A 72,089-nucleotide genomic window follows, 5' to 3' on the forward strand; every position below is an offset into this window, starting at 1 on the left:
ATACACATTTGCTAGGCCTGCACTACTATGTCAGGTACTCCTTTTCAGTCTGTACTGTTGCCTATCATACTGGCTTGAGGCATACTACTGTACTACAGATCTTAGCTTCCAATTTCACGTATATTAGTCTGTGACTTCATAGCCTACCCAACCCACATCACACTGCCTGGCCTGCTGTTATCTGTCTGCATAGGCCTGGGGGGTAGTTACTCATATGCCTCTTCAGAGGGCATGATACAGCATTTGTTTGTGTTTGTGTTAGTCTAAAATTGTCCTGCTGTGTCTGTGCCAGTGAAATGCTGTCATGGCTTAGTGGTTCAGTACTGTGACTATAATGCACAGTATCCTGAGTTTGAGCCCTGTCACTACTTTTATTTTTCCTGCTGGGCAGACCAGACTACTTAAGGAACAGTAAAGCAGGTGTGAGTGTGTTTAGTTGACTTTGCTCAACTTTGCCCAACCTTGCCCGACTTTGCCCAACATTGCCCAATATTGCTCAACTTTGCCTGATGTTGCGCTAGTTAGCGTGCTGCGCAGCTCCATGCAATTGTGTTTAAAGATGCTAAATAGTGGTAAAATGTGCTCAGCACTGCTTTATATTGCTTAAAATAGGGCAATCATGTCTCAGGTGGTGCTGCAGGGCTGCCTATGTTGGATGCACATAGTACACTCCCTATACATGTTTGAAAACAGGTAGTGTCAAGTTAGGCATCCCTTTTATTGCATGTGCGAGTCAGAGAGAGGTGTAATTTCCAGGGTTCCTACTGAGTCAATGTATGTGCTATGCGTTGTCTCTTTCCCAAGGCCAAGGCATACTGGGCACGCCTCCTTCTGCCTACTGGGGCAGGCTCAGGTTGTTCCTCCTCCAAGTCACGCTGTGCCTGTGCAGGCCTTGGCAATGGTGGGGGGCTGTTTGGCCCTGCCCCATTCTGTTCCTGCTGCAACTGTTTTCACAGGATCATATTGTGTAGCATGGCACATACCATGACAATTTGGGTACATGTAGTTGGTGAGTACTGCAAGGCTCCACCAGATGCGTGTGCCTCACTATGGAGTTCTTTGTTGGTGTGTGTGCATTTCTGATGGGTGTCATCACAGCTGTGTCAGATGCCAGATGTGCCTGGCAGTTGATGGAGGGGAAGCCCTTGCAGTTCATGTAGACCCTACCCCACTCATCAGGTGGTGCTTTGATGTGTATATGCGTGCAGTCAATTGCACCCACTACCTCAGGGTATTCCGCTATTTGGTGAAAAAGACGCATATTGCTGGCCAATGCCTCATGGGAATTGGGGAAATATATGTGGACACCGACATGTGCTGACATGGCATCCAGGAACTGGTGCAGTAGCCTGGATGCTGATGCCTGTGAAACCCCCATCATATCACCAGTTGGTCTCTGGAAGGTACCTGTAGCTAGTATTCGTAGGCCAACACATACCTTGGTATCCACTGGGATGGGTTCCCCTCTGTTGGTTCTGTGTGTGGGGCGTGGCTGGCACAGCTCAACAATTTGCTGCAGGAGGTCTCTGTCCACTCTATAGTGCTCCACTATCTCCAGCTCATGTAGCCCCAGTAGGTTACCCTGGGTCTGTACACTCTTCTCCGTCTCCTCACTGTCGGTTGCTCAGCAGCATTCACAACATCACCACCCTCAGCATCTTGCACATGTTGGTTTATGTTAGCAATAACAGCCCCTAACATTTTGTCTGACTTAAGCTTTTTAAGTTTTTACACTTTGTATACTGCAGAGTTGCAGAGTTCTTGGGGAAAAAACAGGGTAGACTGCTGTTTACAGAGTTTAAAGTGCTGGGCTGGGCTGGGCTAGTCTACTGCCTGTGTAATTGGCTGATTCTGATATATTTCACCTGACAGCTCTGCTAGCTCTCCTTGGTTAACTTTCTACTACTTATTTTCTTTCCTTTTCCCTTTCTGTTTCCACAAGGGGCAGCACCACGCAAACAAGTGCACACAAGCACACACACGCGCATATGCTGTGTGCCCGTTTGCAAGAAATTTCAGATATATCCATGGCGTACGCCTTTGGTTTATGTTTTCAGCTAGGACAACTGTAGACATGCCTCTTGCAATCCTGAGCAACTCAGGGAAAACACAAGCCACTGTGCTCCAATAAGCTTACAGTCTTTCAGACATATCCCCTCATGATGTCACCTATCTTCTAGACTACACCCCTACTCCTACACTTACACTCTAGGGACATGGCTCACATGCAGGGGAAAACTGGGATTCACTATCCTTATCCTCATTTGCATAGGATTGCCTACTAATGCTTGGTTATGTCTCTCACACTGAGCTTCCCCCCTTAGCAACCACTACTCAGTGGCCATGTTGTTTTCAGCCTGCCATTCGCCTGTATGGCAGAACAAGAGTTTTAGTGAAAATGCCCATTTTTTGCTATTTTTTTCAATTTTTTTCATTTTATTTAAAGTGCCGCACGTTTGCACGGAGCTGCACTACGCTTAAACATCAGAGATCGGGGAAAAAATGGATTTTAAGGATTTACAACATTTGCAAATGCCAATGGCCTTATATTTGGCCATTGGCATGCTTCGTCAACTAGATGCATCCTTTATTTGGAGCTGTCATAGCTCCGTTTAGCTATTTGCAGAATGGTACTTCGTTACCAATGGAGTACATTTCTGCAAATAACACTACTCTTACACGGACAGGTTAGTGTTTCCTGGATTGCAAATTTACCTCATTTGCATAGCTTTCAGCAGCAAATGAGGTCATTTGCATACCATAACACTGTCCATGCAAGAGTAGCTTTAGAAGCTCTCATGCACGCCCCTGCCAGCTGTTGCTGGATTGCTCGGCAGACATATTGGCTGTCTGCCATCTTACACTAATCTTAGACTCCGTGCAAGCCTTCATAAATCCAGCCCATTGTTTCCATCAACAGCTACATGTGAATGATGCTGGTGAGAATTATGTTCAACAGTGTGAAATTGTGAAATAAAACCCATTCTGCTGCTCTCTTTCCTTCTGCCAGCAATGTATTCTCTAGAGATTTCCAGGAGCAGTGAAAGTAGTCAACATGATTTCACACACTTTCCAAGAGTAACAGTTTAACCTCATCCTTCAGAATGATGCAGAATGACACTTGACTGACTGTACAGTCAATATTTTCACTTTACTTCGAGGAGTGCTTCTTGAATAACTAGCAGGTACCAACATTTTGGATGCATCCAAAGATCTACACTCACACTCCAGTGAAAATCAGAAATGCTAAAAAAGGTCATCTACAGAACTATTATGCCTGTTGAAGGCATGACAAGGAAAGGCAAGAGAGTGATTCGATAAAGGTGCTGTACCCCTTGCACTGGAAGGGGATCAGAAAGTCTATGGGCCAGATTCACGAAGGCTTGCACAGAGTCTAAGAGTAGAGTAAGACTCCATGCAGCCAACATGTCTGCCGAGTGATCCAGGAACAGCCGGCAGGGGTGTGCAAGAGAGCTCCTAAAATGACTCTTATACGGACAGGGCTAGGTTATGCAAATTACCTCATTTGCTGCTGAAAGTTATGCAAATGAGGTAAATTTGCGATCCAGGAAACCCTAACCTGTCCAAGTAAGAGTAGTTTTTTTGCAGAAATGTACTCCGTTGCCAACTGAGTACCATTCTGCAAATAGCAAAACGGTGCTGTGACAGCTCCAAATAAAGGATGCATCCAGTTGAGGAAGCATGCCAATGGCCAAATATATGGCCATTGGCAATCCTTCCCATTGCAAAATAAAAACAAAATATTTTTTTTACCTCGATCCCAGAAGTTTAAGCATAGCACAGTGTCGCACAGAAGTGCTGCGCTCTAAAAACCAAAAAAAATAAATAAATAAAAGCCCAAAATAGACATTTTATTACAAATATACATCTCCTATGCAAGTGAATGGCAGGCTGAAGACAACATGGCTACTGAGTAGAGGTTGCTAAGGGGGAAGCTCAGTCTAAGAGATGTAACCAAGCATTAATAGGCAATCCTATGCAAATGAGGGTAAGGATAGTGAATCACCATTTCACATGGCATATGAGCAAAGTCCGTGGACTGTATGAGTAGGATAAGGGGAGTATCAGAGTAGAAGATAGGTGACATCATGAGGGGGGGTATGTATGAAAGAATGTAAGCTCATTGGAGCAGAGTAGCATGTGTTTGCTGTCAGTTACCCATCACTGGAAGAGGTGTGTCAACAGGCATCCTAGCTAAAGGCAAGAAATTGAAGGTGTATGCCGTGGATAACACTAAAGTTTCTTGCAGAAGTGCCTGCGATGTGTATGTGTGCATGTGTGTGCCTGTAAAACCGATTAAGACTGTGTGTGCACGTGTTTAAGCTGGAGTAAGCAAGTGTAAGGTTGTTGAAACCTGTGTAAGCGTGTTTGCGCCTGTGTGTGCACGTTTAAGCAGGAGCCAGCAAGTGTTAGGCTGTGTAAGCATGTGTTCGCGCGTGTGAGCTGGTGTGCATGTGTTTGCACTTGTTTGCGCGGCGCTGCCCCCTGTGGAAACAGAAAGGGAAAAGGAAGCACAACAAATAGTTGGAAGTTAACCAAGGAGAACTAGTAGAGCTAGCAGGTGAAAACAATCAGAATCAGCCAATTACACAGGCAGTACACTAGCCCAGCCCAGCCCAGCACATAAAACTCTGCAAACAACTTTCCACTATGTTTTTCTCAGAGACACTTCAACACTGCAGTAAGCTAATAGAAGTGAAAACTGAAAAAGCTTTACTGAGACAAAGAAATGTTAGGGGCTGCCATTGCTGTTATAAGGTGACATATGCAACATGCTGAGGGTGGTGACAATGCGAATGCTGCTGAGCAACCCACAGTGAGGAGACGGAGAAGAGTGTACAGGCCCAGGGTAACCTGCCAGAGGCTACATGAGCTGGAGATAGTTGAGCGCAATAGAGTGGACAGAGACCACATGCAGCAAATTGTTGAGCTGTGCAGGCCACACCTCACACACAGAACTAACATAGGGGAACCCATCCCAGTGGAAACCAAGGTATGTGTTGGCCTAAGAATACTAGCAACAGGTACCTTCCAGAGACCAACTGGTAATATGATGGGGATTTCATAGGCATCAGCATCCAGGGTACTGCACCAGTTCTGAATGCCGGTTATCATGTATATTTCCCCAATTCCCATGAGGCATTGGCCAGCAATATGCATCTTTTCCAGCAAATAGCGGAATACCCTGAGGTAGTGGGTGCAATAGACTGCACACACATATGCATCAAAGCACAAGCTGGTGAGCGGGGTAGGGTCTACTTTAACCGCAAGGGTTTCCCCTCCATCAACTGCCAGGTCATGTGTGATGCCCAGGGCATAATAATGAATGTGTGTGCTGGCTGTCCTGGAAGCTACCATGATTCCCATATCTGGCATCTGACACAGCTGGACCAGACATTTGCCAATGGGGACATCCCTCATGGTCACATAGTGGGGGATGCTAGATATGCACTGGAGCCGTGGCTGATGACATCCAACAGAAATGCACACACACCTGAACAGGAATGCCATAATGAGGCACACGCACAAATACAAAATGTAATCGAGCGTGTGTTTGGGCTACTCAAGTCACTGTTCTGGTGCCTCGACACATCTGGTGGAGCCTTGCAGTACTCACCAACTACATGTACCCAAATAGTCATGGTATGCGCTATGCTACATAATATGATCCTGCAAAAACAGCTGCAGCAGGAGCAGCATAGGGCCGGGCCAAACAGCCCCCCACCATTGCCAAGGCCATCACAGGCAGAGCATGACTCGGAGGAGGAACAACCTGAGCCTGCCCCAGTAGGCAGAAGGAGGTGTGCACAGTATGCTTTGGCCTTGGCAAAGAGGCAACGCATAGCATATACATTGGCTCAGTAGGAACCCTGGAAATGATACCTCTCTCTGACTTGCACATATAGTAAAAGGGATGCCTAACTTGACACTACCTGTTTTCAAACATGTATAGGGAGTGTACTATGTGCATCCGACATAGGCAGCCCTGCAGCACCACCGGAGGCATGATTGCCATGTTTTAAGCAATATAAAGCAGTGTTAAACAGCTTTTACCACTATTTAGTATATGTAAACAAAATTGCACACACTAAGTAGCATAACTTTGGGCAATGTTGAGCAATATTGGGCAGCGTTCAGCAATGTTGGTTAGTGTTGAGCAATGTTGGGCAAGTTTGGTCAAAGTTGGGCATAGTTGAGCAAAAGCAGATAAACATGGTCAGATTTGCTTTACTGTTCCTTAAGCAGTCTGGTCTGCCCAGTATGAAAATATGAAGTAGTGATAGTCCTCGAACCCTGGAAACTGTGCACTATAGTCACAGTACTGAACCACTAAACTATGACAGTATTTCACTGGTCAGCCTCTATGAAGAAATGTTGATAAGTCTATGCAAAGTGTCTCATGGAAACCCCGCAGGCACAGCATAATCCCTGTAGAGTTATGACACAAATGTGAGCCCTGCAGTAAAAATACAACTTGATTTACAACACACATATAGTTTAAATGTTAATATTGGGTGTGTTCACACACGTCAACAATTTATTTATTTATTTATTTATTTACATTTGTTGACCGGGCTAGTCTGGCTGGATACATGTCCATTTTCAGCAGAGGCCCGAGGAGAAAAGCTCCACTATATACTGGTACATTACATAAAATCAATTACTATAAGATACAGCTTATAAGGATCTAAGAACTAATTGAAAGCAGGATATTAACAATACAGAAGCATTTTTACAGAGGTGTACAGTTCATAAATTACATCATTTTTACAGAAAATGTCTAATACTAAAAATACTAAATACTGTGTAGAATTCCTAATCCCATATTGTTACAAAAAGCAGGAGTAGTAATTTAGAAAGGACAGAAAAGGTAGCACATACAAAGGTCTATAACAGAGAGGATAGTGGAAGGAGAGGGAAAAGGAGGAAAGTAGTAGATATGGGGATAGAAGGAGTCCAAGTGCAGAGGCTAGTCTAGGTAGGAGCTGAAGAGATAGGTTAAAAATCAGAGTAGATGAGATGATAGGGTAGAGTGAAGAAAGTTAGTCAGGTGTACTACAAGAACAAAGCCAGTGTTCTTGGAAGTACAGTTTAATTTTATGTTTGAAGAGAGGCAAAGAAGTAATTAGTGTTATATCCCTAGGTAACAGATTCCAAATCCTACCTACAGAATTTGTGAAAAGAGAGTTGCCAGCTGAGTTGTTGGACTTTGTAGAACTGACCAAGAGTTTACAGGAGGATCTAAGGGAGGTTAGATTGTTGTAAGGGATTAATAGTTGAGAGAGTATATGGTTGTTTCCAGGTTGGTGCAGTATTTTGTGGGCAATAGTGAGTTGTGAGACTGTAAGGTAGTTTTGTAATTCCAGCCAGCCTAAAAGTCTCAAATTATGACAGTGATGGGTTCTGAAGGGGTTTCCTGTGGCGAAGCGGGCAATGTTATTGTAGCAAATGGCTAGTTTGTTTAGGTTAGCTTTCTTAAGGTTGGTAATGTAGTGGACTTCACACAGCAACATACTGAAAGGTCACACTGGGAATGCTCACACACTTGAATAAATGAGGAAAATGTCAGGCAACAACATAATGAAAGGCCAAACTGGGCATGCTCACACACTTAGGCCATGTCTGAATATAGCAGTGGGCCACACATATCTGGCAGTTGCATGTGATAACCCAGGAACCTCTCACAATTCACCAATCCTGACTTGTGCACACAGTGCTATGACAACAGACACATATATAATATAGTGGAACCCTGTCATAATCAAATTTGTACTACAGATACTTAGGTTGTTCATAGAAAGTTGAAAAGCAAAGAAAATAAAAAAATGAAATCAGTATCATCAATAAACAATGTGCACTCCAAACACTATCCAATCCAGGTCATGGAAAGATTATCTGTGAAGGAGTCCATACAGAACCATGACACTTCCTTCAGCTATGTCATAAATAGCAATGTACACTCTATATGTCCTGAGTCAGGGCCAACTGTAAATGACTGACAATGCCAACATCCTGTCAGATAGGCCCATACATACATACCCACCTCCCACTGACAAAAGGCCCTATCATCATACCAGGAGATATCACATGTAGAATGGGTAAACAGCTCCTTCCAAAGCTGAAAACATGGCATCAATTGGATTACATTGTGCCTCTATATGGTCTTAAGTGAACTGCAGAACAAACAGACCCTGCACCTGAACAGTCTGTTGAGCCTCACCCTCTCTACAGGATAGGAAACTGTTGAATGGGTTACAGCAACATATGGCGCACTACACAAGTGTTGGTGCACAACAGACCATGGGAACTATAGTCTTATAAGCTGATGAAGTCTGATCTGCAAGGCCATGGAGTCCATCATGATTGAAGTTAGAAACAGAGCTATTGGAAGCCTATAAACACACAACCCTAACAACTTTGGTCTGGTCATGGGCAGATCATGTTTCCCAAACCTGCTAGACTGTTTGCAAGGCAGCCACCCAGGACATACATCAATGAAATGAGCTACACACATCCCACATACACTTTTAATAGGCCTTTTCCAACATTCCAGACACATGTCGTATCCACAAAATCAACAACCTGTGCATAAATATGCATTGTCATCGGATGGATTGGCAACTGGGCCACAGATAGATCACACAAGGTAAGAATTGTGGAGTCCTGTTTAAGCTGATAACACCTGCTGTCCCCCATGTCTCAGTCTTGGGATTGCATAAAACTAAGTGCACACACATTACCATGTCTAGTCTGATGATGTCAGCATCCCACAAATATAGCAGTGGAAATTAAAATACCGAGTAAAGCATATAGCGCGTCATGTTAATGTGTATCTCTCCAGTATCATAACATAGTTAGGTAGGGGTTTGAATCCTGCAATTGCTGAGTGTGTATGTGTGTGGGAGTATATCTCTGTGTGATTTCCTTTGAGAGTATTGCCCTTTTTGGAGACTAGGCAAACACCTTAAAAGTGTTATAGCCCTGTTTGGCAAGTCTGATGATGTCAGCATCCTACAAATATAGCAGTGGAAATGAAAACTCCCAGTAAAGCATATAGTGTGTTGTGTTAATGCATATCTCCCTAGTATCATAACCTAGTCAGGTAGGGGTTTGAATTCTGCAATTTCTGAGTGTGTGTGTGATACTGTTGGTCAATGTGTTGTGGGTTTAGCTTTTACTACAGTATAACAATAGTATGTGCATCACACACTTCAGGTATCTGTGTGGCAAATACATATATGTGACCTCAATTAGTTCATAGGTGTGAAGCCTACTTTCTACATGAATACATCTGTTACCTATGACAGATTGTGCTGCTGCTTCTCAGACCTTCGGTCACATATGTATGTTTGTGACAAGGCCAGCCACTGTAGTGATCTGTGGCCTAGGTCATCTGTGTCACACACACCCATGACAGTTTCTATAGAATAGTGTGAGTGAGGGTTCATGCCTTGGGTATATTTCAGACATGTTCAAACACAGCAAAGTCTGTCAATAATGGACATTCATTATAGGTGTACAACAACTTGTGGATATGCATACAGACCCCTTATTGGTTATGTGATACACCGAGGGACTTCAGAATACCTATGGAAATGTGAATACCAAAGGACAGATGACATAATACTTGGCTGTATGTACACATTGGTACCTGTTCTACATGTTTGGGACTACTACCTATGTGGTACTGTCAGGATACTATGTTCATTAAATGTGGATGACTATGCTATATTTGGCTTACAGCTGTACAGCATGGGTTGGATAACAGGTATCTGTCTGTATGATACCCTTGTGGAGGATAAGTGTCTCATCCGGAGAATGCATTGTAGGCCACTGTATGCATTTCCAGATGTGGACGGACATATCCCTAGTGTGTTTGCTTGTACCTAATAGGGCTATATGCCAAACAGGAGTGGTCCCAGGAATGGGTGGCGGTCAATACCACTGGTTACTGGTATAGTATAGTACCGGACGGATCCAAATGCTACTGCATTTCCTACATCTGTGTGTCAGTTGTCAAGACATCATCTAACAATTGGTTATAGTCAGGCTGTTGAGGTTGTGTTTACTACCAGAATGCAAACCAATGACAGATAGTAACAGTATCACCCACAACATAGTGTCAAACCATGTCATACACACATGTGTAGCCAAGTTAAAACATATGTGCATTAAAATGCATACTAGCCACCAATAGAAACAATGAAGTCTTGACACTGTGTAATACAGGGCATGTCACCCTTCCCATGTGTCCACTATGCACGTACATGCAGACAGTGCACCTCCACCATGTTCACAAATGTACATCTGCAAATCTGTACTGCACACATCACACACGTACTGTCCACTCACCAACACACGCTGCCAAAACTACACACATCAGCCAAGTGGCACATGGGCGGACAATACATTTTTGGAATTAACACTGTTGCAAACAATACTACATTGATAATCATAGCTTTAATTCATCATGCCTGCTCAGATATACCTACAGGGATATCATTACACTGTACTGTTGACAACATGCTAACATTGCTATATTGCTATAAAGTCACCCTGTGCATCAGCACCATTAGCCTGTTCCTGCATCAATGTTACAGATGACAGGAGGTGGCACAGTTTCATCATATGCACAGGGTGTGTTGTTAGTTTGCCAGAGCCCGACATTGATCCATCCAATCAACATGTGTGTGTGTGTGTGTGTGTGTGTGTGTGTGTGTGTGTGTGTGTGTGTGTGTGTGTGTGTGTGACAACAGTACAGCATGGGTCAATGTTGATGTAATGTGTGTGTGTGTATGTGTTAGCCCTAGGTGTTTGGATTATGTGTGTGTGTCTGCATGCACACAGTTCCACCATGTGGCTGCCATATACGGGAGGTTGTGGGACAGCCACAGACTGTACCTACCAGGCTGTACAGATCACCATCTCTGGCCACGGACACAGTACCTGTGCCTGGCAGGGGTGCAACGGACAGTATCAGGTACTAAGCCAGACTGGGTACTATCATCAGAGGCAGAGGGATGTCGACTGGACCCATGTCCCTGCTGAGACTGGCCAGAGCCACGTGCATGTGGTCTTCTATGATGGTCTATTGACAGCCCTGCTCCAACATTGCTGGGGCTGGTACTGCCACTACGGGAGCGGCTATGACTTGTGTGCTGTCCACGATGACTGCCAGCCGATGATGTTGCTGGCATACGTCCACGTCTCGGCCATCTTGCACTGTCCTGGCACATGGACATGACATTGCGGAGGACATCTAATGTCTCCCCTCCAATGTCTATCAATGACCTCAGTGTAGTGATGCACTGCACCGACAAGGTCATGGATACTGTCATTGATAGCGGTGTTATGGGCCCCCTGCATCCTCAGTCCCTGTCTGGTGTACCGTTCCATACGTGCCTGTGCCTGCATTACAGCCTGGAACATACCTGAGGTTGTAAGACCTGGGGGGCACATCTGCCAGGGGCATTATGACCAGCAGTGCTCCCACGAGAACCCTTGGACATCCGCCTATGTGGTACCATTCCAGGAATCTGGGTATGGATGCTGTGAGGGGCTGCATGTGTCATAGATACCACACTATCCTGGTCAATACCTACTGTATGCTGTCCCTCAGCTAAGGCCATTGGTGATGAGGGATGTATTGGCAGTATGAATGTGCACACAGATGGTGTGGAAAGCTGTGTACTGTCGATTGGTGGACCAACGACAGACCCTGTCAATCCTGCCTGTGCCACAACACATGTTTCATCATCTCCACTATTTGTGGCAGTGTCTTCGGGTTCCCTGCTGCACTCAACCAACACAACCTCAGCGCCTGTGAGAGGGAGACAGGAAACACACTTTACAATCTGTACATGATGTTAGCACACATGCACACATGCACACATGAACAAATGCACGCATGAACACATGCACACATGCGCACATGAACACATGAACACATGCACACATGCACACATGAACATATGTACACATGCAGACATGAACACATGGACACATGCACACATGAACACATGCACACATGTACACATGAACACAAATACACTACTCACTAAAGTAGACACACACACACACACACACACACACACACACACACACACACACACCAACAGCAATCCAGAACATACCCATTAGTGGTTGATGGTGGAGTACAGTATCACAAGCCAAAGAGTCCTATCACACGTGTTAGCATGCAAGATGTGTGTTGCTCAATAGCATGCAGTGCGAGTGTAGAGAGTCCTTGTTAATAACAGTATACATGTGTTTGATGCATGTGTATTGTTCAATGATTGGCCTCACCCTGAAACACAATGTGTACATGGACACAACATTGCTGTGCAAGTATTAAATGCTTTTCAGTGTCCTGTGCTCCATCACTCACAGGTATACATACCATGGCTGGATGCACACAACTGTCAGGTGTATAGCAATGAATGCTATGTGTTGTACTGTAGTTACCATAACTGGATATAGTGTAGTACCATGGGCCATCATCAGGCAGCATCATGTGGTCACTCAAGGCCACTAATGTGTGCCACACTGGCACTATCTTGCTGTACCTGAACTGCAGCACTGTGGCTACATTAACCATTTCACAGGCAGTTGTTACATGGGTATGTAAGTTGTTCAATAGGGAGCATTGCCTAACATGAATGTCTTATTTGTTGAAGAGTTTTGCACCACCCCATGATAGGCCTCTACCCTTCAGGTATAGTATGTGTGCTGTGTGGATGACATTTGGGATACTGGAGTCTGACTTTACAGCAGGTATCTAAATATGAGATGTGTATCATATTAACATGTACTGCGTATGACAAGGTGGTGTATGTTGTGTGCATGTGTATTGACTCTGCCTATACAATGTCCACTACAGTGTACCACAATTGTTTGGGATGCTCTGTGTATAGCATGTGTTTGAGGCAGCTATTAGTGTTACTGGGATGTGCATAGTCCCACAGAAAACATGCAGAGCATGCATTATGTGTAGGAGTTTTACATGTGTATATGGCCTAAAACTCACCTATGACATGCACATGTTATTTGCCATATTAAATGTAGAACACTCACCAGCATGGGTCTGCTGTCTTGCTGTCACACCAGAGGGACCTACAAGGATATGAGACAGTTTGTCAGTGTCAACAACTGTGGCATTGCTGCTGTGAGTTTGCAATTTTACAGTAGTACAATGGTTGACAGTCACAGGCATACAGATTATGTTCCAAATTATCAGTATTGCGCAACACCAGGCTCCACATCTTCCAAATATACAGTACACATCTGACATATACATGTTCTAACAATCGAGCTAACAGTAGTCTACAGATATGGCATGTTACCTGCATGCTCCGAGTCAACTTGCTGGGTGACTCAGGCCTCCATGATGACACATGTCTGTTGTAGTGGTTGTCCAGGAGCCACCACACTGAGGAGCAGCTCTTCCACTCTGGTGAGGGGCGGATGTGATGCTGCACCACCACCTGTGGCAAGCTGTTGTCTGCAGACATCAGAGGCATGCTGCTGGACATGTCTGATTAAATCACTGCAGTAATGGCGTACCTGCTCATACGTCCGGTTATGCATGCATACATCATTAACCCGATGGACAACATCATGCCACAGTGCAGTCTGCTCATGCTGGTCCTGGCTGGTTCTGGATAACAGCAGCGTGTGATGTTGTAATAGGGTGGATATAATTATTTCCTCCTCTTCAGGTGAATATGCAGGGTTGTGATGATGAGACATGTCCCTGGAAGACAATAAAACAATTATTCTGAGCAAGTCTTGTGGCACACTTAACATTCTAAAGTACAGATATCAATGAAATGCCATATATAGCAACCTATTGGCTGTCAGTAGATACACACTTTTAATATCACACATCAGTGCTCAGCCCACAACTGCCTGACAGTGCCTGGCACGTTCTATATATTAAACCATGTTCTGCACAGCAACAAAGTGAAACCAGTATGTAATACTATACAACAGTACATGGCACACTGTATGTGACACAATGCATCACCTAGCCACAGGAGGTATATATGAAGCTAATGCATACAGAAATATGTCATCCATTGAAATGATTGTTAAGTACAGTTACAGTACTACCAGTACACCACACTACTTGTTGATAGCAAACCCCTAAGTAACATATGTGCACATTTTAGTTTAGATCAGTACAGTGTGTAGATTGTAGGGATTTTGATCTGTTTGCATGGAGCATGTCCAACACCTGTGGGTTTGGCATAGCTTCATATGTTAGGCAGAGGTTGGCTCTGGGTAGGCGGTATGTGACACAGTGTAGCTGTGGTTTTGGAAGACAGTCTGCATAGGGCATCTGTTTGAGTCTGGTAATACTCTTTGTGGTGTTTGTGCCTGGCGTCTACAGTTGCTGTAGATGTCTTTTGAGGTATATACCAAAAGGCCCATTGTACTCTATAATGGGTTTTATGACTGATGAGTAGAGTGGAACACTGACCTCTCATTCCATGGATGACACACCTTTTGTGATGACATGTGGACCATACACAGTTTACATGACTAGTGTGGCACTGTGATTATCAAAAGGGACACTACTGTCCACCTGTGTCCCATGGTCTCTTATCACACTTTTGGTGTTGAGTAGACTACCACCTATGTGGTAGTTCATGGGCACAGGGTTTTTAACAAAAGGGATGGCAATACATTTACAACATTGAGCTTGAGCGTACATATAAACATCCATTGGTGTACATATAGATTTACATGTAGGCACATATACAGTCCACCTTTCATGGTGGGAATATCAATTATGCAAGGGTTGAGAGAGATACAGTTATGTAATAATTTTGCACAGTCTTGTGCAGAATGCATTGAGGGTATTCTCAGGGCATGTATCTTTAGCAGGACTCCCTGTCTGGAAGACTATAAACTTAGCAAATCATACCCACAGCGTTTAAACACCACATGTCATATACCAGCACTGTATGCTGTCTTGTTTGCCACACACTACAACCTACATGAAAATATGCACATAACAACCTTCACCAACATATATATGTCCACCCTTCACAAACAGGTACAGTATGTACCTTGCTCTATGCACATGTTAAGATGCTAATATATCTGACACATAAATATCTCTACATATGTGTGTGCCATACACACACAAGGTACACACTGTTGAACGTCCGTAGACCTTATGGATGACCTGTTGGGCCTTGCTACAACATGAACAGTTGTCACATGTGTGCATAACAGTAATATTACAGGGAGTATTTATAGCTGCTAATGCTACATTACTATACTAGCCTGGTACAGCAGTTGCCAATGCTAAGCTACACATTGTATGACTATCATGCATGTGTTACTCTGTCACATCCAGGTTTATATAGCTGTTTGCACTACTCCCCCAGACAGCCATTATACACAGTACTGTACAGAACATAGATGACATGATCGGATGTTTGACATTAAATGCTGAGCTACATATGTCACAGTTATGTCCCACTGCACACAGCTACACACTAATTTGTCCATGGCAGTAGTCATGCATGGCATCAGTGCATACATACCTACTGCTGCCACATATGCATGTTTCAAAGTATTTGCAGTACTCTTCATAAACATCTACTACTTGCCGGTAATCAAATATCTGTTACATACTTGTTTGTCACTTTCAGGTCCATCTGTGCTTGTTTTGACAATTTTATTTATTTATTTTTTTGGTGTTACTTAAGTAAAGATTGCTTTTACTTAATTCCGTTTGCTTATTAATTAAGTTTTTCTTTTACTTAATTAATATATTTGGTTGCTAATTCACTCGTCTTTTTACTTAATTAAACTTTTGTGTTATTAAGTAATAACTAGTTTTTACTCCTCCCCAAGTTCAGTGATGCTTTATCACATTGCATGTGAGGATAGCAAGTACAGTCTGCTTTTATAGGTATCTGCATATGTGCATGTGATGACCTCTGGTAAATGCATACAGCCGGTTGTGTGGTAATTGCAGTACTCACTGTCATAGCAACCCAATGCTATAAATTGCTAATTTGTGTTGGCGTAGCCCTTTCAGATTTCCAGAGTGGGGCCCATGCTTGTTTGCTGTGGACACTGTTGTTTAAGTCAGAAGGTTGGTATACTTCTTATATCTGAAGCTATAGGTGTAGACAGTGATGTACATGTTGTACTCAGACCTGACTTTTGCCACTTCCAGTACAGAGCTATCAGTGTAGAGTTTAACTCACCCCTTCAAATGCTTACACAAGATATATGTGAGTATGTAGTTTATTTTCTACTTATGTAATTAAGTGCCATACAAAAGTAGTCATTGAGAAGTATTCTTTTGACACATGAACTGTTTGTGGTCTGTTATACTGTGCATATTGATGTACTCACTTCTGCAGGGTTTGTGTATTTTTATTGTTGACATTAGCACAGGAGTCTCAGGTAAACTGGACAATTCCTCTACTGAGTATGCCTACCTATATCCTTGGTTGACCCTAAACACACGTATATTTAAGATATGTGGGGGGGATGCAGACATACAGAGAGCATTACATCTTATTGTGTGAGTGTTATCTTACTGGACTTAATGGATTGGTGTGTACCTGTTAGTTTATCAAGGCAGGTGGTCTGTCTGCATAGTTCCCAACTGTGAACCTATCCAGATGGTAGCCAGATGTTAGCCTGTTATTCTTTGTCTCTGCAACCCACAGGTGTTTTCAGCACTGGTACAATGGCATTCTTACAGTCACGTGCTACCAGTACATGGCTACATCCTTTGGTATTTCTGTGTTGTACTCCTACATAAGGGTATGCTTGTGGAAGTCCTCACAAAGCTATTTGCAGAGTGTGTAACAGCAGATAAGCTGATATGCCTGTGTGTTTGTGCCACTGCCAGGCCAATGAAACACTCAGATACATATTTGCTTGGAGACAGGGTTAGGTAGTTAAAAGTGAGGTACACCTTCCAACTAATAGAGACAGTAAGTGTAGACGTGAGTGAAGCAGTGCATATGGATTAGTACTCCTTTTATGAAGTACAAGCGGTGTCTACTGTTATTATTGTGATTATTCATTGTGTAATACCCCACCTCTCTGACTAACGCCAGTACTTTCCAGACGGATTCAGAGCAGAGAGACACAGCTAAAATATGTTTCACAATCAGGAAGTACAGCCTCTTCCCTAATCAGATATGCCAGTGTTTGTCCTGCTATGATACTGTGTGGGGGTTGTAAAGTGCCTCAATAACATTATTTGCTGCTAGAATGGCTGCTTCTCTTATCACAGTCATGTAATGCAATTCCACAACAATTGCTGGTAAAGATCCACAGAACAAGCTTTGTGTTATGGCCTTCCTATTTTTCCTTTACATTCACTCATTGTTTTGAATGATATATTTATTTCAGCACCAAATTATTGCATATCTTCTGTGGTGTAGTGGTACTTCATGCAGTCAAGTGTGCCCAAGATCTGGGGTTCGAGACTGACAGAGGTGCTGCATTTTGCTGCTGAGCAGAACAAGGGTCCTGACATACATAGTGATTAAGGCACTTTTAAGCAGTTGTAAGTGGGTTTGTGTGAGTTTGTGCGATGCTTAGCGCACACATGTGCACACTCGCTCAAACCAACTAACTACTGCTTAAAAGTGCTTACTCCTGCTAATTTTTTTGAAAGAAAAGAAAATGGGGAGATAGGAAAGTGGTGAAAAAGGGGGCACAAAGAGGGAAAGACAGTGGGGAAACCAGCTCGGGATGTGCAGGATGGGTGTAGGGAAGGTCCATAGCTGCCCATTTCTTTACCAGCAACAGCTGTGCATATGTTACAAATCTGGAGTGAAATTTGAAACCTTCCACCCCTGGGAGAGGGGTGAGGACAACAAAGTATGTTGTACTGCCAATTATAATTATCAGTTTACATGTCCGGTGGACATGTGTGCAAAATGGGCAACTATGTATGGGGCGTAATTTTTTTGTGGGAACAGATTGCCCTTTTTTTTTTTTCAAGTGAGAGTGGAATGTGAGGTAGAGGAAGTAGGTATATTTGGGGAGGTAGGTTTGGGAGGTAAACAGACAAGACAAACAAGATGCATACAGGGGCGGAGTATGACACATGGAGTGGGTGAACACAATTGACGGGGACAGATGTTTGGAAATCGCAAGCCCATGAGCCCACAGATGGTAACAGTGGGACTGAGATCCCCACCCATGGGCAGTCACCACTGCACCTTCACAGCCCCAAGGTTGGCTGTGCTGGGGGCTGTGTAGGAGGGGCAGGCTCACCCGTGAATCAAGCCACTCTCACCTCGAGCTGGCATAGGGGATCAGTGACTAAATGCTGGATCTCCCTATGCACCGCAACCCAGACCCTTCGGAGGGTGACAGGTGACCCATCTCCGCCCACGCTTGCAGGGGGGATGAGCCCCATCCCCTGCAGTGCTTCCACCCAAAGGTGGCACAGGACCAACAGAGGAAGGTAGCCCGGGCTGGCACCGGACCTGCTGGTGCCAGGTGCAATCACCAGCTGAGAAGGGACAGGTGGGTCCGCTGGGACCGGCCTTACCATACGTTCTGTGATTAGGTGTGTTTAATTACAACATAGACAACAGCATTCCAAATTAGTTGTAACAGCATGCAGTAATATTCCCATTAATCCAACACACCAGGGTTCCAACAGTTGAACAGCAAGCATAACACATGCATATATTGAACGGCAGTGGACATTACAACAGCATGCAGGGATGATTGCTGGCAACAGGCCACATGCATCAAAGTACATGCAGATATTTATAGAACAATAGGACATATGTCCCAACAAATGTTTTGAGATTAGACATACCCATTGAGGTGTGGAATTGCATTGTTTATGCACATAGAGTAGGGTGTAAAAAGAAACCTCCATTAACATCTTATAAGTACTTTTACTCTACACTACATTCCTATTGACTGCAGGTGTATATCCCCTATATGTATTATTACACTAGGCAACATGCATTAGATTGTGTAATGGGTTTGGCTAGTTCATTATACACCTGACCTATACCTGACATACTAACTCTCCAAGATGCAGATGTTACTGCTACATAGTTATATTTTGTATTTATATTTCTGTATCTACATATCTGGATGTGTTCACGTGACATTTTCAGTTAAATTTCTACCGAACCCTACATTTCATGTAGCACACACATTTTTGGGGAACACATTGACAAGCTACTCGTGTGCCAGACTTACCTATGCATGCCAGCCATTTACCGACTGTTGGGGACTGTATATATGCTTCACAGCTACTGGCACTTCCTTCATCCACTTTATATGGGACTGCCCAACTGTGGGTTGACAGCACTTAATACAACAGTACTATTTATTAAATGCAAGGGTACAACAACATTTCAAAGTAAGTGACACGGACACACTCCAAGTATTATACCTTTATTAATTACATTACACACTTTTCTACAGGCTCTTTCCTTTATTTGATATTACAGTGCATACGGAAGACCTATTCAAGACATATTATACCTTTATTGATAGGTTACAGCACTCTTTTTCAGGCTTGCTCACTTATTTTAGATGCCAGTACATGCAGGGATAGTATTCCAGACTTATTTTACCTTTATTAATGGGTTGCTACACTCTGTTTCTGGCTCTCTGACTTATTTTATATAACAGTACATGCAGAGAACTTATTCAGAGTATTTTATAGCTGTATTATTGGGCTACAACACTTTATTCATGCTCTCTCACATATTTTATATAACAATACATGCAGAATAATTACTAACCTGCCTGGTGGCGCAGCCTTAACAGCCTATCTGCATAGGCTTGCTGATTTGCAGCACAGACACCTGCAGCTGTGAAGTAAATGAAGGGATATTGAGACATACCTATCCATTATATAGACTATATTAGCATGTCTTACATACTGCATTCCATGGCTACCTACTCAGTAGTGGGGCATCTTGCATATGATGGGCCTCCTGGATCCATTGGTTCAGTAGGTCCTGCTTCCATCTCTTCAGGTCTGCATGGTGGTGACAGTCCTGCTCACCAGTACAAGGGACACCTGTGGCACTGGTGTGATCATGAGCTAACCGGTTCCAAGCCTCTGCTTTATACTCCATCCCTTGGAACTGGCCCTGCAGGAGTCTAGACTCATGATGGTGGACAAGGAGCCAAACCATGTATTTTGACTCCTCGATGCCCCAGCGTTGCACTCAAAAGTGAGTACCCTCTCCAGCATCAGACATTCTAACTGCAGATGGGAGCTACAATCAGTTATGGCGAGTATTCCTGCCTATGGAGCTTAAATATGCCACATTTCCCGCACCTTTTGTTTTTGGACATTTTTTTTAATTCTCGACTGACTGCAGACCTGCTTAGCAATGGTTAATATACCATTTATAAGTATATGTATGTTAACAGTGATTGTTTACCCTATGCTGTCATGGCTTAGTGGTTCAGTACTTTTGGTTATGGTGCGCAGTGTCCTGGGTTCGAACCTTGTCATTGCTTTTTTATTTTACTACTGTCCAGACAGGCTAGGGGGTGTGGCTGTGTTTAGGCAACTTTGCTCTGCATTGCTCCACGTTGCTCCACGTTGACCGACGTTGCCCGAAGTTGCTCCACGTTGCCCTATGGTGCGCTGGTTAGTGCGGTGCGCAGCTCCATGCAAACATATTGTGCTGGGTAAGGCGCTGCTTTGCTGTGGGCAACTAGATTGCACTGGGTAAAGTGCTGCTTAACTGTGGGCAACTAGATTGTGCTGGATAAAGTGCTGCTTAGCTGTGGGTAACTATATTGCACTGGGTAAAGCGCTGCTTAGCTATGGGCATTTATATGTCAAGATCTTTCTTACATTTCTATATATACATTTTTTTCACTGATACATAGGCCATTTCAATGCTTTTTAGTAATATTTTATTCATATATGTCAGGAATTATTTCATATGCTAATTTAAAACATAAACTAGAGATGGGAGTGGTGGGACTCGATCCGTGCATGCCTCCTCTTTGTGGGAAGGCTCTATCACTACGCTATTGCTATTTGTATTGATTTGCATAAACATTTGTTATTATGCTCTTCAATGTCGACATTGCTAACTGCAGCTAAGCTATGGGCACACCCTCGCAAACACGCACAAATACAGGCAGCTATATCGGGAATTATAAAAACAAAATAAAAGTTTTACATTTTATAACTCTACTGGGGGTTTACAATGTGAGGGAGTGTAGTGTTGGGTATGTTGACATTTGAGCGGACTCGCTCATGTGTGCTGACATTTCACAATTCAGACACTTGCAGGGGCATAGACCTTAAGACTGTTCGAAAGTCAGACATGCCCCCCTGCCTTCCTGCACGGTCCATGTTAGACTTGGAGTGGAGTCAGCATGCCCTCATGTATATGCATGGCACGCTGACATCATACCATTCAACTGCAGTTTCTGAGTAAGACTTATTTAGTCTTATACTGAGGATTCGTGAATCCGAGGGGTATATTAATTAGAGAGATCAAAAGCCTAGCTTTTAAAATTCCTCTGACTACACTTGATAAGGTATTTGAAAGTCATCTAGAGGCTTAAGCAAGAGTCAAACCCTCAACTTTTGGTTGCTTAGTGCCTCACTTTATTTCTAAGCTATCAGGCCACACTGCTTGACTTGTTTAGTTTTGTTCTGCTCTTCTTTATGTGTCAGTTGAATTGCAAAAAGAACTTGACTTTGTGTGCCTCTTTTCTTCAAATCACCCTTTTCAGACTGCTAAGGAGTGACACAGCAAATATGCTGATGGACAAATAATTGTCATGACTAAGTCGGTATGTTTTTGTGAGATTGGAGAAAGTCCACAAAGACATGGCAGAAGATTAAAAGCTACAGTACCCAGGGCATGGTTGAAATTTGTAACCTAGGTATTATTGGTGCCTACTTTTATCAACTGAGCTTAACAGACTATTGAGTCTTAAAGATTAACCACATAGTGTATCTGCATTGAGAAGATTGCATCTCCCAGTTCACAATGGATCTAAACAAAAATTGGTTGCACAGGAAACCATGTCAGAACCCAAAAGGTCTTACATCATACGCGACATCCTGCAAAGCTGCATTACAATGTGTTCAAAATTCCCAGTTAAGTAACTACACCTGAAAAGTGCCGATGCTGTGAATTTCATTCCTCAGCCAGAAATTCTGAGTTAATCCATGCTGCTGTGTATTATTTTGGAGGAAATTTTGAACTACTCAATAGGGAAGCAGGCATCTCTTGTTTTATCAATATGCCCAAAAATGCACTCTACTTTTCCAAAATAGCTTTGAAGTGATAACATTTGATTTACTCATAGTTTCCAAGGCTTTCCCTGTCTTTTGGAAATGGTTTCTTAAATAGTAAAAACAATGAAGGATTTGCCAGTAATTCTTGAAAGGAATGCTGTATAAAGTTTGCCCAAATGTTATAATTCCCCTACTTTGAAGGTCAGAAATTGCAAGAGTTTTACTAGAGAAATATGCTTGACTTCCATGCATAAGAATGGCAACCAAACCTTTAAATGAGTGATTCCAAACAAAGGTCAGATAGGTAAATTTTGATATTTTGAAACTAGTGCATGCTTTGTGAGATTTAAACTCATGACACTTTGTTTATGAGGTTAGTGGTTTAACCACAGAGCTACAATGCCAGCTTGTAATGAGAGTTTGATCTTCTTCTTTCTTTGGTATGATTGTGAAATCATCATTTGGCTCAATAGCACCGGAGCACACCTTTCATGACATCAGTCCGGTGAAAAGCCTTTCAAGCTGAGCAAGGATGTGCACGTATACGTGTGGTGAAGTTAAGCAACCAGTCTAGTGGCAGGTGATTGGAGATTCCAGGAAACCAGAGTGTCCAGCAAAATTGCAGGCAGATAGGTTAGTACTTTGGAAATCTTCACAGATGGGAATGAAAGTCAGACTCATGGGTAGTCCTCAGAGCGAAGACACTCTGACCCAAATCAGGGAAAGTATGGCCTCCGAATACGAACTCTTCATTTTATTAGAAATTATTTCTGAGAAGCTCAGCTAAAAAGTCCAATAAATCTAAAAATGAATCACTTGAAGCATGAGATTGAGAAGTCTTGTTAATCCCAATGCTCCATAGAAAACTATGTGCATAGGAGCCCATCTTTTCTCTCTCATAAATCACTACTGAATCAGTTCTCCTTCATGTCATGATACAGTAAGTAAACATTTTTTTCAATCAGCAGCTAAATGTGACTGGTGCTGGTGAGAGGTATATTCACCAGGGTGAAACTTTCAAGTAAAACCCATTCTGATGCTCTTTTTCCTTTGGTCAGGAATGTATTCTCATAGAGATTTCCAGGAGCAAAGAAAGGCATCAAATCCAATTTCACACACCCTTCAAGAGTAATAGTTTCATCTCATCTTTCAGCGTGATGCAGAATATCACCTGAATGGCAGGTACAGCCAATATTTCCACCTTACTTAGAGGAGTGCTTCTTGAATAACTAGTGGGTAACAACGTTTTTGCTGTGTTCAAAGATATAGACCCACACTCTAGTGAAAATCACGGATACTGAAAAAGTTAATCTACAGAGAGTACAGTTGTGTAAAATCTTACCATAATGGTAGATGTACGTGCCTTCATCACTGCAGTATTCATAACTTATGAGACTCCCTGCCATGAAGCCCATTGTCTGGCCAGTCTACCAATGTCTACCATTGCTTTAACGTGCACTGAATGTCACCTACACATTTGTCATGTAGCATAGGGCTTAAAGGTGACATTCAGGAGTACCATTCCCAGAACTGATTGCCCCAGTAGGAACAGCAGTCCAAGGAAAACCAAAGAGAACCTGCACATCCAGGAAGGAAAAAAAGACTAGGGTGATGGAGGGAGGGAGTGAATACTATATTGGTGAAGGCAAGGACATCTACTGTTATGGTAAGATTTTAGAAAACTGTATTATTTCCTTACATTCACCACTGCAGTATTCATTACATATGAAGTTGTAATAGAGTTACTTTTATCTTTCTTTTTTTTAAATCTCTACTGTACTATCTTACTTATTATTACATACATCCATAGGCTTAAACATTTTTTTTTTTTTTATTATTTTTTATTTTTTTTGGTACATTTTTTTTATTTTTTTTTTTTTACGTATTGTATTGTAGGCTTTCTCCCCGGGCCTCCACTGAAATAAATTACTTATGGGAGAGTACCAAAACTCAAAAAGAAACTTGGGAGGAGGAAGCCGCAGTAGAGTATTCTAATAAGCCATGAAGAATGGCATTAGCAAAACCAGCTTTAGCTCTGGAGATACCGTTCAACTTGTAATTTTTGTTAAAGGTATGCACAGAAGTCCAGGTAGCAAAAGCTTTAGAATAAGCCACATCTCTAGTAGAATGAGCCTTTACAGAAGAAAGAAGGCTCTCGCCATGAAAAATGTAACAAAAATAAATAGCCTTTGAAATCCAAGTAGAAATAGTTTACTTGGAAACAGTCAATCCTAAAGACCTAGTATGAAAAGAAACAAGCAACTGATCAGATTGTCTAATAGCTTTAGTCTTATCCAAGTAAAATCTGAACTGTCTATGCAAGTCTAAGGTATGCAGCATCCTCTCATTGTCAGACTGCGGAGAGAGGAAACATTTAGGCAAATTAATAGACTGAATAAGTGACAACTCATTAGCCACCTTGGGCATAAAGGAAGGATTAGTACATAAGGGCACCCTGTTCTCATGAAATATCAAAAAAGGTGGACAAGCCATAAGGGCTTGCAACTCAGACACCCATCTGGCAGAAGTAAGAGCTAACAAAAGAACTGTCTTCCAAGAACAATATTGCAAGGAAGCTGAAACAGCAGACTCAAAAGGAGCCTGAATCAATTCCTCCAGAATGAAATTAAGATCCCATGGAGGAGGAACAGGCTTCTTGGGAGATCTAATATTAAGGACACCTTTAAAAAATTGCTGAGTCTCAAATCTAGAAGCTAACAAGGGAATTAAAGGCAGGCAAGCAGAAATAGCTGATTAGTGGACCTTAATGGAAGAATAGGCCAAACCAGCATTGACCAACTCACAAATAAGAGAGAACCAAAGGAACATCCACAGTGAGGGGGTCCAGGTCATGAGAAAGACACAAAATAGAAAACTTCTTCCATTTAGATAAGTAAGATTTCCTAATAGTAGGTTTCCTGGCCTCTTGTAGGATGTGCAGCATGTGCTCAGAAAAAAGGTGTCTATGAGGGATCAAAACCCTATCACCCACAGTGTCAGTTGAAGCGTGGACAGGTGGGGAAGGATGAGAGATCCCTTGTCTTGTGTGAGTAGATCCACCCTGTGAGGTAATTTGTGATGATTGCCCTTGGTTAGATGCAGAAATAGGAGGAACAAGTGCTGTTGCAGCCAAAAGAGAGTCATCAACAAGATTTTGAGAGCATTCTGTTGAATCTTGAACAGGACTCTCAGAATGAGAGGAAGGGGAGGGAATGCATAAAGAAACATCCCCTTCCAAGAAAATCAAAAGGCGTCCACATTCCATACCAGAGGACCTGGGACTCTGGCACAAAACATAGGAAGTTGTCTGTCCAGAGGGGAGGCAAAGAGATCTACTTGAGGAGTACTCCACTGGTGAACAATGTCCAGAACACATACCTATGAAGCATCCATTGATGAGACTGAGTGAAGGATCTGCTCAGAGTGTCTGCCACAATGTTCTGAAATGAAGGAATATAACCTGCCTGAAGAGTCACTTGATACTTGACAGCCAGACCTCATACCAGAAGTGCCAGCTGGCAAAGAAGGTAAGATCTTGTTACCCACGTTTGTTGATATACCCCATAACTGTGGTATTGTCCATAAATATCTTGAGAGGCCCCAGAGAGAAAAGAGGATGAAAGGCCTGAAGTGCCAGCATAAGAGCTCTCATCTCCTTGATGTTTGTGTGCTCCTTCTGTTGACGAGGTGACCACACTCCCTGAACCTTCAGGGAGCCAAACACTGCTCCCCATCTCATATCTGAAGCATCTGTGAACAGATACTGAGAGAGAAGAGGAGTGTGAAAAGGGAACCCTGGATTTAGAGACAACTGCTGAATCCACTACAGAAGTTCCTTCTTGAGACAATGGAGAAGATGAACTGTAAAGTCTAGAGGATGCACATGTTTAAGCCACAATGAATTTATAAACCACTAGAACTTCCTCATGTGAAGTTTGGCCAGAAGAAGCATTGGAATGGTGGAAGCCATGAACCCCAGACCTCTAAGAAACTCCCTAGCTGTAATGGATGCCAGGGGAAGAAGAGCTTGAAAGTAATAAATGAGAGTTAAGGCCATTGGAGGAGACAGGGATGTTAGCATTGGCACTGTCTGAATCCTGCAACCCAGAAAGACATGATCCTGAGAAGGAGTGAGGGAAGACTTTTTCAAGTTTATCGTGAACCCCAGACTTTGAAGACGAGAAATGGTAAAATGAAGATTTTGCAAAAGGACCTCTGGAGAGGATGCCTGAATCAGCAGGTCATCCAAGTAAGGACATACTTGGATTCCTTGAAGCCTGCAAAAAGCAATCACAGGAGTGAGGCATGTGGTGAACACCCTTGGGCCAGCAGAAAGGCCAAAGGGCAAAGCACAGAACTAAAAATGCCAGGAAGCAACAGATAAATGCAAAACCCTCCTGAACAGAGGATGGATTGGACTATGGAGATAAGCATCCTTGAGATCCAGAGACTCTAAGGAAGGCCTGAGGTAGCAAGAGAGGAAAAAGGTCTGAAAGGACAATATCCAAAAGGAAGGCAACTTCAAAAAAGTGTTTAGATGAGAGAGGTCTAGAATCAATCTCCAAGTACCTTCTTTTCTAGGCACTAGAAACATTTTTTTAATAAAAACTCTTCCCCCTTCAGGACACAGGCAAATCTTGAATAGTACCCTGAGACAAGAGATCTCGAAGAACCACTGGGAAAAAAGGAAGTTGCTCCCACAGAGGCTAAGGAATGCCCAAAAAAGGAGGATAGAATTCCACACCATGAAGCACCCCTGATGAATGATTCACAGAACCCAAGAATATTGGGTGATTTGAAGCCAAACAGGAAGAGAAAGAGAAAGGTGGAGAGAAAGAGGAATGTTGCTGGGAACAGGTGGATAGTCAAACAACACTTTGTTTGTTGGGAAAGAAGGCTTTAGAATCCCTGCAGTCTGAGTGGCCTTAGCAAGAAGAGCTTGTTTACCATCCTTTTTACCTTTAGCAGGAGGGTGAGATTGACTACAAACAAATGCTGGCTTAGAAGGGTAGTTTCTTTGAAATTTAGTCACAGGAGAAACAAAGACATGTTTAAGCTCCTGTAAGGCTTTCCCTTGTCCTAAAGAGACTTAAACAAACCAGCAGCCACTTCTCCAAACAAAAAAGTTTAGTATCCAGAGGTGCATCCAGCTACATAGCCTTAATATCATTGGGTAAAGGTTGAAGCCTAAGCCAAGCATACATCTTCAGTACAAAACAAAAGCAGCAGCCCTAGAAGAGGCATCCACTACATCATAACTACATCTGATAGAATGATGAACTACTTGAAAGGAGGTCCCTAGCAAAGAAAAAAACAGAAGATTTACTCTCAGATTCTGGAAGAACAAAAAAAAAAAAAGCTGACAAGCCTGAGAAAGAAGAGCCAACACATACCTAGATATATGGGTCTAATAATGAATAGCCCTAAATTCTAAGGGTAGCAGAAGTATAAACTTTCTTAACCAGCCTGTCCATGGTTCTGCTGTCCATGTCAGAAGACAGTAACTTGACAAAGGAAGCAATGGAGACAGCTTATCAGAGGCTACAGACATCACACAGGGGTCAGCAGCAGGACATTTGAATAAAAAGGAACAGTCTCCAGGCACCCTATAAAACCTGTCAGACTTCTTGGGAGCAGGGGGCAGAGAATCAGGTGCTTTAGAGGCATTAGTACAATATCTAGTAAAGCAGCCAGGACAGGAGAAATAACTGCAGGTTTGGGAGATTCCAACTGCAGTAACTCATGCTACCGCTTATGGATATCAGAAACCTGTGCACAGTCCCACTTAAAAATCCCATAATTTTACAGAGATTGTGCCCCCAAAGGAAATTCCTCAGAAGGAGTATCTAGACTATTAGAGTCCTCCTCCTCCTCAGAACCATAGTCTAAAGGAGAAGGAATCTGGGTAGAATAAGTAAGGGATTCTTCATCAGAATCCAACTTTTCCTCAGAATAATTTAATTCCCTGGGCCTTTTAGTGGAAGAAGACCAAGGAGGACCAGGAACAGAAACCTCTTGAGGAGGCCTTAATGACAATAGAGCATTAAATAACCCCTGAGTAAAGGCTTGCAACTCACTTTTTGGATCCCTTGGAGCAGACAAAACATGTCTAGTCTTCTGTTTTTTTTTTAAGGGGACGTCTGTCCTAGCAAACTGAGAGGGCCCTGACTCAGGACAGCATTTCACAACCATAGTAGGAACTTCTTCCCCTAAGAAGAAACTATGGAACCCCCCCCCCCAGACCCCTCAGAAACAACCAACTGTGGTTCTCTCTGACCACCTGAAATGGATGTCTGCAAAGCCTCGTCAGATGTGTCACCCATTAGAGCTTCACCGGCCTCCAACCCAGATGTGGCAGAGGAATCCAACAACACAACCAGGTGAGTCTCCAGGTTTGTAATAATCTTGAGAGAAACCCCCTGGCAGAGGCTGGACAGTGGAAGATTCTGGTCTTACCTTTTTCACCTTCTTCTTCCCTGACGGTTGACCCTGAGGGCGGGAAGTTGCATCCATAGTACCTTTAGCAAGCAGCTTAAGATGCTGGTTCTCATGATACAATGAAAGGGAAGAAAGTCTACTACAAAATATTTTCCAGACAAATGCCTGACAAATAGAACAAGACATATAATCGTGAGAAGCTCCTAGGCCAAAAATGCACTTTTTTGTGGAGGTCTTTATAGGGAATCTGTCCTCCACACTGACATTTACCTTTCCCAGATGACATTAACCCCCAAACAGCACAAAAAAGGAAAAAAGAACAAAAACCCCAACAGGGTACTTATCTGCAATAGTGAGGACTTCAGCAAACAGAAGAAATCACTGGAATTCCAATAAACAGAAAAAAAAAATGGCAAAAAAACATACAGAGGCAAACAGATCCATGGTTGAAAACAGCATTCGGACTGGTGGCAAAGAAGTTCAGAGGATGGCACTCCTGAACATCACCTTTAAGGCCTATGCTATGCGAGGAGTATATGGGTGACATTCAGTATACCTTATAGCAATGGTAGACTTTGGTACACTGGCTTGATGATGGGCTTCACAGCAGGGAATACCGTAAGTAATGAATATTACAGTGGTGAATGTAAGGACATCTACTATGCGTGTGGAAGGGATAACAAGGAAAGGGAAGAGAGTGATTAGATAAAGGTGTTGTACCCCCTGCACTGGAAGTGGATCAGAAAGTCTATATTAATTAGAGAGATCAAAATAATAGCTTTTAAAATTTGTCTGACTACTCCTGTTAATTTGAAAAACAACCACAGGCTTAAGCAAAACTCAAACTTCCAACCTTTGGTTTCTTAGTCTAGGACTTTACTGCAGAGTTACCTGGGCACACAGGCTTGACAATTTTTTGATCTGTTGTATGTGCTTCTTTATGCTTCAGTTGAAAGGTGAAAATAGCTTGAATTTGTGTTCCTCCTTTCTATAATTACTCTTTCCAGACTGCTAAGGAGTGACACAACAAATATGCTGATGGACAAATAATTGTGATGACGAAGTCTCTATGTTTTTGGGAAGTGGGAGAAAGCCCACAAAGACATGGTAGACAAGCAAAAGCTACAATACCGAGGTCATGGTTGAAATCTGCAACCTAGGTATTATTAGTACCTATTTTAATCAACTGAGCTTAAAAAACGATTTAATCTTAAAGGTTAACCACATAGTGCATCTGCGTGAGAAACTTTGCATCTCCCAGTTCAGAACGGATCAGCACAAAAATCGGTTGCACAGGAAACCCTGTCAGAACTCGAAAAGTCTTACGTCATCAGCATGTCTTGCAAAGCTGCATTACAATACGTTAGAAATTCCCAGTTAAGTAACTACACCTGAGAGGTGCTGCTGCTGCTGTGAATTGCATTCCTAAGCCAGAAATTATAAGTCAGTCCATGCTAGTGTATTATTTTGGTGGAGATTTTTAACTACCCAATAGGGCAGCAGGATTCTCTTCCAACTTGTATCATCAATATGCTCAAAAATGCACTCTTCACTTTTCCAAAATAGCTTTGAAGTGATAACACTTGATTTACTCATAGCTGCCTAGGCTTTCCCTCTTATTTTGGAAATCGTTACTGAAAATGCCAGCCTTGTAGCTCAGGGGTTACAGCAGTGGACTCTTGCAATTGCTGACCTACAATGCAGGGACATCATACCACTCAGGTAAATTTTATACAGCATTCCTTTCAAGATTTACTGGCAAAGCTTTGGTTGCTTCTACTATTTCAGAAACAATTTCCAAAAAAGAGGGAAAGCCTTGGAAACTATTAGAAAATCTAGTGTTATCACTTTTGTGATGCCCATTCACTGGCCCAGTAATCAAGGAGCTTCAGTCCTCACCACTAGCACCAGTGAGGGGCGTGCACATTTGAAAGGATAACAAGTACACACACAGTAAAGTACAATTTCCCTTTAGAGCACACAGAGGTCACAGTCAGACTGGGGCTGGTTTCTCCCTTTCTCTCCAGATCCCCAGTAAGACTTCCCACTGGTACAGCTATAGGGTACAGATCTCAGCCAAGTGGTCAAACCAAAACCTCCAGCACCCTCTCTGTCCAACCAGTGCTTCATGTCTAAGTAACTGACACACACACACTTTGAGATATGAATTATATACAAGCACACAGACACTCCTTGGGAAAGCTGGCACAGGTTCTCCAGCTATGCCCCCTCCTGCCCAGACTATAAGGTAGAAATCACTGCCACCAACCACTACTTATCATCTACTATAAGGCCCTTCCCAAAGGGTAACCAATTCCACTGTGTGCTATTACTGTTATCCAAATAGTAAGTGCAACCCACAGCTAAGGCTATTGGAGTAGCTTATACAGTATCACCAAATGCATGCAAGTACTTTAAGGCCTTAAATTATCTCTACACTAAACAGCCACAGTTGAAAGGTTTAAAAATATTTAATAATAAATAATAAAAACAGAAGACAATAATTCAATTCAACACAGTGCTAATAGAGAGTTCCGAAATCACAGGAAAATACTTTAAAACAATATTGTAGGATAGTCTGACATACATATAGAAAATAGCTAGACTAATCTGGTTATATTCCTATCTGTCTCTAAGAGAAACTATGTTCTAAATTCTACTTACAAGGCAAAGTGCTGGTGAGTTGTTGTCAGCTTCAGAACAAAATACAAAATGCTAAATCTTTCTCTCTGAGAAAGTCTTCAATTAATAATACACTTTACTGCTGAGTCATTTCAGATTACATCATTCTTGACACTTCTACTTAAGTTTTCAGGCTCAGAGAAGAAAAAAATGTATAATTTCTTTTTGTAATCTGCACCTGCCAGGAAGCCACAGCAATAAAAGATGCTTTACATGTGAAACCTAGCAATTATCTATGTCTTAGGACAATAGAAAGAATTTCCTAGCACAGACATCCTGTCTCTGAGCTTGAGATCATACACAGTTGTAAATTTCTTTACATATCAGCTTTCTTCCAGTAGGGTGCACTGTGTTTACATTTTTGAAGCTTAGCACATAACACATTTTCTTACATTTGTGAAACCAGTCTGTGGATCATATTAATATTTACAATGGCATAGAATTATTTACAAAATTCTATCTGGCTGGGCTGGCAGCACCTGAGTTTTTCACTTCCCCCCTCCGGAGAACTCAAGCTAGTTTTTCAAGTGACCCTTGAGAAATGTTTCTTGAGAGGGTTGAGTCTATCTGAATATACCTTTCCCCATTCCCTGTCTTAAGAGCCTATCTGCATTGGTGTTGCTAACCCCACTGCAGTGCTGCACTGACATATAATTTTCTTGCAAACCTAGGCTCCATCTTAGCAACTTGGCATTTTGCTGGCTAGCTCAATGTAACCATGTTAGGGAATTGTGATCTCTAACTACAGTGAATGTCCTTCCATACAGATAAGGCTGAAGTTTCTGCAGTGCCCACACTATGGCTAGGCATCCCTTTTCTAAAGCTACAGAGCATTCTTCCCTGGGTTGGAGCCTACAACTGAGATAAACTACTGAGTGCTCTTCTCCCTCTGAAGAAATATGGCCAAGTACAGCTGCAAGCCCATGGTTTGAAGCATCCACCTGCACAACAAATTAGTTGCTGTAATCTGGACTGGCTAACACAGGGGGTCCTCCCAAAGCTGCTTTAAGCTTCTGGAATGCCTGCTCACATGCTTGGGTCCACACTACCTTATCTGGCTTGTATTTCCTTGTCATGTTTGTGAGGGAGCAGGTATGGTACTATAACTGGGGATTAACTTTCTATAATACCCTACTGTCCTTAAGAATGCCCTCGTCTGCTTTTTGGTAACAAGTGCAGGCCATGCCTGAATGGCTTCCACTTTGACAGGTTCTGACCTGATCTTACCACATCCCACTATATGTCCCAAGTAGGAGACCTCTGCCATACCCACTTGACATTTGCTGGGCTTAATGGTCAACCATGCCCTCTGAGTCTGCCCAGCACCTCCCTGACATGCTGAAGGTGCTCTTGCCAGGAATGGCTGTAGATGGCAATATCATCTAGGTAAGCAAGGGCAAAATCTCCTGCTCCTGCTAGGATATTATCTACCAGCCTCTGGAAAGTCACTGGGGCATTTTACATTCCAAAGGGCCTCTTTGTGAACACATAAAAGCCAAAAGGAGTCACAAAGGCTGACCTCTCTCTAGCACTGGGAGTCAGGGGCACCTGCCAGTAACCCTTGATAAGATCAATGGTGGTAAGATATGTAGCCCCACCCAGCTGTTCTAGGGCTTCATCTTTCTTAGGCACGGGGTAAGTATCTGACTCTGTGTGGCTATTTAATTTCCTGTAGTCCACACAGAACCTGGTGCTGCCATCCTTCTTTGGCACCAGCACCACTGGGGATGACCAGGGACTGCTGGACTCTTGAATTACCCCTAGTTCCAATATTTCCTGTATCTCCTCACTCAGAGTCTGTTTGTCTCTCTCAGGCATCCTATAAGGGGCCTGCATAATAGGCCCCTAATAGGGTGCCTGAGAGAGAGAGAGAGACAAACAGACTATAAGGGGCCTACATAATAGGCCTTTGGGGTCCTGTATCCACCTGGTGCTGCACCAGGTGGGTGCACCCTAGTTTCCCAGTGAACATGTCCCCAAACTCCTGTAACACTGCTCAGATTTCTTGAACCTGGGTAGGACATAGCTGCTGGGATTGCTACTCCTTCCACTGAGGTGTCAGTCTGAGCCTCACTGAGAGATCAGTCACCAGATCTCCCTCAGACTCATCCTGCAATCCACTGCAAATACTCAGCACAAGGGCCTCCTCCCTATCATGGTAAGGTTTCATCATGTTAACATGGTACAATGTGTGCCCCTGTCTCCTGCCTAGCAGTTCTACCATGTAGTTAACATCACTTACCTTTCTTACCACCTTGTAGGGTCCCTCCCAAGCTGCCTGCAGCATGTTGTGCCTGACAGGAATGAGAACCATTACCTGCTGCCCCACAGCATACTCTCTAGCTTGAGCATTCCTGTCATACCAGACCTTTTTCTGCAGCTGGGCTTCTGCCAGGTTCTCCTTGGCCAAGACCATGAGTTCCCTGAGCCTTGTCCTGAGGTTTAGAACATATGACACAACAGACTCCTGGTGAGATTCACACTCACCCTCTACTCATCTCAAATTAAATCTAAAGGTCCTCTCACTCCATGCCCATACAGCAACTCAAAGGGTGAAAAACCTGTGGATTCCTGGGGAACCTCTTTGTAAGCAAACAACAGATGGGGCAAATATTTATCCTACTTCTCTTAAACTGGTCTTCAAATGCATGCAGCATGGACTTGAGTGTAAAGTTTAGCCTCTCAATAAGATCATTTGTCTGGGGATGGTAGGTTCATAGGTTCATAGGTTCATAGGTTGGTACTAGGCTATCAGCACTAGGGCCTATACAAGCCTAGCCATAACAATTCCCTGGCTATTTCTTCCTACACTATTTACTTCCCTGGCCCCTGTCTAGCAGGATGACTGATGTGATCCCCGGGATGAATTTCCTTTCTCCCATCCAATCGTCAAGGTTCCTTTTCAAGAGGACCAAAGAGGCACTCTGCTTGACATGTATGGGCAATCTATTCCAGAGTCTGGGGAGTCTCTGGGTCAGGAACCTATCCCTCCAGCATGTTTTGTTTATTGTGATGACAAGGTTTAGATCCCTGGAGCATGTGGCTCTGAGGAATTGGGATTTCTTTAAGTGTAGCATGTCCAACAGCTCTGGGTTTGACATGGCCTTGTATGTTAAGCAAAGATCGCCTCTGAGTAGACGATATGCGACAGAGTATAGCTGGAGTTTTTTTACGGCGGTCAGCGTAGGGCATCTGCTTTAGGCCTGTGATTTTTTTAGTGAGGTATTTCTGTGGCCTTTCCAGTTGTTGCAGATGTCTTGAGAGGTACATACCAAACGGGGCATTGTATTCTATAATGGGTCTAATGAGGGATGAGTACAGTGGGACAATGACCTCCTTTTTTCTGGATGAAAAGCCCTTAGTGATGAGGTGTGCCACATAGAAGGATTTCCTGACTGTTGTGGCAATGTGGTTATCGAAGGTGAGACCACTGTCCACCTGTGTCCCTAAGTCTCTTTTCAAACTTTCGGTGTTTAGTATACTGCCATCTATATGGTAATTCACAGATACATGTTTTTTCCCAAAGGGGATAACTATACATTTCTTGGCATTGAGCTTGAGCCCATGGCTCTGGCACCAAGCATCTGTTTCTGTAAGGCCCTTTTGTAGAGTATCCACATAATTTGGGGATTCAATAATGGCTCCCAGTTTGCAGTCATCTGCAAACTTTGTTATCCAGAGTCCCTTATTGTTGGCCTGTACTTCAGAGAAGTAGATGCCAAACAAGAGCGGTCCCAGGACTGAACCCTGAGGTACTCCACTTGTCACTTATCTGGAGCTGGATTTGGAGTCGGCTACTTTGACAGTGTGGGTTCTATCAGTAAGCCAGTTAGCAACCCATTGGGTGACGTAGGGATTAATGCCCAGCTTAGCAAGTTTATCTATGATTTCAGAGTGGGGGATGGTGTCAAAGGCCTTGGCAAGGTCTAGATAGGCTGTGTGGACCACCTTACCCTTGTCCATGGCTCTGGAGACTGATTTGAAGAGGTCAATCAAGTTCAGGAGACAGGATCGGCCCTTCACGAACCCAAAATGGGTGGGGTCCAGTGTTTGAAGGTTGCCAATGTCTTTGTTTATAAGTTCCATGATAATACACTCCATGGCCTTGCAGATAAGGCTTGTCAGACTGATGGGACGGTAGTTTCTGGGATCCAAGGTGGATTCCCCCCTTGTGGAGTGGGATAACTGTAGCTGTGCGCCACTCAGTGGGCACGAAACCTGAGGTGAGGCTATGATTAAACATGACACTTAGGTGAGGTGCCAGTTCATATTGTAGTTCATGTAGTACACAGCCTGGGATGTCATCTGGTCCCATGGATGCTGTATTCTTAGCTTTGGGGAGATGGTCTTTAGGGGCTTCACCCCACAGTACTTCCACAGACAAGTCAGCAGGTCTGATATGAATTTGGCACCTCTGTCAGTCAGTATTTCTTTTGAGAAACCTACCCTGTTGAAAATCTCTAACAAAGTATTTGCCACCTTTTCCATCTCAATGGAGGACAAAGCCACTGCCTCAGGGTATCTTGTAGCATAATCTACTACCACTAGGATATACTTTTCCCTGTGGAACTTGGGGTAATCAGAGGCCCCACAATATCCATAGCTACACTCTGAAATGGCTTCTTAATCACAGGCAAAGGCATCAAAGGAGCTTTCACCTTGTCTCCTGCCTTGCCTACCTTTTGGCACTGCTCACATCAACCCTGTTACAACTCTGGAAATTCCAGGCCAATAAAAGTTCTGCATAATACATCTCTTTGTACATTTTATGCCCATATGACCTGCAAAGGGAATATCATGGGCTATGGTTAGAAGTGCCAGATGGTAGGCTCTAGGCACTACCAACTGCTGTATCCTCTCACCTTCTAGCCCTCCCTCAGGGGTCCACTCTCTGTACAGTAACCCTTTGTCTCAGTATGCAGATTCCCCCTTCCCTTGAGAATCAGGTGCCTCACTAGCTACTTGCCTCAGGCCTTGTAATGTAGGGTCTGAGAGGTGAACCTGTCTCATCTCTCTCTTTGTAACCCTTCCCAGCTCCCCTTCCATAGAAAGTCTGGTATCCTCTGACAGCAGTGCCTCACTGTCAGCCTGGGTACTACTACTCACCTCTACCTTTGCAGTCACTCTGTCCAAGGGCATCATCAGTACCCACAAGCAGCTGTGGCTCACCTTCAGTCTCACTTCTACAGGGTAGCTCCCTCCCTGAAGTAACCACCTCACCAGTCCTGGCTGCAAGTGTGAGGTCTGTCTGGGTCTCCCTCATACTACCAGACCCACATGCCTGTCTCCAAGCCTGACTACATGTAACTGCATGAGCAAATGGTACTGCAGTATCAAAATCATTCCCTATCAGGACATCTGCAGGGATACCCTGAAACACACCTACTTGCTGCCTTCCTTTTCCACCCTCCCAGTCAAGGTGAACCCTAACTAAAGGTATTTGGAATGGGGTCTCTCCTAAAGCTCTAACTGGAGTACACTGCCCAGGCAAGTAGTGCTCCTCTGTAACCATTGCAGGCTTCACAATGGTTATATCAGAGGCTATGTCTCTCTTAGCAATGGCCACTTTAGCATTCATTATGATAGGATATAATCTCTTGTGGTAGTTTGGTACCCTTGTTGTCTCAAGACAACCTACTTTTGGCATTTTGTCCTTTCCACTTACCGGCTCCCTCACATTTTTGTTCCCCGCCTTGCATCTGTTGACATCTATATGCCACATGGCCCAAATTGTTGTATTTAAAATATGTAACCCTACGTCCTGGACATATACCTGGACTAGTGGCTTCCCCTGCTACTGACAGATTCTGTTTGGGCAGTCTGGGATGCCCACCATGGGTTCCCTTAGACCCATGAGCAGCATTAGGTGTCCCTTTCCTATGCAGGGATGCCCTGCTTGCTAGGTATAGGTGTCTCTTCTTCCCCAATTCATCTATCATAGAGCATTGTCTATCAGCTAACCAGATCCTCATGTCCTCAGGCAAAGTGATAAGGGCTTGTTCCCACACCAAAATGTCTGCTATCCCTTCAAAAGTGAGGACCTGACATCCACTCACCCACCTATGAAAATAAGTGCTTGGTTCAACACCATATTCACACACACTTTCATCTGCTTTGCATCTATGCTCACAAAACTTTTTCCTATAAGTTTCAGGTGTTAGCTTAAATAATTCTAGCAAACAATTCTTTACAACATTTTAGTTTAAAAAAATCATGATCAGATAATTTTGACAACACAGTTACAGCTTTACCATGGAGTAAGGGGGTCAGGAACTGTACTCAGAGCCTTTGGTTGACATCATACTGTTTACATACCCTCTCAAACATATGAATGATATTATCAAACTTATCCCTCTCTGTAAACTGTGGAAAAAATTTACTGACCTTTTGTGCCTCTGGGGTCTAATTACTACCTTCTCCATTAACTCCATGACTCTGGCAAAGAGTCAGCATCTCCTTTTCATGTTGGTTCTGCCTCTCCTTCTCCTCAGCCTGCAGGCATCGCAGTTTCTCATTTTCCTCAGTCTCTAGATGCCTCAGTCTCTCTGCTGCTTCTATTTCCAAACCCTTGGCCTCCAACTCAAGTCTCTTTAACTCCAGATGGATTTTTAAGCTCTCTGTAGAAAGGTTGAGCTGTCCATTCTTTGAGTGTTCTACATCTCCACTGCCAGTCTGATCATCCTCCTGGTTGCTATTTTCTGATACAGCTGGGACCAAAGCTGCAATCATGTCTGCCTTATTCAGGTTTCCATGCACCAGTCCTTTAGCCTGGCAGATCTCAGCCAACTGGCTCCTTGTCAACTTACCATACTCATCTGCTGACATGCTTGCCTGGTCTCCCTGACTAACTAAGCTAAACAAAGAAATAAAACAATTGTGATCTGAACTCTGAATGTTCACTGCATGGCTGATTTAGAGTACAAAAACACCTTCAGTGATCACTGTACGCAAGCTACAGGAATTCACTATCCACACCACTACAGACTAATTAGTATGTGATGTGGCTAACTCACCACTATCAAACAATTAATATTTGATGTGGATATCCCACCACTGCCAAACAATTAATATGTGACACCCATGCACTGGCCCAGTAATCAAGGAGCCTCAATCCTCACCACTAGCACCAGCGAGGGGTGTCCACATTGGGAGGATAACAAGTACACACACAGTAAAGTACAATTTCCCTTAAGAGCACACAGAGATCACAGTCAGTCTGGTGCTGGTTTCTCCCTTTCTCTCCAGATCCCCAATAAAACTCCCCACTGGCACAGCTATAGGGTTCAGATCTCAGCTGAGTGGTCAAGCCATAACCTCCAGCACCCTCTCTGTCCAACCAGTGCTTCATGCCCCTACCCAATTAGTTGACACACACACACACACTTTGAGATTTGATTTATATGCAAACACACAGACACTCCTGGGGAAGGCTGGCACAGATTCTCCAGCTATGCCCCCTTCTGCCCAGACTATACAGTAGTACCACCTGCCACCAACCACCCTAATCAGCTACTATAAAGGCCCTTATCAAAGGGTGTCCAATTCTACTATGCAATGTTATTATTATCCAACTGGTAAGTGTGACTAAGACTTGAAAGCTATTTAGGAGTGGCCTATACAGTGTCACCAACTACATGCAGGTACTCTTAAGATCTTAAATATCTCTACACACAAACCAGCCACAGTTCAAAGGTGTAAAATATTTAATAATAAATAATAAAAATACAAAACAACACTCATCATTTCAACAAAATGACATTAGAGAGTTCAGAATTCACAGGAAAAATTTTAAAACAACATTGTAGGATAGTCTCACATAAATATAGAAAACAGCTAGACTAAGCTTACTATTTCTATCTATCTCTAAGAGAAATACTAAGATCTAAGATCCTACTTGCAGAGCAAAGCAAGTGTTGGTGAGCTGATGTGTTCAGGTTCAGACACAAATACAAAATGCTAAATCTTTCTCTCTGAGAAAATCTTAAATTGATAATACACATTACTGCTGAGTCATTTCAGATTACATCATCCTTGACACTTCTACTTAAATTTCCCAGGCTCACAGAACTTAAAATTTTAACATTTCTTTTTGTAATCTGCACCTGCCAGGAAGCCACAACAATAAATGACACTTTATATGTGAAACCTAGTAATTATCCATGTCTTAGGACAATAGAAAGAATTTACTAGCCTAGACATCCTTTCTCTAAGTTTGAGATCATGCACAGTTGTAAATTTCTTTACTTATCAGCTTTCTTCCAGCAGGATGCACTGTGGTTACATTTTTGAAGCTTAGCACATAACACATTTTTCTTACATTTGTGAAACCAGCCTGTGGATCATATTAATATTTACAATGACATAGAATTATTTACAAAATTCTATGTGGCTGGGCTGGCAGACCATCAGATTTTTACAACTTCAAAGCTATTTTGGAAATGTAGAGTGCATTTTTGGGCATATTGATGAAGCAAGTTGGAAGAGATGCCTCTTGCCCTATTGGGTAGTTAAAAATCTCCTCCAAAATAATACACTGCAGCATGGACTGACTCACAATTTCTGGCTGAGGAATGCAATTCACAGCAGCAACACCACCTCTCAGCTGTAGTTACTTAATAATTGAGAATTTCTCACACAGTGTAATATAGCTTTACAAGAAGAGCTGATGATGCAACACTTTTTGATTTCTGACACAGTTTCCTATACAACCACTGTTTGGGCTGATCCATTCTGAATTGGGTGTTGCAAGGCTTCTCATGCAGATACACTATGTGGTTAATCTGGTTCTTAATAGAGTTCCTTGCCTCAGACTGAAATGCAAACATTATCACCCCGTTTAGTTAACTACCTCCCACTTTGTGACATCACTAGCTACTACTACCCACATTTCAATAATCTTTGCTTATCCAGTCCCATTCAGATCTGGAAACTGAAATAATGTAGATCTAGTTCCCACAGATTGTTAAAGCTGTGGCTTGCTTTTATGTCCCCGGCATTAAATAATAATAATTGGCATTACTAGGTACATGCACTAATTTGACAAGTTACCTAGACTATAAAAGTAGAAAACCACTGTACCAAGCACAAATAAATCCTGATCCTGGAAAGTATATAAATGCTTTTATTCCAAAAGCAGCCACAAAGACACTTCAACACTCCAGATAAACGCTGATCACAAGAAAATACACTCCACGTGATCCAACAAACGCTCGTCCCCAACTTCATCAGTAATACTGGCCATATTGTTTAATTAGTATTTTTATATACCATTTGAATTCTGTCATCACTGCATTGACCAATCGTATTGTAAAGTGCTTAAAGTGCAAGAATACATAGAATTTTTAAGCATAAAAGCCGTAAAGTTAAAATACAAAGATTTAAACTTCTACAATAACTAAACTCATCATGTAAAAGTTATATATTAAAAACATGATAAAAATACTTTAATTATAATTAATAAACTTGGTGACTTAAATACTGTCTTTCCCAAAAGGTGTATTTAAATAAATAAGGTAGTAAAGCCATCTAGGGGTATGAATTAATAATACATCTTAAAATAGAAAACATTTTCCTTACAAAAATAGTGAATATTAAAAACATTTTAAAAGATTTTAAAAGATTCATTGTTTGTACTAATAATGTGTAATGCAATTTAAAAAATATATATATAAAATTAGAGTTTTGCAGCCCTCAGTTTTAATACTGGGGCTATCGACACCATTTCATTGAGCCCTAATTTCCTATTTGCATCAAGAAGGAGTTGCCAATACAATTCTTTGTATTCAATGAGTGTTTCCCACATGCCACCTCTGGGGTTGGTGGGGACAACCTCCAAAATAAAAAACTGGTATCCAGGGGTCTCACATTTTGTTGAATGCTTACTAAGTGCGTTCTTTTCATTTCTTACCCTGACATCATATAGGTGCTCATATATTCTCTGCCTGAGCCTTCTCTCACTCTTACCCACATAGAAGGAGGAACATTTTTTACAAATGGCTATATATATGATTCCTATGGTGTCACAGTTAGAAGGTGTTGAGATGTAAAGTCATGTTTCTCGCTTTTAAATAAAGTGTGTCTCCACAAATTAAGTGTGTACAATAGTTACATTTTCCACATTTATATAGTCCTTTCTTTGATCTGTTACTGTTGTGAATAGAATTAGTTGTCTGACCTGCCTCCAAAATATTTTTAATACTTTTACCTTTACGGTAAATGTAAGATGGATCATTGTCAAAAATATGTTCTAAATCAGAAAATTTGGAAAAGCTATTCCATTCCCTAGAAAATGTTTCTTAAAATGCTGATTGTTGACAAAAGGTGGTAATAAGTCCTGACCTATTCTCTCCTTCTTTTGTTCATGCTGTTCAACTAAAACCAAGTTCTCATCCTTGCCAAAATAGGGCAAAAGAATCACTTCTTTTGATATTTACTTCATCCATCACTTTGTTAAAAAGTTCTAATGGATACCCTCTCTTGATAAATAGATTCCTTAAAAATTGCTTTCTTCAAAGAAAACTTCATTGTCAGTCATCCTACTCAGCCTCACCAGTTGCCCTTTACTACCCCTTTCTTCTGATGGTGGGATGGCAACTGGTGTAATAAGTAAGAATTAGAGAAGGTGTCCTTTCTGTGAATACGTGATGTGAAAGATCCATCTTTCTTCTCAATACAAACATCTAGGTATCTCAATTCTTGAATGTCAAAATTACTAGTAAATTTTAAAACTAGAAGTGTTGTTTAAATAAACAAAGGTTGAAAATTTCCTTACCTTACTCCCTTTACTCCCCTTTCAAAAAAAAAAAAGATCAAAAAAAAAAAACACATTCATTAAAAATGGGAATTTAGAAGATATTTTTTCTTCTTTTCTTTCCAATAATATGTAATAATAATATGGGCATGAGTGTGCACCCATTGCCATTGCTTTTTTCTCTTTTAAAAAATTCTCCTTGGAGAGTAGATAAAATATTTTTCAATACTACCTCCATCAAGGTTAAGGTGTTTCTAAAATCTGTGTGAGTCAACCTTTTGCTTGCAACTAGCTTTTCCTCAAACCAATGTAACCCTATATGTCATGAGGATGCATCCCAAATAAGTCAATAACATCCATTGTGCCAAAGGCAACATTGTCAGTATATAAGGTAGGCTTAATTTTCCTCAAGAGATCCCATGAATCTTTCAAAATGTTGTCACAGCCCTCCAATATTTTTTCACTTTGTGATCCACAAATTTCGCTAAAGGGGCTGTTATTGAGCCCTCAGCTGACACAATTGGTCTCTAGGGTGGGATCACGGCTGTTTTATGCACTTTGGGGATCCCAAAGATACAAGGGATTTTGGTTTCTCAACCACCAGGTATCTATAAGTACCTTGATCAATAGATCCTTCCATCAACATGTCATGTAATATTCTGAATCATTTAACCCTTCATATTGTATTGTCATTACATGTCGGGTTTCATAACCCTCAGATCCACGATTATTGCTTATAGTTAAAGGTATTTCTTTTAGGTAAAGACGTTAAATTAGAATGGAAATATTTCGTGTGTTAAATTGGTTTTAATTTTTTTCAATTTTTTAATCGAAAATTTTGAGCTGAGGATGTGTGGGGGTTGAATTATTACGCTTCAATTGATTAACATCACAATCTAAGTTTCTACCTTTGAAGAACAATTCTAAATTCTTTTCGAATGAATAACTTTATGTCTATCAGTAGTTTGAATATGTCCATTTTTGGGTGGGAATAAAGGTAAATCCTTTGAAAATAAATCAAACCAGGATTTGTCTATACTGACTTTGGAATAGTTGAAAATATTGAAACCATCATAGGTAAAAGTAAACATGTCTTTAGTAATACCATCAACTAATTCCAAGTCTGTTGTCTCGTTTGAAATTGCCTCCTGTAGTTTTTGAATTATAATAGACTTTGTCTTGGTTCATTAATCTCTCTGATCTTCGTAGGGGTGGGTATTCCTCTGGTTCAAAATTTTGTTCTTGTTCTTCTTCATATTCAAGTTCCCGCCAATCACAATCATGTCTTTCTTCCCTCCCCCAATTACCATAACTATTCCTAAATGTAGTTTTGGTTTTGGGTAGTGTGTTTTTATACTCTACCTATCTTTCTGTTTTGTATCTCTTTGCACTTTGCATCAACATTTTAAACACACCCTGATATTTCACTCTATTAGCTTCAACTGTATACAATAAATCATTTAAAATGGCTTTGTTAATATTTTCAATGTCATATTGCAACTTTTCCATTAATCTCTCATTATTTTTAATAATAGCTTTCATTATATTGAACCCACAATTGTCAAAGATAGAGGTTAATTCATTACAAAAATCAGAGCCCTCTGTAACATTATTGGGGTACTTGCAGACCCTTAGGCCTTTGGGAACAATATTGAGAGAAATACAGTGCTTAAGATAGTCATTGTCAATGTCCAAAGTCTTGTATTTGGTTAGAAAAATTCAGGTCATTTAACAATGTGAAAAAGGTAGCACTGTATTTAGTGGAGCCGTGCTCCAAACTAAAACCATATTTAGCATTCAAACATTCAGAAACCAATTTCTGTGTACCTGGAATGTTGTTTGGTCTGTCCCTAGCACCATGGTGTTGTTTTCTTTGTACTTTCGGTCTTGCCGCCATGCCCTCGGCTTTTTGGTGTTAGTGTTTATAAAATCCACAGTAATGTGAGGAAAACCCTCTAGGCTGTTGTTGCTAGTATCGCTTTCATCTCCGTTTACAGTTACTTGTTTCGAAATGTCCGTTGTGTTCTCCCTCGTACCAACAGCTTTCTGTATAGCCTCCTGGTTTCCTGGTAGCTGTAAGGAAGGCGGCGGCGTAACAAATGATTGGGCTTAGCGGCGTCAGTAGGCCGATCAATTGCGTTAGTTGTCCAATCAACTTACATCCTCGCCTGTCTCAGTACTCCTAGGACCCTGATCTGCGCTCGGTGTTTGCTCCATACACAAACTGATAAAAAATCAACGAGCAAGTGGAAAAATCAGCAAACTTGTAAAAGTAGAAAACCACTGTACCAAGCACAAATAAATCCTGATCCTGGAAAGTATATAAATGCTTTTATTCCAAAAGCAGCCACAAAGACACTTTACTGAAAGTAAAGACACTTTACACTTTACACTGACAAGTTACCTAGACTATACCATGCAAGCATGAAGCAAAACTTGTTCTATTAACTTTTAAGTGAATTAGACTTGTATGCAAGTACATGCAGAGTACGCATTGTAGAATAGCAGTTCACTTTTTTTTTCTGTAAGCTTCATTTATTAAGCTGGTTTGTGGAGAAAAGAAATGCTGATTTGTGGAGAAAACAATCACTAAACTGGTATTCCATGAACTTCTCTGATTTAAAGGTTTGCTCATTTGTAAGCATTAATGTGTTAAAAATAGTAAAGATAGCTACTCTAGCATTCTGTGACTTTATACTCTGTGTATAAAGTATACTACTTCATCCATTCAGTTCTAAATGTATTTTTTTTATTTTTTAGGTGTGTGTGTGTGTGTGTGTGTGTGTGTGTGTGTGTGTGTGTGTGTGTGTGTGTGTGTGTGTGTCTGTGTGTGTCTGTGTGTGTGTGTGTATGTGTGTGAGAAAGATCATAATATACAGCAGCTACTCCCGAAACAAACACTGACTAGTGAAGTTGAAAGCATTTTCAGATTCCTGTTTCTCTATTTAAAAAAAATGAAAAAAAATATCCATGAGTAGGACAAAGCATGTAATGAATGTAAGGTGGAATAGGTATTATAAAACATTACAATTCTAAGATTCTCCAGTTACCTGCCACTCGAAATAATGCTGCTGTTGCAGTTCCCTTTTTAGTGCCATGATTGAAGTAAAAGTGTTTTAGATTGTTTCATGGTTCCATCTTTTTTAATAACTGTAGCACAGCTATAATTCAAAGGAGTTTTACAGCAGTTTAAAAAACAGGTGATTTGTCTCATTTCTTTATCTATAAATGTAAGGAGGAATCCTTGGCATTTCTTCAAATGGGAGATGATTGGGGGGAGAGTTTTATCATGACTAAAGAATGTGAAAGTGATGAACCAGTGAGCAAGTACTTATCAATATGTGAAGATACATAATTTCTTTTGATTTATTATTGTGATGATACCATTCATTGTAATAAATCCTAACTAACATTATTTTTTACTGCTTTCCTCAATATGTTTAGCCTACCTGAACACTGGCTCTATGAAGACTCTGTATTTCCTAAGGTGTTCAAATAAGTTGAGGTTCTACAAGTACTTCATTTGCATACATTTTATTTTTATTTTCCATTTGTTAACCAGATGTATTCTTTTCATTCACAACTGACCCTGTAAGGGTGAGGGTAAAAGCAAGATATGTGCACACTTCAGAGCAGGTAGCGAATCTGTATAGTTTGGGGTAGTGAGAGGAAAATAGAGTAGCCAGTGGAAAACACACAAAGGCTAAACATGGAAAGTACACATAATGAAAGTGACCACAAATAAATATTGAACACCAGAACTTGGAGTTGTGAGCTATGCAACTTAACTACTGAGCCAAAGTACTGTCCATGACTAGCTAAATTCTTAATTTCTTCCCACATAAAACATTATTTAATATTTGGTACTTTTCTTTGAACTCAAAAACTTCTTTGCCATTTTTTTCTTTCATATGTACTATATTGAAGAAAGCTTTAGACAGGCTAAGAGTTGTGCTCAAAACCATCATGTACATGAGCAGTCTCATTTTATATTCTTATACTTTTACAGAGCTCAATGCTCAGGTACACCATACCACAGTATATCACCTTTTTCATAACCCCACACATACACACTAAAATGGACTTTCGCACAGGTAAACTAGGTGGTCACTTAGGGTGCTATTTTGCTACAGGCTCATTTCCATTATTTATTTGTGTGTTTATTTACTTACTTATTTATGTACAGAAACATGACATTTCATCATTTCAAATGAATAAATAAATTGTCTCATAGCTCTTCATTTCAAAGACATGTCAGCTGTGGTGCCCTAGTTGGCAAGTGTTGTACACCTGACTACTGAATTTGTGAGCTTTCTTCTCTGTTCTATCCACAATCTATATGATTTGCTGCCTACATTTGGGGTACAATGGTGCAGAAAGCCCATAAATTAAAAGTATGCAATGGATAGTATACCTGTAGTGTGAGAGAAGCTTGAATTTCTATCACTGACTTTTATTTTTTTAAGTTGATGGCAGTTAACTATATATGGGCAGTGGACAGCTTTACAGGACCTGGCTAGCCATACTTCTTAAATGTATCTCATATCAAGGAACATTCTTCATCCACACTCTTCCAGACTGAAAAAGACTGTCACATACTGTGTATTAGAGAGAGAGAGGAAGAGAGAAAATGGGCTCTATGTAAAATTGTTGTTTTACTTATTTTTAAGTACCATTTTTATATATCTTTGATGTAAAATGCATCCTCCAACACCATTAAGATATATTACAGGAAGTTTGCAACATTAGGCAGAGAACTATGGCAGGGATTCACTAATCCTCCGTGTAAGACTAAATAAGTCTTACACGGAAACGGCAGTCTAAGAGGAAGAAATCAGCGCGCCATGCATATTCATGAGGGCTCGCTGACTCAACTGGAAGGATAACATGGAGCATGTAAGACTGCAGAAGGCGTGTCGGACTGCCGAACAGTCCAAATATCCATGCCCTGCAACTATATAAATGTGAAAATGACAAGTGCAATGAGCGAGTCCGCTGAAATGTACACATAGCAAACACTACACATCCCCACATACTAAACCCCTTTGTAATTGTAAAATGTAAACTTTTTATTTTTTTTTTATAATTCCCAATATAGCTGCCCGTATTTGCGTGTGTTTGCGCAGGTGTGCCCATTGCTTAGCTACAGTTAGCAATTTCGACATCGAAGAACATAATAAGAAATGTTTATGCAAATTACACCAAATAGCAATAGCGTAGTGGTAGAGCCTTCACACAAAAAGAAGACATTTCCCCGGTTCTAATCCCACCACTCCCTTTTGATTTTATGTTTTAAATTAGTATATAAAATAATTCCTGACATATATGAATGAAATTTTAGTAAAAGGCATTGAAATGGCCTATGTATTAGTGAACAAAATGTATATATATAAATATAAGAAGGTGAGCAGCATTAAGGATATTGACATATAATTGCCCATAGCTAAGCAGCGTTGTACCCAGCGCAATATAGTTGCCCATAGCTAAGCAGCATTGTACCCAGTGCAGTATAGCTGCCCATAGCTAAGCAGCATTGTACCCAGCGCAATATAGTTGCCCATAGCTAAGCAGCGCTTTACCTAGCGCAATATAGTTGCCCGTAGCTAAGCAGCACTTTACCTAGCACAATAGGTTTGCACGGAGCTGCACACTGCGCTAACCAGCACACCGTCGGGCAACATCAGGCAACGTGGAGCAACGTAGAGCAAAGTTGAGCAAAGTCGCCTAAACACAGCCACACCCCCTAGCCTGTCTGGACAGTAGTAAAATAAAAAGCAATGACAAGGATCAAACCCAGAACACTGTAAACCATAATCAAAGTACTGAACTACTAAGCCATGACAACTTAGCATAACAAGCACTGTTAACATACATATACTTATAAATGGAAGTTTAACCATTGCTAAGCAGATTTGCTGTTAGCTGAGAATTTTCAAAAACGGCCAATCACAAATAAGTGCAGGAAATGAGGCATATTTAAGCTCCATAGGCAGGAATACTCGCCATAACTGGCTGTAGCTCCCATCTGCAGTCAGAATGGCCGGTGCTGGAGAGGGTACTCGCTTTCGAGCGCAACGGTGGGGCATCGAGGAGTCAAAATACATGGTTTTGCTCCTTGTCCACCATCATGAGTCAAGACTCCTGCAGGGCCAATTTCAAGGGACGGAGTACAAAGTGGAGGCTTCAAACTGGTTAGCTCATGATCTCACCAGTGCCACATGCGTCCCTTGGACTGGTGAGCAGGTCCATCACCACCATGCAGACCTGAAGAGACGGAAGCAGGACCAACTGAACCGATGGATACAGGAGGCCCGTGACATGCAAGATGCACCACTACTGAGTAGGTAGCCATGGAATGAAGTATGTAAGAAATGCTATTGTAGTCTATATAATGGATAGGTATGTCTCAATATCCCTTTATTTACTTCAAAGCTGCAGGTGTCCGTGCTGCGAATCTGCAAGCCTATGCAGATAGGCTGCTAAGGCTGCGCCACCAGGCAGGTTAGTAATTATTCTGCATGTACTATTATATAAAATAAGTGAGAGAGCCTGAAAAACAGTGTCATAACCCATTAATAAAGGTATAATAAGTCTTGAATAAAGTCTCTGCATATATTGTAATATAAAATAAGTAAGAGAGCATGAAAAAGTGTTGTAACCCATTAATAAAGGTATAATAAGTCTGGAATAAAAGTATTCTGCATGCACCAAAATATGAAATGAACAAGAGAGCCACTACAAAAGTGTGTAATGTAATTAATAAAGGTATAATTCCTGGACTGTGTCCGTGTCACTTTCTTTGATATGTTGTTGTACCCTTGCATTATGGAAATAGTGCAGTTGTATTATGTATTGTCAATCCACACTTGTGTAGGTCCATATAAAGTGGATGAAGGGAATGCCAGTAGCTCTTAAGCATATATACAGTCCTCAACTGTTGCTTCATGGCTAGCATGTACAGCTTAATCTGGCACATGAGTAGCTTGTGATTGTGTTCCCCACAAATGTCAGTGTGCTGCTAGAAATGTAGGGATCTGTTTAAATGTAGCTGATAATGTCACCTGAAGACAGCCAGATATGTAGATATATGAATATAAATGAAATATATAAATACGTAGCAGTAACATCTGCATCTTGAACAGTTTGTATGTCAGATACAGATCAGGTATATAAACAACTATCAAAACCCATTTCACAATTTAATGGACACTGCCTAGTGTAATAATACATGAAGGGGATATATACCTGCAGTCAGTAGGAATGTAGAGTAAAGTTATAAGTATATATAAGTTGTTAATGGAGTGATCTTTTTACACCCTACTTTATGGTCATAAATAATGCCATTTCACACCTAAATGGGTATGTGTAATCTGAAAAACTTTGTTGGGACATATGTCCTATTGGTTTATAAATATCTGCATGTACTTTGATGCATGTGCCCTGTTCACATACCACAATCTTGGTGGCCTGTTGCCACCAATCAACCCTGCATGCTGTTGGAATGTCCACTGTTGTTCTAAATATGCAGGTGTTATGCTTGCTGTTCAACTGTTGGAATTCTTGTGTGTTGGGTTAATGGGAATACTACTGCATGCTGTTACAACTAATTTGGAATGCTGTTGTCTGTTGCTAACCCATATTGTCATTAAATCCTGCTAAACATAGAACATATGGGAAGGCCGGTCCCAGTACACCCTCCTCTCCCACCTCAGCTGGCGATGGCACCTGGCACCAGCATGTCCGGTGCCCAGCCCGGGACCTCCTCCTCCGGTGGCCCTGTGCCACCTTTAGGTGGAAACACTGCAGGGGATGGGGCTCATCCACCCCATGCAAGCATGGCCGGAGGAGGGCCACCTATCACCCTCCAAATGGTCCAGGCTGTGGTGCGTAGGGAGATCAAGCGTTCGGTCGCTGATCCTCTACACCAGCTTGAGGCATGAGTGGCACGACTCACGGGTGAGCCTGCCCCTCCTACTCAGCCCCCAGCACAGCCACCCTCTGGGCTGTGAAGGTGCAGTGGTGATTGCCCATGGGTGGGGATCTCAGTTCCACTGTTGCCATCTGCGGGCTCATGGGCTTGCGATATCCAATCATCCATCCCTGTCAATTGTGTTCACTCACCATGTGTCATATTCTGCCCCTGTATGCGTCTTGTTTGTCTTGTCTGTTTACCTCCCCAACCTACCTCCCCAAATATACCTACTTCCTCTACCTCACATTCCACTCTCACCTGAAAAAAACAAAAAAGGGCAATCTGTTCCCACAAAAAAAGTACGCCCCATACATAGCTGCCCATTTTGCACACATGCCCACTGGACATGTAAACTGATAATTATAATTGGCAGTACAACATACTTTGTTGTCCTCACCCCTCTCTCAGGAGTGGAAGGTTTCAATTTTCACTCCAAATTTCTAACATATGCACAGCTGTTGCTGGTAAAGAAATGGGCAGCTATGGACCTTCCCTATACCCGTCCTGCACATCCCGAGCTGGTTTCCCTACTGTCTTTCTCTCTTTGTGCCCCCTTTTTCATCACTTTCCTATCTCCCCATTTTCTTTTCTTTCAAAGAAATTAGCATGGGGGTTAGCGGGAGTAAGCACTTTTAAGCAGTAGTTAGTGGGTGTGCGCAAATGTACACTTGTGTGCGCTTAGCTAAGCATCGCTAAGTGTCACGCAAATTCGCACAAACCCGCTTACAACTGCTTAAAAGTGCCTTAGTCACTCTGCATGGCAGGGCCCTTTTTCTGCTGAGCAGCAAAATAAAACAGCTCTGTCAGTCTCAAACCCCAGACCTTGGGCACACTATACTGCATGAAGTACCACTAAGCCACCAAAGACACACAACAAGTTGGTGCTGTAATAAATATATCATGCATTACAATGAGTGAATGTAAAGGGAAAATAGGAATGCCATAACACAAATCTTGTTCTGTGGATCTTTACCAGCAGTTGTTGTGGAATTGCATGACATGACTGTGAAAAGAGAATCAGCCATTCTAGCAGGAAATAATGTTACAGTAGCACTTTACAAACCCCACACAGTATCAGAGCAGGATAAACACTGGCATATTTGAATAGGGCAGAGGCCATACTTCCCAACTGTGACTGCTTATCAGGGATGTCCCTGATTCGTAAACAAATGTTAGCTGTGTCCCTCTCAATCCCTCGGAAAAGTACTGACATTAGGCAGAAAAGTGGGGAATTACACTTAATGAATAATGTCAATAAGTAAGACTAGATATTGTTTGCACGTCAGAAAAGGTGTATTAATACATATTCTCTGATTCTCTCACAGTCTCAACTTAATGTCTGTAATATATTACAGGTGTACCTCACTTAAATGTACCTTTCCCTGAGGCTGTTCAAATATATACCTGAGTGTATCAGAGGCCTGGCAGAGGCAGGAACACACAGGCATATCAGCTTTTCTGCTGTTACACACTCTGCAAATAGCTTTGGAAGGAGTCCCACAAGCATACCCTTTTGTAGGAGTACAATACAGAAATATCAAAGGATGTAGCCATGTACTGGTAGCAACCAACTGCGACAATGCCATTGCTCCAGTGCTGAAAAGACTGGTGTGGTGCACAGACAAAGAATAATAGGCTAGCCTCTGGCTACCATCTGGATATGTCCACAGGTGGGAGCTATGCAGACAGACTACTTGCCTTGATAGACTATCAGGTACACAGCAACCCTGTATGTTCAGCAAGATAAACATCACACAATAATAAATAATGCTATCTGTACTTCTGCACCCCTACCCAAAAGAACAATATACCTGCGTATTCAGGCTCTACCAAGGATGTAGGTAGGCATACTCAGTACTGAAATTTGTCCAGTTGTCTTGAGCAGCCTGTGCTAATGTCAACACAAAAAAAAAAACACAAACTGTTCAGAAGTGAGTAAATTAATATTTACAGTATAGTAGTTCACAAACAGTTCATGTGCCAGAAGAATACATTGCAATAACTACTTTTGTATGGCAGTTAATTGACTAATTAGAAAAGAAAGTACATACTCCCATGTATCTTGTGTTAGCATTTGGAGGGGTGAGTAAAATTCTACACTGACAAGTGTGTACTAGATGCAGCAACATTCAGGTTTGAGTACAACATGCAAATCACTGGCTACAACTCTAGCTTCAGATTTAAGAAGTATACCAACCTTCTGACTGACACAACGATGTGCACAGAAAACAAGCATGGGCCCCACTTTGGAAAGCTGAAAGGGCTACGCCTACCTAACTTAGTATTTTATAGCAGTGGGCTGCTATGACAGTGAGTACTGCAATTACCACACAGCAGGCTGCATGCAATTACTAAATGGTGGGCACCAATTGGTGCAGAGGCCATCACATGCACATGTGCAGATACCTAGAAAAGCAGGCTGTACTTGCTGTCCACACATGCAATAATATCATTGCAGCAACAGAGAGAGAGAGAGAGAGAGAGAGAGACAGAGACACAGACAAAGACAAAGACATAGAAACAGACAAACACAGAAAAAGAAAGAGCAAAAAAAAATATTTCCTTTAAAAACAGACGGAACAGAGAAATACAAAGGAAAGGTATGTAACACATATGTATTTGCTGGCATGTAGTAGATGTTTTTGAAGAGTACTCTACATACCGTGAATCATCCATATGTGGCAGCAGTACATATCTATAGGTATCTGTACATGTGCATAGGGCAAGGGACATATTGCAACTGTTTGTGAAGGGTGTATATATATATATATATATATATATAGATAGATATATTGTTGAAGGTTGTTATGTGCATATTTCTATGTAGGTTGTAGTGTGTGGCAAAGAAAACAGCATGCAGTGCTGGTATATGACATGTGGTGGTTAAACGCTGTGGGTATGATTTGTTAGTTTTGCAGTGTTGCAGCCAGTGAGGCCTGTTAAAGCTACATGGGCTGAGGATGCCTTCAATGCATTATGCACAACACTGTGCAATATTATTACATAACTGTATATCTCACAACTGTCGCATAATTAATATTCCCACCATGAAGAGTGGACTGTATATGTGCCTATATGTACATCTATATGTACAGTAATGGATGTTTATATGTATGTGTGTATGTATGTGTGTATGTATATATATATATATATATATATATATGTATATATATATATATATATATATATATATATATATATATATATATATATATACAGAGAGAGAGAGAGAGAGACACACACACGGGGTCATACTTACTGCGACAGGTGCCTGGTGACCAAGGCATGGACTAAAGCTCAGTGTTGACACTGCAGTGCCATCCCTTCTTGCCAAAACACTGTACCCATTAACTACCACATAGATGGTAGTCTACCTAACACCGAAGGTGTGATAAGGGAACATGGGGCACAGGTGGACAGTAGCCTCCCCTTTGATAATCACAGTGCCAAAATAGTCATGTAATCTGTCTACGTGATACACATCATCACAAAAGGTGTGTCATCTAGGGAAATATAGGTCAGTATTCCCCTCTACTCATCACACTGAAAACCCATTATAGAGTACAATGCCCCATGTGGTATGTACCTCACATGACAAGTACAGCAACTGGAAAGGCCACAGACATACCTCACAAAGAGTAATACCGGCCTCAAACAGATTCCCTATGCAGACCGACTCACAAACCCACAGCTAGACTGTGTTGCATACCGCCTACCCAGAGGTGACCTCTGACTAACATACAGAGCTATGTCACACCTATAGCTGTTGGACATCCTCCACATAAACATATTATAATCCTTCCGAGATACATGCTCTAGGGCCCTAAACCTTGTCAGCTCACTAAACAGCACATGCTGGAGGGATAGATTTCCATCTCAGAGACATGCCATACTCTGGAACAAGCCACCTATCAATAGCAAACAAAGCTCCTCATTAGCAGTTGTCATAAATACTCCTGATGATAGGTTGGGAGATAGGAAATACACCTCGGGAATCACCTCTGTGGCTCTGATTGACAGGGGCAAGTGAAATTACATGTGTGTCAAAGGCCAGGGTAGCATATGGCTAGGCTGCTGTAGGCCCTAGGGCCAATAGCGTATTACCTACCTATGACACGATGCACACACACATGTACTTAGTGCAATAATTGCTATATAAGGTTGACTGAGTGTGATGGTGAATGTGTTGGTGAATGTGTGCAAGGTCTGTAAAGTTGTGATAGCTTAGTGTGAAATTGTTTCTGTCATGGTAGTTTGTGTCCTAGCTGTGATCCCAGCAAAAGATGTGTATGCTATTGCTAGGCAGAAAAAGTAGTATGGCATACGGTGTGACGTAGTCCCTTGTTGTCGACTGTGGTGTCCCATTGTAGACTAAAGCAATACATGTATGCTTAGTGAGTGGGACTGCTGGTGAATCCAACTCCCATATGAACTGTAGTACTACCTGAAGCTGTAGGCCTAAACAGTACAGTATGGTGTATGTTCACATTGCTTGGAAACATTGTTTTGTGTGTTCCCTGTAGTCCTCACAGATTACATACCTCAGGCATAAGGTTTTATAAGTAGTGACACACAGTACTGTATGGTACACAGGTAAAGCTCATCTGGGTTGGCATACATTCGTGTGTTGTATGTATGTCTGATGTGTGTGTAATTATGCCTGTACCATGCCCTCAATCATATGTGTGTTACAGGGTATACGTGTGTATCTAGCAACATGTATAGTCTAGTACAGCAGTATGCCACCTGTATTAACAACTGTGCACATATGTTACGCAGGGGTTTGGCATCAACGACTAGGGTGGTATACTGGTAATACTGTAACTGTACTTTACATTCATTGCAATGGATGACATCTTTCTTTATGCATTAGCTTGATATATACCTCCTGTGGCTAGGTGGTGCATTGTGTCACATACAGTGTGCCATGTACTGGTGTATAGCCTTACATACTGGCTTCTCTTTGCTGCTGTGCAGAACATGGTTTGATATATAGAGCATGCCAGGCACTGTCAGCCAGTTGTGGCCTGAGCGCTAATATGTGGTATTGAACATGTGTATCCTCTGACAGCCAATTGGATGCTATATATGGCAGTTAATTGTTATCTGTACTTTAGAATGTTAAGTGTGCCACATGACTTGCTCACACATATTGTTTAATTGTCTTCCAGGGGCATGGCCCACCAATGCAACCCGTGTTATACAGCTGCAGAGGAACAGGAAATACACAGCAGCCTGGTGCAGCACTACACCCTGCTGTTCTCTAGAACCAGCCAGGACCAGCATGAGTGGACTGCACTGTGGCAAGATCTTGTTCGTCAGGTAAATGACATAGGCATGCATAACCGGACATATGAGCAGGTACGCCATCACTGCAGTGATTTAATTAGACAAGTCCGGCGGCATGTGTCTGATATCCGTAGACAACAGCTTGCCACAGGTGATGGGGTAGCCATTCACCCCCCCCCCCTCACCAGAGTGGAGGAGCTGCTCATAAGTGTGGTGGCTCCTGGCCAACAACAGGAACAGCAACATACATGTGTCATCATGGAGGCCAGAGCCACCCAGCATGTTGACATGGAGTGTGCAGGTAACATGCCCTATCTGCAGGCTACTGTTAACTGTATTGGTAGATTATGCATATGTGAGATGTGTACTGTGTGTTTAGCAGTTGTGCTGCCTAGTGTTGTGCAATACTGATATGTGGAATATAATCTGTACGCCTGTGACTATCGACTGTTGTACTACTGTAGTTTAGCAAACTCACAGTAGCAATGCCACAGTTGTGGCCACAGACAAACTGTCTCATATTCTTGTAGGTCCCTCTGGTGTGACAGCAAGGCAGCCAGTCAATGCTGGTAAGTGTGTTATAAATGTAATATTGCTAATGAAATGTGAATGTCATAGGTGAAGTGTAGGCCATATACACGTAACACACCTACGCATAATGCATGCTGTGCATGTTTGCTGTGAGACTATGCACATCTCAGTAATGTCAGTAGCTGCCTCAATCACATGCAATACACAGAGCATCACACACAATTGTGGCAACACCGTACTGGACATTGGATAGGCATAGTTGATACACATGTACACAACATACACAACTTTGTCATACGCAGTACACCTTAACATGCTACACATGGCATATCCAGACACCCGCTGTAAGGTCACACTTCAGTATCCCACATGTCATCCACACAGCAGACATAATATACCTGAGGGGTAGAGGCCTATCATGGGGCTGTGCAACACTCTTCAAGACATAACACATTCATGTTAGGCAATGCTCCCTATTGGGCACCTTACAAACCCATGTAACAAGTGGCTGTGTAATTGCAAATGTAGCCATGGTACTGCAGTTCAGGTACAGCATGCTAGGTGGCGGTCTGGTACACATTAGTAGCCTTGAGTGACCACATGATGCATGATGATGATGGCTCATGGTACTACACCCCATCCAGTTACAGTGACCACAGTACTACACATAGCAGTCATTGCTATGCACCTCAATGTTGTGTCTGTGCAAACATATGCACCTATACACAATATGCATAGCAATCGCCATTTGTACAAAGTGACACATATATGTCTTGTAATGCTATTGAGTGTATAGGTCACATAACACACAATGGGTATGTGTGATGTTCAATGTTGCAGTCATGTTGTAGCATGCCATGTCATGGCTGGCACTGGCATGTCCACAATATGTCCTACACTCACCATAACCACTGTACAATGGCCATGTTGAGCAATGGTATTCCATCACGTATACATGCACCACTCATCCTGTGTGTATACATAGCATGCATGTGCTAAACCTGTGTCCACAATTATCTGCTACAGACACAGACACTGTAATCAGAAATGGATATCTATGTGACACACAGATACACATCCAGCCATGGTATGTATACCTGTGAGTGATGGTGCACAGGACATTGCAGACCTTTTAATACTTGCACAGCAATGTTGTGTCCATGTACACATTGCGTTCCAGGGTGAGGCCAATCACTGAACAACAACACACGTGCATCAAAGCCATTTATACTGTTATTAACAAGGGCTATCTACACTCGCACTGCATGGTCTTGAGCAACAAATTTTCTGCATGCTGACACATGTGATATGACTGTTTGCCTTGTGATATTGTAACCCACCTTCAACCACTATTGAGTATGTTTTGGATTGCTGGTGGTGTGTGTGGGTATCTGCTGTAGTGAGGAGTGTATTTGTGTGCATGTGTGCATGTGTTCATGTGTGCATGTGTTCATGTGTTCATGTGTGCAAGTGTTCATGTGTGCATGTGATCATGTGTGCATGTTTGCCGACATCATGTATAGGTCATAAAGTGTGTTTCCTGTCTTCCTCCCACAGGTGCTGTGTTAGGGCTGGTTCACTGCAGCAGGGAAACTGATGTCACTGAGCCACATAGTGATAATGAAGATAGGTGTGTGGAGGCACAGGCATGTTTGCCAGGGTCTGTCGTTGAGCCACCAATCGACAGTACACAGCTGTCTACCCCATCCATGCATACAGTCATACTGCCAATACATCCATCACCAATGCCCATAGCTGAGGGACAGTGTACAGCTGGCATTGGCCAGGACAGTGTGGTATCCATGGCACATGCATCCCAACACAGCAGCCATACCCAGATGTCTGGAAGGGTACCACATAGGTAGATGTCCAGGGGTTCTCGTAGGAGCACTGCTGCTCATCATGCCACTGGCAGATGTGCCACAGGTCTGACAACATCACGCATGTTCCAGGCTGTCATGGAGGCACAGGCACGTATGGAATGGTACACCAGACAGGGACTAAGGGCACAGAGGGCACATAACACCGCCGTCATTGACAGTATCCATGACCTAGCAGGTGCCATCTGTCATTACACTGAAGTCAATGATAGACGTTGGGGAGAGACATTAGATATCCTCTGCATTGTCATGTCCATGTGTCAGGACAGTGCGGTATGGTTAAGACATCAATGTGGATGTATGCCAGCAACATCAGCAGCTGGCAGTCGCCACGGACATCCCTCAAGCCAGAGCCACTCCCGTAGTGCCAGTACCAGCCCCAGCAATGTTGGGGATGGGCTGTCCATAGAACTTCCTAGAAGACTATGTACACATGGCTCTGGACAGTCCCAGCAGGGACCTGTGTCCAGTGAACATCCATCCACTTCTGGGGATAGTACCCAGTCTGGCTTAGTACTTGATAGTGTCAGTAGCACCCCTGCCAGGCACAGATACTGTATCCATGGCCAGAGATGCTGATCTGTAAAGCCTCGCAGGTACAGTCTGTGGCTGTCCCACAAATACCCTTATATGGCAGCCACATGGTGGAACTGTGTGCATGCAGACACACACACATACTCCAGACACCTAGGGCTAACACATACCCACACACATTACAACAACATTGGCCCATTCCAGTATTCTTGCCCCTCACATACACACACACACACACACACACACACACACACACACACACACACACACACACACACACACACACACACACACACACATACATGTCAAGTGGATGGCTCACTGTAGGCCTCTGGCAAACCAACAACACACCCTGTGCATATGATGAAACCTGTGCAGCCTCCTGTCATCTGTAACATCGATACAGGAACTGGCTACCATGGTGCTGATGCACAGGGTGTCTATATAGCAGTATAGCAATGTTAGCATGTTGTCAGCAGTAGAGTATAATGATATGCTTGAAGGTGTAGCTGAGCAGGCATGATGCATTAAAGCTATGATTGTCATTGTAGTGTTGTTTACACCAGTGTTGGTTCCAACTGTGTATTGTCCGGCCACGTGCCACTTGGCTGATGTGTGCAGTATTGGCAGCATGTGTTAGAGAGTGGACAGTATGTGTGGGATGTGTGTAGCACAGATTTGCAGGTGTACAGTTGTGAACATGGTGGAGGTGCACTATCTGCATGTACGTGCATAGTGGACACATGGCTAGGGTGACATGCTCTGTATTACACAGTAACACTTCATAGTTTCTATTGGTGGCCAGTAAGCATTGTACTACACACATTCCGTAACCTGACTACACATGTGTGTATGACATGGTTTGACACTGTGCTGTTGGTGATACTGTTACTATCTGTCATTGTTTTGCATTCTGGTAGTATACATCACTTCCACAGCCTGACCATAACCAATCGTTAGATGATGTTTTGACAACTGACACACATATGTAGGACATACATCAACATTTGGATGCTTCAGGTACTATACTATGCCAGTAACCACTGGTATTCACCTGCACCCATTACTGACACCACTCCTGTTTGGCATATAGCTTTCTTAGGTACAGGCAATCACAGTAGGGATATGTCCGTCCACATCTAGTAATACATACTGTGGCCTATAATGCATTCTCCAGATGACACACACATCCTGCACAAGGGTATCATACAGACAGATGCCTGTTGTCAAACCCATGCTGGAAAGCTATAAGCCAAACTAAGCATAGTCATCCACCTTTACGGAACATATTATCCCCACAGTACCACATAGGTATTAGCCAACAATATGATGAACAGGTACCGATGTGTACATGCAACCAAGTGTTACATCATCTGTCCTTTGTTAATCACATTTCCAAAGGTATTTTGAGATCCCTCAGTGGATCACATAAGCAATAAGGGGTCTGCATGTATATCCACAAAGGTTGTTCAACACCTGTTATGAATAGTCATCATTGACAGACTTTGCTGCATTTGAACAGGTCTGACATATACCTCGGCCATAGACCCTCACACACACATTCCAATAGGAACCGTAATTACTTTGTGTGACACAGATGACCTAGGCCAGGGATCACTGCAGTGGCTGGGCTTGTCACAAGCATACAGATGTGACCTAAGGTCTGGGAAGCAGCAGCATAGTCTGGCAAGGATGACAGCTGTGTTCTTGGAGAAAGCAGGGTTACCACACATGCAATCATTGAGGTAACATGTACGTATATGTATTTGCCACACAGCTAGCTCACATGTGCAATGCATACTGATATGTCATACAATAGTAAAAGCAAAACCTACAACATATTGACCAACAGTATCACACACATACACTCACCAAGTGCAGGATTCAAACCCTTATTTAACTATTTTATAATACTAGAGGAGTGCGCATTAACACGACACACTATATACATTATTGGGAGTTCTCTTTTCCACAGGTATATTTGTAGGATGGTGACATCATCAGACTTGACAAAGGTTAGTTTACCACTTTTGAGGTATTTCACTACTCTTCTAAAAGGTTGCTCCTTCCCAAGGAGACCACACACAGTTTGCTTTTGCAAATGTCTTCACAGTGGTTTCATTGACTGGGTGTGGGGGTGGGATGTGGATGTCCAGTGGGATTACTTAATGATCTGATATTACCAGTGGGGGGTTTATCTCTGTTGTGGAACACTGGTACCCCATGTTGGTGATGATCATGTCCAGTATGTTGTCACCTCTAGTGGGTGTGCTGACCAGCTGTTCCAGGGTGTTAGTGTTTCTTAACTCTAGGACACATTGGGCAAAGGACATTGTATATGAGTAATTCACCCACTCAGTGTTTGAGTAGTTGTAATCTCCTCATATAATGGTGTTTGATAGGACTTTTATATTTGCCATTGTTCTACAGAATACTGAGTGAGGTTCCTGAGACAAGGTACATGATCTGTAGCAGGCTACAATCTGATGGGCAGCTTTGCCCAATGTTAGTTGCACTTGCATGGTCTCCAATGTCTCCAATGCCTCATGCTGTGCCAGTAACCTGAAGGTGTGGATATCCATAAGGTAAATGGCTACACCCCTTCTTTTTGTATTTCACTCGTGGTCTTGGGTCCAAAGGTCAGAGTGATTGTGAGTGTTTAATGTGGATCATATCCAACAGCTCTATGTTTGACATAGCTTTGTATGTTAGGCAGTGAACACCTCTGAGTAGGCGATATGCAAGGGAGTACGGATGGAGCATTTTGCAATGGTCTGTGTATGGCATGTATTTCAGGCCACTAATGCTCTTTGTGAGGTATTGCTGCTGGCTTTCCAGTTGTTGTAGGTGTCTTATGAGGTACATAGCTGCAGTGGTGTTGTACTCTTTTATAGTTCTAGTGAGTGGTGAGTAGAGGGGAACAATGTCCTCTTCTATTCTGCATGAGACACATTTTGTGATGAGGTGTGCCACATAAGAGGGTTTCCTGACTATTGTGGGACTGTGCTTATCACAGCTGTATCCACTGTCCACCTGTGACTCAGGGTCTCTTGTCACACTTACAGTGTGAAGTATACTACCACCTATGTTGTAGTTCTTGGCTACAGTGTTTTTAACAAAGGTGATGATAATGCACCTTTTGACATTGAGCTACAGCCCATGGCTTGGACAACAGCCATCTGTCTCAGTGAGGCCCTTTTGTAGGATGTCCACATCTTTAGTGTTTACAATGATGGCTCCTAGTTTGCAGTCCTCTGGAAACTTCAGTAGCCACAGGCCTTCCACGTTAATGTTTACTTCAGGGAAGTAGATACTACACAGCCTGGGAAGTTATCTAGTCCCATGGCTGCTGTGATACTGGCTTTAGAGAGTGTTTTTTACCTGTGCAGCCATGATGACAGCAACTTTGCAGTCTTCCATTATAGACATGTGCTCTTTCATGGGTGAGAGGGGGGTAAAGTTAACACTGAGCCTATCTGCCAGGATGTTGGCAATATCAGTTGGCTCTGTACATTTAGTGCCATTGAGCTGTAACCCAGAACAGATCTGAGTGTAACCATGACATGGACCTGTCTGTTGGGCAGAGATCTCCTGAGTAGACAGTATGCAACAGAGTACAAATTGGGTTACATTTCAGTCTTGTTGCATGGGGCAACTATTTGAGGCCAGTAATCCTCTTGTTAAGGTACTTCATTGGTGTTTCTATCCTAGTCACAGTCATCGCAAGTGTGTTGTGGTACTCTCTGACAGGTCTGATGACTGCTGAGTAGTGGCAACCTCCCTTGACCTACATGCACAAACCTTGGCAGTTTGTGTGAACACATAGCAGGATTTTCAATCCACTTTGTGAATGTGTTTCTGGAAGTAGAGATGACTATACACATTTGTCCATAGATCCCTTATTATCACATCCGTATTTAGCCTAAGTGTGTGAGCATGCCCAGTATGACCTTTCAGTATCTTCCTGTCTGACATTTGCTTCGTTTCTTTAAGTGTGTGAGCATACCCAGTATGCCCTTTCAGTGTGATGCTGAATGAAATCCACTACATTTGTTGGAGTGTGTGAGCATGCACAGTATACACATTTATACTATATGTGTATGGTAAATCAAGTTGTATTTTTACAGCAGGGCTCACCTTTGTGTCATAGATCAACAGAGATCATGCTGTGCCTGAAGGGCTTCCATGAGACACTTTGCATAGACTTATCAACATTTCTACATACAGGGGGGACAGCTATTCTTTGTACATTTCTACCCGTGGGCACACAGGATTGTTACTGTGGGTGTACATAGGATGTGGGATTCACCTGACACTTATACACATTTGCTGTGCCTGCACTGCTATGTACAGGACACCATTACAGTCTGTACTGTTGCCTATTGTACTGGCTTGAAGCATACTACTGTACTACATATTTTAGCATCCAATGTCACGTATATTAGCTTGCGACTTTATAGCCTATATAACCCACTTCACAACGCCTGGCCTGATGTTCTCTGTCTGCATAGGCATGTGGGGAAGGTTACCCATTTGACTCTTTAGGGGCATGATACAGCATTGCTTTGTGGTTGCATTAGTGTACAATTGTCCTGCTGTGACTGTGCCACTGAAATGCTATCATGGCTTAGTGGTTTAATACTGTGACTATAGTGCACAGTGTCCTGGATTCAAGGCCTATCACTGCTTTTTATTTTCATGCTGGCCAGACCAGACTGCTTAAGGAACAGTAAAGCAGATATGAGCATGTTTAACTGACTTTGCTCAACTTGCCCTGACCTTGCTCAACATTGCACAAGCAATTTTGTTTACATATACTAGATATTGGTGAAAGCTGCTTTGCACTGCTTTATATTGCTTAAAACATGGCAATCATGCCTCAGGTGGTGCTGCAGGGCTGCCTATGTCGGATGCACATACTACACTGCCTATACATGTTTGGAAACAGGTAGTGTCAAGTTAGGCATCCCTTTTATTTTATGTGCGAGTCAGAGAGAGGTATCATTTCCATGGTTTCCACTGAGGCAGAGTATGTGCTATGCGTTGCCTCTTTGCTGAGGACAAGACATACTGGGCACGCCTCCTTCTGCCTACTGGGGCAGGCTCAGGTTGTTCCTCCTTAGAGTCACACTGTGCCTGTGCAGGCCTTGGCAATGGTGGGGGGCTGTTTAGCCCTGCCCCATGCTGTTCCTGCTGCAGCTGTTTTCACAGGATCATATTGTGTAGCATGGCACATACCATAATAATTTGGGTACATGTAGTTGGTGAGTACTGCAAGGCTCCACCAGATGTGCCCAGGCACCAGAACCATGACTTGCGCATCCCAAACACATGCTCGATTACATTTCGTGCTTGTGTGTGTGCCTCATTATGGAGTTCTTGTTCAGGTGTGTGTGCATTTCTGATGGGTGTCATCAGCCACGGCTCCAGTGCATATCCAGCATCCCCAACTAGGTGACCATCAGGGATGTCCCCACTGGCAAATGTCTGGCACAGCTGTGACAGATGCCAGATATGGGAATCGTGGTAGCGTTCAGGGCAGCCAGCACACACATTCAGTATTATGCCCAGGGCATCACACACGACCTGGCAGTTGATGGAGTGGATGCCCTTGCGGTTGATGTAGGCTCTACCCCGCTCACCAGCTGGTGCTTTGATGTGTATGTGCGTGCAGTCAATTGCACCCACTACCTCAGGGTATTCCACTATTTGCTGGAAGAGACCCATATTGCTGGAATACCTCATGGGAATTGGGAAAATATACATGATCACCGACATGTGCTGACATAGCATTCAGGAACTGGTGCAGTACCCTTGATGCTGATGCCTGTGAAATCCCCATCATATCACCAGTTGGTCTCTGGAAGGTACCTGTTGCTAGTATTCTTAGGCCAACACATACCTTGGTTTCCACTGGGATGGGTTCCCCTCTGTTGGTTCTGTGTGTGAGGTGTGGACTGCACAGCTCAACAATTTGCTGCAGGAGCCCTCTGTCCAGTCTATAGCACTCCACTATCTCCAGCTCATGTAGCCCCGGGTAGGTTACCCTGGGTCTGTACACTCTTCTCTGTCTCCTCATTGTGGGTTGCTCAGCAACATTCACAATGGCACCACCCTCAGCATCTTGCACATGTTGCCTTATAACAGCAATGGCAGCCCCTAACATTTTTATGTCTCAGTTTAATCTTTTTAAGTTTTCACTTCTCTTTGTTGACTGCAGTGTTGCAGTGTTTCTGAGGAAAAACATGGGGGATTGTTGTTTGCAGAGTTTTAAGTGCTGGGCTGGACTAGTGTACTGCCTGTGTAATTGGCTGATTCTGATTGATTTCACCTGGTAGCTCTGCTAGTTCTCCTTGGTTAACTTCCTACTGCTTCTTTTCCTTCCTTTTCTCTTTCTGTTTCCACAGGGGGCAGTGCCACGCAAACAAGTGCAAACATGCGCACACGAGCACACAGGCACGCACACAGGCTTACACAAGCTTACACAGGCTTAGGTGGGTGCACATTCGTGTATACAAGCTTAGACAGCCTTACAGAGGCTTACACGGGTGCACACATGCGCACACAGGCTTAGACGGGTTTACACATGCGCACACACGTGCACACGCGCGCACACAGTGTAAGCAGCTTTGCAAGAAACTTTAGTGATAGCCACGGCATACACCTTCGGTTTCTGGGTTTCAGTTTAGACAACTGTAGACATACCTATTTTAGTCCTGAGTAACTCACAGCAAACACATGCCACTCCGCTCCAATGAGCTTAGAGTCTTTTTGATACATACCCCCTCATGATGTCACCCATCTTCTACTCTGTTACTCCCCTTATCCTACTCTTACACTCTAGGGACATGGTTCACATAACTGGAAAAATTGGGATTCACTATCCTTATCCTCATTTGCGTAGGATTGCCTACTAATGCTTGGTTACATCTCTCAGACTGAGCTTCCCCCCTTTGCAACCCCTACTCAGTAGCCATGTTGTCTTCAGCCTGCCATTCACTTGCATGGCAGATTAATATTTTGAATTATATCCATATTTGTGGCTTTTAAGATTTGATTTTCTGATTTTTAGTGTGCCGCATGTTTGCGCGGTGCTGCTCTATGCTTAAACATCGGAGATCAAGGAAAAAAAATTATAAACCAGGATAAAGATAAAACCACAAACAGGTCTAGTCCAAAATAGCTTAAAAAAGTACGGACACCAAAATAAGCGCTTTTATTCATTTTATTCCACGTGAACTTCTTCAGAAACACTATATATATATCTATATATATATATATATATATATATATATATATATATATATATATATATATATATATACTACACTTACTATATAAAGTGCTTGTAGGGTGGAGTAAGTTGTTTCTGAAGAGGTTCATGTGGAATAAAGTGAATGAAAGCACTAATTTTGGTGTCCATACTTTTTTAAGCTATTTTGGATTAGACCTGTGTGTGGTTTTATCTTTATCCTGGTTTATAGTTTGTGCTACTTATTTCGAAAAAAAAATACTTTTTGTTATTTTGCAACACATAAAAATGCCAATGGCCATATATTTGGCCATTGGTGTGCTTCATCAACTGGATACATTCTTTATCTGGAGCTGTCATGGCTCCGTTTTGCTATTTGCAGAACGGTACTCAGTTTCCAACTGAGTACATTTCTGCAAATAACACTACTCTTACTCGGACAGGTTAGTGTTTCCTGGATTGCAAATTTACCTCATTTGCATAGCTTTTAGCAGCAAATGAGGTAATTTGCATAAACTAATCCTGTCCGTGCAAGAGTCGTTTTAGGAGCTCTCTTGCACACCCCTGCCGGCTTTCCTGGATCGCTCGGCAGACATGTTGGCTGTATGGAGTCTTACTCTACTCTTAGACTCCGTGCAAGCCTTCGTAAATCCAGCCCTATTTTACATCAAATATATATATAAGCACTTTAGTATCTCAAAATACTGAAATCTCGAATTTCAGTATCTTGAGATGAAAGTGCCGAAAGTGCAGTTGAGCAAAACTGCACTTAATCAAATTCATAATGATGAATTTGTGATTGTGGTGGCACAGTATGTTGGATTTGCTGTGTTTGCAATGTGTGGTGTGCTGTGGGATACGGTTTACCTGCCATTGTGTGGATATATGTGGAGATTTAGGTAAGTGCTGTTTTTTAAGGGTTTGGGTAGGGATTTTATTTTATGTGAGTGTGCTGGGAAGTTTTAGGTGTAAGTTAGGGAAGGTAGGTAAGAGAGTGAGTGTGTAAGTGTTGAGAGTGGTGGTGTTTGTATGTATGTGGTGTGTGTTTGTGCAAGGGGAATATAGAGTATGTATCGGTGGGTTTAGTGTCTTTGCCTTTTTAGTGCGACCTTGGAGTTAGTATATATAAGTAGCGGGTGTGGGGGGCATAGCCCCCCACATGGGGAGTGCAGGGGGGCTTTCCCCCCACTTATATGTAGGGTAGGTGTGTGTATTTGTGTTGTGTTTGTGTGTGTTTTGTTGTTTTTTTGTAGTGTGGAGAGGAAGGTGTATGTATGTTTGTTTGTGTGGTGGAGGGAGTATTTAAAAGTCGTGATTTTGAATTTCACGCTTTTGGGGTTTTAGTATTGTGAATGTCTGGCTTTATAGTCTCGAGATACTTAAATTCGAGATTTCAGTATTTCAAGATTATAAAGTGAATATATATATATATATATATATATATATATATATATATATATATATATATATATATATATATATATAAAACTTAAAAAATAAGTAAGTAAAACACAACAATTTTACAGAGCACCCATTCTCTAAGTGCAATAATGCCCTCCAGGGTGTGTGTTAATGTGCAATTAATGCCCTTCTAGGGGTGCAGAGGTCCTCCACCTGTGGTGTCAAGCCTCATAATACCACTGGGTGAGCATTAATTACACATTAACATACACCCAGTCGGGCATTATTGCTTATGTAATACAGCCATTAATCTGGCTTTGCAGAGCTACCATGCATTTGTACAAAGCAAGTTAGATTACTTTTCTGTGGTTACTGTCCAAATGTATGAAACAAACTTGAAGTACATTGGTATGGTCACTAATAATAATAATAATAATAATAATAATTATTATTATTATTATTATAATTATTATCATTATTATTATTATTTATTCATTCATTTGTTCATTTATTTATTATTTTTTTTACCACAACCAGACATCCAAACTGAATGCAGTCAACAGCATGGCTAGGGAGTTTATATGTGGATTTAAAAACTGCCCCTGCTCTCATGATCAAGCTAAGCAGTCCATTAACTGGCTTTACAGAGTTAGCATGCATTTGTTTAAAGTAAATTGGAATATTTAACTATGGACACTTTTATTACAGTTGGACATCTGGTATGCATAATCAGTCTAAAGTTAATGACTGGGGAGGCTGGTTGTGGATAAATGTGCCTTACTCCTGTTGTTTATGTAATATTAAACATTCAATAATCTGGCATGTAATGGCCAATGTCAGACCATGCGCTGCATTTACTAAAATCAGTGTAAAATGCTATCTGCTCTCTGCTATGGTTTATGCTTGTAGTTGCATGAGTGGGGGGTGTTTCATTCTATATAAGACTAACAAGTTGGCCATAATTTCTTCTACTTTCAGTCATTGTCAAACATCAGTACTGCATACAATACTTAGTTGTCTTTGGTGGTCTGGGGAGGATGTGCATGAGGGCAACTGATCTCTGACATAGTATGACAGTGGGTAGCACTGCCATCACACAGTGTTTGACTCTCTAATTGAGTCCTTGGCTATGTCTCATTCTTTGTGGAACCTGCATACCCGCCCTGACACTGCATCTCTGTGTGGATTTTATCCAGGTACTCTGGCTTCCTTTAACTCCCTAAATATATGTATTAGTGGTGTTTCTCCAATTTGTCTGTAGATAAGCCTGCAGTGTGTGTGTGTGTGTGTGTGTGTGTGTGTGTGTGTGTGTGTGTGTGTGTGTGTGTGTGTGTGTGTGTGTGTGTGTGTATGTGTGTGTGTGTGTGTGTGTGCGTGTGTGTGTGTGTGTGTGTGTGTGTACATGTATCTGCATGCGGGTATGTGTATATATGTGTGTGGGTATGTGTGTTGGTATGTATGTATGTTGGTATGTATGTGCCTTTGAATGATTGATGGTGAAAGAGGAATGCATACATACAGCAAGGGGGCTTCTGACCACCTTTTGCCTCCTGCCATATGTAAAAGGTTGAGTGTTACTAACACCTTTTAAGAGCCATGCAATATTGTGGTGGGGTCGGGGCATTAGCCAACCTGAATAACTTTGTAGTTTTTGTCTTTTCACAAAAGTAATGGAAGGCATGACTGATTAGACAGCAAGGGCAAGGTTTGCTACTGTGCATCCTTTGGAGTGTCTAAAGTAAGTTTTTTTTCAAATACAATACATGGCTGTCAGGATTAGCTATAACTGCTGGGGAGTTAGTTTTCTGTAGAAGATAAATAACTCTTTTGTTTTCTGAGTTTAAACAGTCACTATCTGGCATTGCAAAACAGGAGTGCATTTGCCAGATTACAGTGATTTATATGAAGCAGCTTGGAATACTCTAATGTGTGCCTATTGCTTCCATGGAACAATGCAGAAATATAGTACAATGCATGGCCATCATTTGCAACTTTAACTGTGGGGCGTGGTGGGATCTGTCTGTAGAATGTAACTGACCCTCTTGTTGTTATTCTCATTTTAAAGAGTCACTGGCTTTGCAGGGCTAGTGTGCATTTCCATGATTAACATGATTTGCATGAAGTAGCTGGAATACTTTAATGTATAACTACTGTTTGTATAGAAGTTCACAGATCTGCAATATAATACACGGCCATCATTTTTATTACAAATGTCTGTAGTGCACATAAAAGTAGATAGAAGTGCTGAGTGGAGGTTGTAGCTGAGCACTGAAATTAACTGACTACTTATTTGCTGAGTTCAAGCAGTCACTATATGGCTTTCAGGACTAGTGCATCTGTGTGAAGTGAGGTGAATTACATATTTAGATATCTGAAATATGCATAGACAAAAGTAGTTGTAATTGATGGGGCTTCTGTAGAGGAAAATGACTAGTAGCCTGCTGTTGCTTGCTCATTCTTTTGGATTTGCAGCAATAATGTGAAATGTGTGAAGCAACTTGGAATACTTGAAGGGACAATATAGAAATTCTTACTAGAGATCCTTACTTCGGCCAAAATTGTTAATGTTGTCACCCACTTTGTTAACTGCCTCTTCCTTTGTAACATCACTTTCAGTTCCTACCCCCAAAATGAATGATTATTGCAGTAGTTCATGTGGATTTTCAAAAACATCCTTAGAAATTTTATTTATTTATTTATCTATTTTTATAACAATTGCAAGACCAATCCAAATGAGTCCTTCAGTAAAGTTTTTAATGTAAGCAAAAGCTCCCAGTTTTCAGGGACAGTCTTTTCTCTTTCAGCTTACAGGAAAGCTGATAGATCCCTGGCAGTGGCAACAGTACACGTTGCACAACCAAGTGATACATTTTTTTTTAATTTTATTATTATGCTGATCAGGGTTGCAAATGACACTGAATGGCAACTGAAGATCCCGTTATGTCGTGAAGGAAGCACTATACACTGAGATCAGCTGTTTTATGTAATCATTCTCAGGACTGGCTGTATGGAACAGCTGACCTCAGTGCATATATACAACAGAAGCAAATGCTCATAGTTCTCAATAGTTTTTTTTTTCTTTTCTTGCTGGCATGATACTAGTTTTACCTATGGGCAGAAATGTACAGGCTGCCCAAAGAAATATATATATATACATATATATATATATATATATATATATATATATATAGGTTCATATGTGTATACTAGGCTAATGGCCCTGAAGCCTTTACAAGCCTAGCCCATAGAAGTGCCCTGGCATTGGGCAGCCCGACGTTAGTTCCCAGTGCCTCTATCAAGTAGAGCCACTGGAGTAATCCCTGGGGTGAACTTTCTATTACCCATCTACTCATCAAGTGTTCTCTTGAAGAGGGGTGCTCTGCTTGACATGTATGGGACGTCTATTCCAGAGCATGTTCTGTTGATTGTGGTAATGAGGTTGAGGTCTCTGGAGCATGTGGTGGAATGGATTGGGATTTCTTTGCATGTAGCATTTCTTACAGAGCTAGGTCAGACATGGCTTTGTAAGTCAAGCAAAGATCACCTCTAAGTAGGCAATATGAGACAGAGAATAGCTGGAGTCTTTTGAGCCTGTCCATGTAGGACATGCATTTAATGCCTAGGATCCTCTTTGTGAGGTACTTCTGTGGCCTTTCCAGCTGTTGCAGGTGTCTAGTGAGGTACATAACAAAAGGGACATTATACTCAATGACTCATCTAATAAGGGAAGAGCAGAGAGAGACAATGACCTCTTTCTTCCTGGATGCAAAACCCTTGGTAATGAGATGTGCCACATAGAAGGATTTTCTGACCACAGTGGCAATGTGGTGGTCAAAGGAGAGGTTGCTGTCAACCTGCTTCCCCAGATCTCTTATAATGCCTTCAGTGTTCAATGGGGTCCCATCGATGTGGTAATTAGTGGGAGCTGAGTTTTTACCAAAGGGGATAATGACACATTTTTTGTCATTAAGCTTAAGGCCATGGTTTCGACACCAGTCATTGGTCTAAATGAGGCCTTTCTGTAGAATGTCTGCATCACTTGGGGAGTTAATAATGTCTTCCAGCTTGCAGTTGTCTGCTAACTTGGTCAGCCAGAGTCCCTATGTGTTGGCCTGGACTTCTGAGAAGTAGATGCCGAACAGAAGAGGACCCAGGACCGATCCCTGTGGGATTCCACTCATGACTGGTCAGCAGTCTGACTTGGAGTTCGCTACTTTCACACTATGTGTTCTATCTGAGAGCCAATTTGCAACCCACCCAGTGATATAGGGGTTGATGCCTAGGTTGGTGAGTTTATCAATAATTCCTGAGTGAGGAATGGTATCAAAGGCCTTGGCCAGATCTAGATAGGCTGTATGCACTGCCTTACCTTCATCCACACTCCTGGTGACTGACTCAAAGAAGTCAACCAGGTTGAGCAGGCATGATCTCCCTTTCACAAAGCCAAACTGCATGGGGTCCAGAGTTTGGAGATTTCCTATATTTTTGTTAATCAAGTCCATGATGATGCACTCCATAGCTTTACATATCAGACTCATCAGGCTAATGGGGGTGATAATTCCCAGGGTCTGTAGTCGCTCCCCCTTTATGGAGAGGGATGACTGTACCAGTGTGCCATTCAGTATGGACAAAGCCTGAGGTGAGGCTGTGACTGAATAGGGCACACAGATGTGGTGCCAGTTCACTTTGTAGTTCATGTAGAACACAGCCAGGGATATTATCAGGTCCCATGGAACCTGTATTCTTGGCCTTGGACAATGCAGCTCTAACCTGTGCTGCAGTAATGCTGGGTGCCTGACATTCTTCTGGTATTGTGACTCGTCCTTTAGGGGAGAGAGAGGGGTAAAGTTGGCACATAATTTGTCAGCCAGTATGTTGGCAATATCTGTTGGCTCAGTATAGGAGGTACCATTGTGCAGTAACTCAGAGCAAATCTGGGTATTCCCGTGGAGGTTCTTGATATAACTATAGAAGGCTATGTGATTGTTTTTAGTGTCTGCTGCAATTCTGCCTTCATAGCTGGCTTTAGAGGATTTGATGAGGGATCTCAACTATTTGTTGAGGCTAATAATGGAGTTTTTCCAGTCTTG

This window comes from Protopterus annectens, chromosome 1.part0 (genome assembly GCF_019279795.1).
Source record: "Protopterus annectens isolate FY-2018-M chromosome 1.part0, PAN1.0, whole genome shotgun sequence".
Lineage (NCBI taxonomy): Eukaryota > Metazoa > Chordata > Ceratodontiformes > Protopteridae > Protopterus > Protopterus annectens.